This window comes from Pelodiscus sinensis, chromosome 1 (assembly GCF_052426305.1).
Source record: "Pelodiscus sinensis isolate ZL-2025 chromosome 1, ASM5242630v1, whole genome shotgun sequence".
NCBI classification, from domain to species: Eukaryota; Metazoa; Chordata; order Testudines; family Trionychidae; genus Pelodiscus; species Pelodiscus sinensis.
Window position 1 is genome coordinate 182,272,820 of NC_143052.1, and position 72,089 is coordinate 182,344,908.

A 72,089-nucleotide genomic window follows, 5' to 3' on the forward strand; every position below is an offset into this window, starting at 1 on the left:
GAAAAAAGCCTCCAAAACTTTTCATGTAAGTCATCTATCTACACTTCTACCTCAAAATCTATGTATGGGACACGTCCAACCCCCTTAATAAGCCTCATTAACATGTGGCCTACAATTGACGGTACTATTGGTTTAAGTTATTTTCACTCCAATTCATCTGAAGAAGTGGGTTTTACCTATGAGAGCTCATAATATTATACATTTTTGTTAATCTCTAAGGGTATGTCTACACTACCCTCCTAATTCGAACTAGGAGGGTAATGTAGGCATACCGCACTTGCAAATGACGCCCGGGATTTGAATTTCCCGGGCTTCATTTGCATGAAGCCAGCCGGCGCCATTTTTAAATGCCGGCAGTTCGAACCCCGTGCCGCGCGGCTACACGCAACACGGAGTAGCTAGTTTGGATTAGGCTTCCTAATCCGAACTAGCCGTACTCCTCATTCCACGAGGAGTACAGCTAGTTCGGATTAGGAAGCCTAATCTGAACTAGCTACTCCGTGCCACATGTAGCCGCGCGGCACGGGGTTCGAACTGCCGGCATTTAAAAATGACGCCGGCTGGCTTCATGCAAATAAAGCCCGGGAAATTCAAATCCCGGGCTTCATTTGCAAGTGCGGTATGCCTACATTACCCTCCTAGTTCGAATTAGGAGGGTAGTGTAGACATACCCTAAGGTGCCACAGTACTACTCGTTGTTTTTAAAGTTACAAACACAGCTACCTCTGTGAAATTTTATAATTCATCCTTTATTCATTTTTCAGGGTGAGTAACTGGTGTGCACTCTAGGAGTTCCAAAGGCTACCCAATCCAATTAATGTTAGTAAAACTATTCCAGATCTCTAATTGAAGACTTGAGTTCCTACTAATGCAGCCATCTGTGTGCCTTCTTTCTGAGGGGTAGAATGGGCAGTGGATCCATGTAGTGACAGCTCCTACATAATGGCACAGACAGATGCCGCTAAACATTTTAACTGTGAACCGTACATCTGTATTCTGTGGTAAACTCTGGCCAAGCAGTTCTTTAGTAGATTAAACTCTTCAAATAATTGTAACTTATTTGGGTCAACAATTATACAATTATCACCTGATCTTAGCAATGTATCTCTGTTAAAACAAAATCCAAGATGCTCTTTAGAGTGATCCTTTCCTTATACAGTTTAATTTACACATTATTGCAGTGTTTTAGGAGCGAACAGCAGGTTTCTCACTTGCAATCACTTTTCATAGCTACTAAAAATTTCAGATATCTAACTTTTGCTGCATACATCAGCAGGGGAACAAATGCTCGTTTTGTTTACTTTCCGTTAAGATTTGGGAACTGCATTTACCCTAAGGACTCGGCAAGAAAATGGTATACATTTAGATATACAATTTTAAAAGTTCTCTCAATAGTATAAGAACCATAAAATGGATAAACCTTCTTTACCACTGAATCAACAAGCATCATCATCTTTATTCAGCATTTTTTTAAATTTCTTTGCACTTTATTCCTAGCCATTAAGTCAATGTTGCCTAGGTTTAGTATTATGAATAACTGCTTGAGTCCTCACTGAATGTCCTTTAAACTCATTAAGCCAAACATGCTGACTTTTATGCTTGTTTTAATAGTTCGGTGCACTTTGCATTCCATTTTGGAATATTTGCAAGTCACAGTAATTAATTACATTTTCTGACGTTAAATGAAATGGTCACTTTTCTGAGAATATGTATGCTAGTCAACATGAACTTGGCATTTTCATTAATACACTAACTGCATTTTTCAAGTTTTAATTGTTGTTTTTGCAATTTAAGGAGCTGGGGCCTCCTCTTGTTCTCACAGAGGTAAATGGCAAAACTCTCAGAGTATGTTTACACTACCAAAAAAAACCCCAAAAAACAAAAAACCACAGCAGCAATTCTCACAACCTGGGACCACTTACTCAGACTCATGGGGCTCAGGATCTTGATCTAAAAATTGCAATGTCTTCCTGTCATCCCAACTGGGTCCCAGAGCCAGGACTCAAGCCTAAGATCAGATGTCTACACTGCAGTTTTTAGCAGAATAGAACACAATTATTGGATGTTGATATAAGTTGAAGTTAGGAATGTTCAAAGTAGAAAACTTTTTAACAGCAAGGCTAATTACACATTGGAATAATGTACTTAGGGACATGGTGGATTCTCTATCACTACCTACTTTAAATCAGGACTAAGTATTTTTATAACAGACATGCAGTAGCTCAAACAGAAGTTAGTTGCTTCATGCAGAAATTATTTGATGTGGTTCTTTGGGTGTCATACGTATTGGGTGATCATAATGGTCCTGTCTGTCTTTAAAAATCTTTGAAAGATACTAGAATTTCACTTTATTTCCATTTTGATGCTAAAGCTGTGCTATCTTCTTGTACATAAGACTTTCCATTATTGGATTACAAGCATATAAAGTATTAGCAATCAATGTCTAACCTACCGTTTATATTTATTAGGAATCTTTTGCAGGTTGTGCCTTTTATTTTGCCTCCAAAACATGTCCCAAACCTGAGCAGTTTTTCTAACTGAAAAGAGAAAGATTAAATTACCTTTCTTTCTTTCAACTAGTAAATACTCCAGTACCAATTTCCTTACATGAAAGTATTGTTTTTCAAAAGGGGATCAGGAAACCTAAAAGGGAAAATGAACAAGGGAAAATGAGACAACACAACTGAAGCGAGCATGTAATTATGGTACCTGAATGCAACATTTGCAGACAATAATACTTAGAAATGTTAAGTGTACAAGTTGAAATGATCCCCAGGTGCTTTATATTAAGGGATGATGTATATAGCGGCAGGATATATGAATTTTGAGGTTGTTTATATGCTGAAGTATATCTAAGATATTTCAGAACAAAGCTGTGTATTGCATGTTCTCCAACAATAAGAACCTCATCCCTATTTTATAGCAAAATATAAGATGCAACATACCACACACAAAAAGGAAAAAATAAATGAAGTTTTGTCTCTCCCTTTCTTCATGCTTTGTGGAAATTTGAAAATTCTGATCTGCTGTTTTGGTTGATTTAGCAGTGGCTAACGTAGTAGGCTTACAGATATATTCAAGGTAATGAGTAGCATTTATGGCACAGTATCATCATAACTAGAAAGCCAAAGGACTAAATTTTCATAGAGAGAATAATTAGGCCTGCAATGAGTGCACCAATCAGGAAGCTAAGCTATTTTTGCTTGTAAAGTTCCATTTTGCATGTTGAACTTGTGCTTTTCAGGACATATTTGTATCCGTGTTCAGTGTTTCCAGTATATCAAATAAAAGGTGATGTTCATTAGTTTTTCTTCATAACTGGTTGTCACGTTACTGAATTTGAGGGAAGCAGCCAGATCATTGCTGCACCTATAGGTGGGGGAGTTGGCCCCAAAAATGGTATAAAAGGGGGCCATGTGAGGTGTTGAATAGAAGCTTACTGTTTGCTAATCCTATGTACGCTAGTCATGTGATTGTATAATGTCTGTGTGTGTAGTTAGGAATCTGTAATCTGTGTGGATACTGAATATTTCTTTGCAAGTGGTTGAGCATTGGGCAGAGCCCAGCCTATGGACATGCTAATTAGCGAGGCCCTGTGGGACAATGGCACTCAATGGGCCAAGGACACACCTAAAGAATGAGGGCTGACACCTAAGGGCTGCCAGCAAGGAACACAGGAAGAGGCCTCTGGCCAGGTGACCTGCTGCAGCCAAGAAGAGACCAGGAAGGATGTATAAAGAGGCCATGTGGCGGACTCCATCTTGGTACTCAGCTCAGCACTTCATCCCAGAGGCAGCAGTGCAGAGATCGAAGAGCCGGAAAGAACTGTGGACCCATCCTGATCCTAGGATGTGCAACAAGGACTTTTAAGCCAGCAGCTGTAACATCTCTGCTAGAGTCTGCATCGAGAACTGGGAGATTCGATGCATGTAATGTATGATTCTTTAGCAACCTTACTCTCATGCTTTTCTTTACTGTAGTAATAAACCTTTAGATGTTAGATACTAAAGGATTGGTTCAGTGTGATTTGTGGGTAAGATCCAGAGGGTAAATTGACCAAGGATCTGTGGGTGGTTTCTTGGAACCAGACAGAACTTGTTTAGGGTAGGTGGGATTGGGTTCTAAGACCCCCCACCGGTGTATGAGGCCCAGGGCCATCCGGGGCATGGATATTGCTGGGGTGTCGGAGGGGTTTTGCTTGTGAGGCTTCAGGCAGGCAGCTGAAGCACTCTGTGGGACTGGTTTGTGGCCTATTTGGAAAGGACACCAGTCTGGGGGCTGTACGGAGCCCCGAATTTGAGCAATTCATCCTGAGAGGAGGCCCTCAGCTGTTCCCAGACTGGCCCGGTCCGTCATAGTGGTGAAGGAATAATATGTGATTTTTCTGGACTATTATTATTTGGACAATTGCCAAACAAGATCAGGTTCTCATTGTGCTATGGACAGTACAGGACCAGACCACGAAGGTTCCCTCCTTTTTTTTAAAACTTTTTCATTTTTAGCCCAACTTATGACTTTGATGCATGATATATTCCTGTCATATAAGATGATAAATTTGACTGACAACAGTGTAGGAGATTCAAGGAAAATTTAGTTCTTAGAAAACCTTCCACGAATAGGTTTTCCCAGGGTTGGACCACAACATTTTGGCACCTGAGGCATGTAATGTATGATTCTTTAGCAACCTTAAGACATCAAATGACGGTGACATCAAATGACGCCCCCATGCCACCTCTTTTTCTGTCTGCCTGTTATGTCTCTTGTGCCCTCCTTCCTCCAGTACAGCACTCCACCATCTCTGTGCATCTTGAGAAGAGAGAATAAATATGCACCAGCAGCAGACACAATTTTCTACACTCTGGGTCCTAGTGGTGTCCCCCCCCTCTTCCCCCACAGACTGGCACCTGAGGCGGCTGCCTTAATTTGCCTCATGGTAAGGCCAACCCTGGGTTTTCCATTAGGTTCTACAAAAGTCCAGAATATTCTACAAGGTTTATGAAAATTGAATCCACAGATAGATGTTTTACTTCACACATTCCATGTTTTTCCTTTTGTTGCTAAGAACAAAAACAGCACCACTTCCCCAAGTCCAGCATCCCAGGCAGTTGCCTTGGTTGCTGACCCTAAATCCAGCCCTGGTGCAGTAAGTACATATTGTGACACAGATGGCTTCTGATTAGAAGAACTTACAATATAACTAGAAAGGCCAGAAGTCATAACACATTTTCCAGATGTACAACTGAGAACCCGGGAGACAAATGCCTGATACAAGGCCAATTGAATTCAGCGAGAATCTTGTCATCAGGGTGAGACTGTAAGGGATTGATCCTACTACTGTGTTGATCTCCGGGTTCCACTGGATATGAAGCCCTGTAGGAATCTGCCAAGCACCCTATGGAGTAGGTCACAATCACAACGTGCCCATATGGTATGAAACAAGCCCCATGGAGAAGTAAGACTCATGCCACATATTAACACAAATCACTGCAACAGTACAGAGAGGAGTATTCTGTCCATTCACTTTTCCAGCTGGCTGAGGTGTGGACATCAAGAGCAGATCAACCTTCAGACATACTCTTCCTCCAGCAGGGCTGCCAGTATTCAGAGGTCTTGGAGCTTGGTGATGAGGTGAGGGCATCTTTGGAACCACACCCATTGCTTACGGACTGAACTTGCAGAGGGCATATGTGGTCCTGACATTGCCCATTGCCAGGCCCCTTTTGCCCTGTGCATAATCCTATGGATATGAGTACATGCAGAAATTCTCCTGACTTTTGAGGTAACTTATCCATAAGTGTCTGCTCCATGACAATTATTCTGTGCTGTGCTCAAAGCAGCAGCAGATCCCATGTATGAGGTAGTGCTCCCCTTTGCACTACTAACATGATCAAGCTCTATCTGACTTTCCTAAAGTTAGACAGAAAACCTTTGACATTGCCAATGTGTTCAAAAGGCTTCAGAATATCTTTGCACTTACAGCACTGAGTAATGATGGCAGTAGATCTGAAAGGTCCCACTTATGTATATAACTCACCATGGTGAGTTTTAAGTGTATGGATTCAGAAATATCAGAGTAAATACTAAAACTGATAGTGGGTTTTCCATTTGTAAACTGATTACAACTGTACAAAAACTTAGTTACGCCATAAGAATCTTAAAAATGTAATTATTGGGTGACTGTGGCGTTCTATTCTCCAAAGCAGTGACCTGGCACCTTCATATTTACCCTGGTGATATAATTATTGTATGTTTTCTTGTAAGACATCAACTTAAAAGGCTTGATCTGTTTAACATTAATATCTTGGGAGATATATGTGCTGTTATTTGATGTGGAGTAATGATTTTTTGCAATGTGTGGGTTACTGAAATATGGTGTGAGGTGGAGGGGCCAGATGCACTAATATCTGGGGGAACTGGCTGGAGAGTTTATATGGTGAGTTTCTTAGTGTCTAGGAAAAGCATTCCTGAAACTCAGCAGATGTGTTCCTACCTGTGGATGTCTGTATAAGTGCTGTGCCTGCAGAAATTTGCATCTTGTCACAGCATCACCATGTGAGAGGGAGGAATGATAAGCCACAGGACTCAGCAGTACCCTAATTCCAGGTAACACTGTCATAGTGACTTGTTTTTAAAAGTTGAATCCTGGGAATTAAAAACAGAATAAATTAATTGGCTACAAAAGAGGTGGAAAGCTGATTATTAAATATTTCTCTTTTTCTCAGAAATATGATCATTGATTTCGGGGGCTATTATAATTAGGATATTTTAAATAATTCTGTTCTATATTTCAGACACTTGAGCTATTCAGAATTAATGCATATCACAGAAATAATAGACATTTCAGACTTGAAGAGACTTTGAAAGGTCACTTAGTCCATTCCTCTCCACTGAGATGGGACTAAGTCTTATAGGTATTTCTCTAATCTGTGTGGTTTTCTATAACTTCAATGACAGAGGCTATATCTAGACTTCTTTCAGAAGAAGCTTTTCCGAAAGAGATCTTTGGAAATAACTTCTTCCGAAAGAGAGAGTCCATACTGCCAAAGCTCATCCAAAAAGTGATCTGCTTTTTAGAAAGATAGTGTCCACATTGATTGGATGCTATATCGCATATAAGGTTACCTGGAACCATTTCAGCCAGGGCTTTAGATAAACAGTTGCTTCCCAGTGCTGGTGCTAAAGCCTAGCTGAGACATGTGCTTAAAGAGACCCCCCCGGACAGCCATTTCTCTGCTTCTGTTGTGTGCTTCCCTACCTCTTCGAGGGACAGCAAAGCTCTTGCAGTTCTTGCTTTGGTTGCCCAGCTTTTTTGAACACCACAGCTTTTTTGTTAGTGCCATGCATCCGGAGCTGCCCCTTTAACTCCCACCTCAGCTGTGCAAGGATGAAGGTAAGTGCACCTTTGGCTGCCTCAAGGTGCAGTTCAGGTGACTCCTGACCCACCTCAACATGGGGGAGCATAACATCCCCAAAGTCGTGTCGGCATGTTTTGCCCTCCACAACTTTGTGGAGAGGAAGGGGGAGGCCTTCCTCCCAGGGTCAAGGACAGAGGCCAGCCACGAGGGGACACCCTTTGAACAGCCATAGACAGCTGCCATCCACCAGGCTCATCAGGCCAGGGTGCACTTCTGGGAGGCCCTGAGGGAGAGTTTCTCTCAAGGACCCCAGAAACTCTCCCAAGGGCCTCCCCACTATGGGCCTTTGGCTTGCTCCACTATCCCTTTTCCCACCACAACCCCTCCTTTCACCCCTTCCCTGACCTCTCAATAAAGACACCTGTTTTGATTTCAACACAACAAACTTTGTATTTGTCTTTCAAAAAAAACCCCTCAAAACCCTGGGGAGTAGGAGTAGAAGGGGGGCTCATAACGTGGAGGGGGAGGGGAATTCCGTGCTGCGGGTGGCTGGATGCCCCACCTCAGGTGTAGGGACCTTGCTTAACTTAAGGTTGGGTGGGACCTGGGACCGCAGGTGACTGGGCAGGAGGGGTGGCTGGAGTGGGGGCAGTGATGGCAGGGCGGCACGGGAAAGGGGCATGAGCATCACTTGGGAAGGAGGCATGGGCATTGCTTGGGGAGGGAGCAGAGGCATTGATTAGGAGGCAGGGAGAGGGGGAATGGGCATAGCAGGGAGGGCAGGAGGGTGGTAGACAGGGGGTACGTCTAGACTACAGGGTTTTGTCGACGGAAGTTTTGTCGACAGATACTGTCGACAAAACTTCTGTCGACATAGAGCGTCTAGACACATTCAGTTCTGTCGACAAAGCAAGCTGCTTTGTCGACAAAACCCTGTAGTCTAGACGCAACCCTACAGGCAATAACACTTTCTGTCAACAGAACTCTGTCGACAGAAGGTGTTATGCCTCGTAAAATTAGGTTTACCAGTGTCGACAAAACTGCTGAGTGTGGGATCCTGCCCCAGAGTACACTCTCTGGATCCTGCACTCTCTTTGTATGTCTACACTACAAAGTTAATTCGAACTAACGGACATTAGCTCGAATTAACTTTGATAGGCGCTACACAAGCGCTCCGCTAGTTCGAACTTAATTCGATCTAGCGGAGCGCTTAGTTCGAACTAGGTAAACCTCATTCTACGAGGACTAAGCTTAGTTCGAACTTACTAGTTCGAATTGAGGGGTGTGTAGCCCCTTAATTCGAACTAGTGGGAGGCTAGCCACTCTGGCCAACACCAGGGAAACTCGTCTGCCCCCTTCCCGGCCCCGGACCCCTTAAAGGGGCACGGACTGGCTACGATGCCCGTACCAGGTGCAAGCCTGCCAGCACCCAGCCAGCAGACCCTGCACCTGGCACGGCTCGAGCCAGCCACCCGATGCCCCCCAGCCCTCCCCCTCTTCCTGGGACCAGGCTGGCGGCTCCCGGAAGCTTGCCTGGGACCGCAAGAGGCGGGCACCTGCCTGGGCTACTGCGGACATCGTGGACCTCGTCCATGACCTCCGCACTAGGCACAGGAAAGCGGCCGTCTAGGGCAGGAGAGCTGCCAGCCTGGCCACCCAGGAGCAGGTGTGCATGAAAATCAAGATGCTCCACTGAGACCCCCGACCCTGAGCCCTGAGCTTACAATGGCCGTACTGGGTCAGACCAAAGGTCCATCTAGCCCTGTAGCCTGTCTTCCGACAGTGGCCAACCCTAGGAACCCTGGAGGGGATGGACCGAAGACAGTGACCAAGCCATTTGTCTCGTGCCATCCCTCTCCAGCCTTCCACAAACCTTGGGCAGGGACACCACTCCTACCCCCTGGCTAATATCACTCCATAGACCCAACCTCCATGACTTTATCTCACTTCTCTTTAAACTTTGTTTTAGTTCTAGCCTTCACAGCCTCCTGCAGCAAGGAGTTCCACAGGTTGACTCTTTGCTTTGTGAAAAAGAACTTTCTGTTACTAGTTTGAAGCCTGCTACCCATTCCTTTCCTTTGGTGTCCTCTAGTCCTTCTATTATGGGAACTAATAAAGAACTTTTCTTGATGCACCCTCTCCACCCCACTCATGCTTTTATAGACCTCTATCATATCCCCCCTCCATCTCCTCTTTTCTAAGCTGAAAAGTCCCAGTCTGTTTAGCCTCTCTTCATATGGGACCTGTTCCAAACCCCTCATCACTGTAGTTGCCCTCCCCTCTCCCACCCTCTCTCTTTCCCTCTCCCACCTCCTTTTCCCAATCTCCCTGAGTTTTGTTCAATAAAGAGAGATTCTATTTTTGAACACAATTGTCCTTTATATTGTCCATCAGGAAGGGGGGGCTAGGAAAGGGTAAGTGGAAGGAGGTGACGGAGGAATAGGGTACGAGCCCCCGATGGGGAGGACTGGGCTGGCTCTGCGGGCTTCTGGGGGTGGAAGCTCTCCTGCAGCCCCCCAATTGCCCCCTATCCCCAGATGGCAGCCTGCAGCAAATACAGCCAGTCTGATGGCCGAGTGCTGTGATGTGCCCAGTGTGGGTACTCCGGGCACTCCAAGCCAGGACTGCTTTGCAAGCAGGGCACCCCTGAGAACTGTCTGTCCGGGGTGGGGGACAGGTCCCTTTAAGCACAACCCTCGGCTAGCCTGAGACAGCAGCTCCACGCTCTAAGTCCTCATCTGATGCCCTGCTGGCACTGCCTCCGGCCATCCTTAACCCCGGTTCAGGGTCCACTCTGTGTGGACATGCTAGTTCGAATTAGCAAAACGCTAATTTGAACTAGTTTTTTAGTCTGGATGCGTTAGTTCGAATTAGCTTAGTTCGAATTAACTAATTCGAACTAAGTTAGTTCGAATTAGCGCTGTACTGTAGACATACCCTCAGGCCGTCACATATCCCTGGTGGAGCTCCTTGACCTTACTCCAGACCTATTCTAAGGTCCAGAGTGGATGTCGCCATTCTGCCAAGGACTCGGCCATCCAGACATAAATTTCCACATTGCAGCATTTGGAGCAGAGATCCTGTAATGTCTTTTCCTCATCCCACAGCTCAAGGAGGGACAGGATCTCCACTCCAGACCATGAGGGTGCCCATGGTGGGTCCTAGGAGCCCTGGTGCTGCTTCCTGTGAGGGCCAGTGGGAGTTTTGGGGGGCTGTTGACTGTGCCATGGGTGAATTGGCCTGTGGCAGGGAGAGCCGTGCGGTCAGAGTGCTGCTCCAGGGCCAGCTTCCTGCCACATGGCTTGTCTAGAGTGCCTGCAGCTTTAAGAGGGGCCAGGAGACAGGAACTATAGAGTTGTGGTTACTTTGAATGGAGTGGCCACCAGTGAACCTGTGTTATTTCCTGGAGGCCTCTTCTTTCGAAAACAAACAAACGAAACCCCTTTTCCCTGTCCACACATGCCTTTTTTCTGAAAGAATTCGTAGAAAGAGGTTTACCACTGTCGGCAAAACCCCTCTGTTCTTTCAATTGCAGTGTGGACATAATTGACGACTTTTTTTTTAAACGGCTGTTTTTCTGAAAAAAACTAAATAGTGTAAACATAGCCAGAGACTCCACAACCTCCTGAGGTAATTTGTTCCAGGGCTTCATTATCCTTTCAATTAGGAAGATTTTTTCCCCTTATGTCTGCTCTAATTCTTTCTTACTGCAATTTAAACCCATCGCTTCTTATCCTGTCCTCAGTGGATAGGGAGAACAATTTACCACCATATTTTTTAGTAACCTTAAACATACTTGAAGACTGTTATCAGGTGCCCCCTCATCATCTTTAATCCAGACTAAACAAACCTAGTGTCAGTGATTAGAAAATCTTTATTATTATACCTATAATACATATATATTATTAATATATGTTTGTATATTTGTAAATTAAACAAATAATTACTTTTGCCATCATTTGACAAGACTAACATTTTACAAAAGTGCTCAAACATGCTTTTGTGCCAAAGAGTAAGAATAAAATATTTATAAACAACTTTTGACTACATTCTATGTTGATCACTCCTTTTCTGGGTCTATTCTTTTACTCTTTTTCTACTAATTCAAACAGTAAGAAAAACAATCCTAGATCTACTGTTTTTGAAAGATTTATGCATAAATATCTAGATACTTTTCTTCTTCATAATTCAACTCTTCAGCGAAGAAAATTGTGGAAGAAGTATAACTGTCTATAAATTATTTAGTACTTAGTTTTCCTTTGATTACTGTTCTACCTGCAAAATTGTCTTTCAATTTCTATTCATGTTTTATAAGGAAAATTTCCCTTCACATTTGTAGTAAAATTATGCCATTTCTAAGGGTTTTTTACAAAATTATATCTATCATCTGAAGCTGGAAGTGCTTGTACTAAATAGACTGTTTATGTGATATTTGTGTTGAATTTATGTGGCAAACAAACCCTTTCTAGCAGTTTGAAGTGTACTAGTTGTTAATAAATAGGACTCCATTGGTGTTGAATCTGTCAGCAAAAGAGAAACAGCTGCTGTATTTTTGTGATCTTGAATTATATGTTTAGATCTGGAAAAAATAATTATCAGTATTTATTCCACAGAATTGCAACCAACTATATAACTTCTTGTCAAAATAAATATGTAATTGGTTAATGGAAGGGTAACATAGGCCTACAATTCATAAGGCATCTCTCAACAGAATTAAAACATCCATAGACTTTTGTAATATATTAAACTAAAATGAATTCACCTGAGAACATATACAATACATTATATTATAAATTGTTATATTCTTATATTACAATTTATAGTGTAAATTGTTACAATGGGCTGGATCAGTGTTTCTCAACCAGTGGTATGAATACCCTTAGGGTTACTCAAGAGAAGTCGGGGGGGGGGAGGGGGTACGTCAACACAACTGAAATTTAGAGAAAACTGAATTTTTCTTTCAAGTTTTACAGTACTTTATTATTATTTTTGTACTTTTTACACCCAAATATTTAATTGCCTACCTGGCTATGATTAAGGTGTTTAAGCAAATGTGTTGCAATGGTAGACAAAAATTTCGTGTGTCTGAAAACTGTAAGTACTGGGGGTACTTATATATATTAAAAGGGGTACTATATAAAAAAAGTTTGAGAAACATTGGGCTGGATCATCCCTTTGTGCATTAAAACTAATGGGATGAAGCTTTAGATGAAGAACTTTCCATTATCACCCCTTATGGAGATCCTCTCACATCAGGTTTTGTCTTTTTTGTGGAAGAGACTGAAAGCCCCACATTCCAATGTTGCGGAAACCCAGGTGTCAGATGTTCTCAGACAATGTTTGCAAGTTCAGGGGAATCTGCAAATAGGCTCTATGTTTCCTCCATAGCTCTTGCCCCTGGACCTCTTCCCATTCCTTAGTGGTACTGCTCCATTGGCTGTCTTAGCTGTGGTAGCTCTCCCGATCTCTCTGGTAAAACTCTGAAGTTGTAAAGTCTGTGCTGCTTTTTACAAGTATTTTCCCTGAGTATGGATAGATGATGGCATGGATTCCACTCAGTCTACCTCTGATCTACTCAATTGTCTCTTCCTCTTCAGCTGACATAATTTTAGCTGAGCCTCCTTTCTGGACGCCTTGCATTTAGATGATATAAAAGGTAGTATCCATATCTGAGTGTTCCCAGCACACATACAATGCAAAAATAAAATAAAATAAATTAAAATAAAATCCTGAGAATGTACATTTTAATAAAAACACCTTAAACTTACTTGCTTTAGTCATAATGTTCAGTTTTTACTCCTTTACTGTCCCAAAACAGTGTTTGTGTCATTAACACATTTTTTTCCAAAAGATGTAATACATGTTAACTAAATTGCACATATGACATCCTCACATACTAAGGTGAAACAAAAGACAGGACTATGCAGCACTTTAAAGACTAAGAAGATGGTTTATTAGGTGATCAACTTTCATGGGCCAGACCCACTTCCTCAGATCAAATTGTGGAAGAAAATTGGCATGACCATATATACCAAAGGGATACAATAAAAAAAAAAGTGAACACATATAAAATTGACAAATCAGATTTTAGAACAGAAGGGAGGTGACGGGGGGAGGTTAGTGTCTTTGAGAATGATATTAGGGGTGATAATTGGGGAAGCTATCTTTGTAATGGGTAAGATAATTAGCATCTTTAAGGCCCATTCGTAAAGTGTCAAATGTAAGCATGAATGACAGTTCTGAGGCTTCCCTTTGTAGTCTGGTGTTAAAATCTCTTTGAAGCAGGATGCGTGTAGGAAGGTCAGTGAGACAATGCCCAGTCTGGTTGAAATGGCAAGAAACTGTTTTTTCTTTGTGAAACTGTCTGTCTGTTTTGTGTGCATTGATTCTTTAGCGAAGTGTCTGAGACGTTTGTCCACTATACATAGCAAACAGACACTGTTGGCACATGATGGCATAAATTATATTTCTGGCAACACAGTAGGGCTAAATTCAAATTAAGCAACACAACTTCAGCTACGTCAATTGCGTAGCTTAAGTCGAAATAGCTCAATTTGGATTTAGCTCTGTCTACAGATCAGGAAGTTGAAGGAAGAACACGCTTTCTTTAATTTCTCTTATTCCTCGTGAAATGAGGGTTACCATGAGTCAGAGAAAGACATCCTCCAGCTTGACATTGTTTCAAAATAAAGACTTGTAGTGTAGATGTGCACTATGTTACTTTGGAATAACGTCATTTATTCTAAAATAACGCAGCTTTGTAGACATACTCTAACAGAGCATATATTAACTTTGTGATGCAGGGACTGAGCAGTAATTACTTCTCCTCGTTGCCAGGGGCCACTGTGGTACCACAAACCATAAGGAAGATCAGAATGAAAGTAATAAGGTATCCTGTGGCACCTTAAGGACTCCCCTTATTTCAAAATAACAAGGCGAGCATCCACACTACTAAGCCCGTTGTTTTGAAATAATGGGCTTGTTGTTTTGAAATAACTCCTGCTTGTGAAGAAGAATAAGCTTAATTCAAAATAGTTATTTGGGGAGTTATTATTTCAAAATAATCTAGTAGTGTAGACATAGCCCTGGAAACTAAGGTGTCACAGGAAAGTTGATTGTTTTTAAAGATACAGTCTGATACGGCTACCTCTTGAATATCAGCGTGTTTGTCTGTCCTGTGCTCTTAGTACTCACCTTGCTGATTCACAGAATGTGTGGAGGAGGAGGAGGAGTCTAACTTGACCACAAAAGGCTGAGGAAGTAGGAGAAGCTGAAGTGTGCAAATTGGGTGTCTGGAAACCAAGGGGAGGGGAGTTGCTATAAGCCAAGAATGGCAGAAGAGTTGATGAAAACATTAACCAGAAGCCTGTGTATAAAATAGTGTGTGATCATTTAAATGAAGTCAGTATCATAATGCATACGCACAATGGGACTGAATTAAAGTTACATGGGTAACGTTAATTCTGGCATTTCCTAAACTTTTGAGTGTCTGACTTTTTAATCTTAAAATTCTTTTAACATTTGGATATGACTGAACATACTTGTTATTTCCAGCTGCAGTGGAGAGGCACCTTTCCTAGAGCATTGTACTGAACTAAACATAGCCAAGGAAATATTTCTTTCCTGTATGGAAGAGTAAGGTGTGCATCAGAAACTAGCATTCCATTGAAATGAAAGAAAGTTCTCCAAAAGGCTATGAAGATGGAAACAAGGCCTAGTAAGCATGGCAAATCTGAGTATCAATGCATGACATAACCTTTAGGTACTTTTACTTTGCCTTACTGAAGTAGTCTTCATAGCAATCTCAGATTTGGTGACCCATAGTCATACAGTATTACTCAGGTATGTTTCAGTGCCATAAAAAAGTCTATTCCATTCAGATTCTTGTATCTTGCTTATCACTATAACATCTAAACAACATAAAGCAGGACAATTTTAAAAAAATGAAATAATATTTAAAGCTGAGGAGTAAAAACTTCCATTTATTTTACTGAGAAGCTCCCCAAAATAAGGGCTCACCAGTTTCTTAAAAGCAGGCAATACGACCTCCTTGTTCAATAGCACAGGTAGCCTATTTCTATTTATTAGCACATTGGTGATAAAATATGCAGAACAACGTAATGTGTATGCTTCAAACCCATATATTTTAGACATTGCTCTGTAGGTCCTCCTGGGGAGAGGCAGGAGCTATCAAGAAATCAGTGGAAGGGATAGGCCGCTGACATGAATCTAAGCCATTGCTGAGATGTTGAATACAGCTGTGAACTAGGAATTCAATGGAGGTGCTAGTCAGATGTGAAATCCAGAGAATGCTGGAGAAAGCAGAAATCTGGGAGTAAAAGAGGATTTTGGCTGATGTCTCTAAGTTGGAGAGCCAGTGCCAAATGCAAGAGATGGCTGATGGCAGGAGGTCTAGAGTGGAGCTAAGCTCGTGATACCTCCAGGACCAGAGGTCTGGACCCAGAAGAAGGTCAGTGAGAGTGGGCCAGCGAGAGTGAATTATGTTCCCCTGGCAAGGATGCTTTCAGCAGGGAGGCTCCAGAAGTGCTAGGCTGTCTGTCCTAAAGGACAGGTGAGGACTTTGCTGTGAGGCAGTGTGTAGTATGGGATGCTGGCTCTGCAAAGGAAAACCCAAGCATGGTGAGAGAGGCTGGGGCTGTACTGCATCATGCACTGTCTGAATTCTACTGGGGAAATTTTGTATAATGGTTGTGGAACTTCTGTTACGTGCTTGAGATTTTTGTGATAAATGACACCTCCTCCAAAGAGTCTTTGGACTATTTCTGGGGACTCTGAATGAGGAAAACTGAGGTAGGCATGATGCTCCAAGCTACTCGCTCACATTCTATAAAGATCCACCTCTGCATGTTCTTACAAGCTCTGTCAAAATTCTTCAAATAAATATGCTTTCTAGGTGCCTTGCATTATTTTGGCAATTTAGGCTTGGATGTGGTTCCTCATTTTTTTTCCTGTATAACAGCACAAAAATAGTTTATTTGAAGCAACAAAACATTTTATAACTGATCCCTGAGGGAAGATGTAGCAGTAAAATGGCCATTTTGTTTTCACAACACAATAACATTGATAACACCCAATAAATAATTCAAAGCTTCATCTGTAATTCAAAGCTACTCCTCTAAAACTACAAAGTGCCAATAGTGTGGCATCTAGTTTTCTGGCTGAATTTCTGTACTTCTCAATATTTTCTGCTTGGTTTATCAATATTTGTCATTACTGGTCTACAGTAGCAAATTTTCACAATTCTTTTTTCTTGAAAGGACAAATCCAAGTACCAGTTGCAAGACTCCCTTCAATTATATAATTAGCTAATTTATCTTTAAATGATGGGGTAATTTCTATCTGAATCACATCTTTGTGCACAAGACCCATTTTGTCTTGTGATATCAATACTGATTTATATTGTAATTCACTCCATTGCCATTCTATATCCTTGGCTTAGAAATCCAAACATTGATAAATATGGAATACACAGATTTACATGGTGACCAGTCCTAGAAATGTTTCATGACTTATTATATAGTTCAGGTTATTAATATTATTATTGTTGTTGTTGTTGTTTCAATTTATTCATGCACTATTTTTTCATCTCACTCTTGTTAAATTTCAGGCTGACTGTTTCAGTCTTGGCTCATAATCATGAACTGAGGCACTGAACATTGAGTTGTCCCTCAGTTTTATCAAAAGTTGCATAAAATGCAATTGTGGAAAACCACCTTTACTAAAAAGATGGCTAGGATAGCTATATCCACAGAAAGCAATCCTAAATGTTATCAGAAGTGATGTGGTCAATGAAAATAGATTCTGATAGTGTCCACATCTTCCGCCCCCATTGATAGCCAGGAATATTCTATAATATGCTACAATTATCTGAATATTTTTGTTATATATTTTGATTTATAGTTAGTGTTATGTTTGCATATGCTATTATCCTGAAAATCTAGTCGACCTTTATCACAGAACTGACCTAGTTAGTCAATCTACCTTTCAAATTCATGCTGCGGCACTCATAGTAGAATTAGCTTCTGTAGTCTGGGGAGACGTAACTGTTAACATATGCACCTGTAGCTTTCAAGAATGTTTTGTCACAAAGGCAGACTTATGGCTCTAACAATAAATTTGCATATTTTCCTAAAACAAACATTTGAAAACTAATTTTTCCTACACAAGTATAAATATGTGTTCCATATACAAGCTCAATTGCAGTTTTTTCAGTGAGGGAAAGGGAGAATGGATAGGGCAAAACTCCACGATTTCTCCCTCTTCCTTCCCCATGTCTGTTTTCTTCTTAATAAGGACTGAACACTTGTACCAAATTACATATACAAAAGAGAGTTAATGCACAGGCAAAAGAGTCAGACTGAAAATTTACAATGAAGGTTATTGAGATGTCAGGGGCCGTTGATGGCTCTTGAGAGCTGTCATTTGCTGGGAATGGACTTCTTTTCCCTCTCCTTTATAGGCTGTGGTTTAAGTGACTTCTACAATTAGCAAAATCCCAGGTTGTGAGGCCTACATTTGATTTGATCATTCAGTTGATGGAAAGAATGTTTCTTCCTTGAAGGACATATTACAAAGATGATAATAAGGAGTAAAGGAATACACCACAGAGTTGCTTACCTGACAGACAGAAGGCATTGGGCTGGATGAGTAACTCCATGAATTGTCCTGATCACCGAGATGGGCTTGTTCAAGAAGACAAATCACTTACAGTTAATGAATGAATGATTGATATCAGTGACTCCATTTGTGTTGCATTGAATAGTTTATATAATCTCTCAGGATATGTCTACACAACAGAGTTAGTTTGAACTAACTTAGTTCGAATTAGTTAATTCGAACTAAGCTAATTCGAACTAACGCGTCTAGAACTAAAAACTAGTTCGAATTAGCGTTTTGCTAATTCGAACTAGCATGTCCACATTAAGTGGACCCAGAACAGGACTTAAGGATGGCCGGAAGCAGTACCGGCAGGGCATTAGGGGAGGACTTAGAGCGTGGAGCTGCTGTCTCAGGCTAGCCGAGGGCTGTGCTTAAAGGGACCCAACCCCCACCCCGGACAGACAGTTCTCAGGGGTGCCCCGCTTGCAAAGCAGTCCTGGCTTGGAGTGCCCGGAGTGCTCACACTCGGCACATCACACCACTCGGCCATCAGCCCTGCTGCACTTGCCGCAGGCTGCCATCTGGGGAGAGGGGGCAATTGGGGGGCTGCAGGAGAGCTTCCACCCCTAGAAGCCTGCAGAGCCAGCCCAGTCCTCTCCATCGGGGGCTCGTACCCCATTCCTCCCTCACCTCCTTCCACTTACCCTTCCCTAGCCCCCCTTTCTGATGTACAAAATAAAGATAACATTTCTTCCAACATTGACTCTGTCTTTATTGAACAAAACTGGGGGAGACTGGGAAAAGGAGGTGGGAGAGGGGAAGAGAAAGGCTGGGAGAGGGGAGGGCAACTAACATGATCAGGGGTTGGGAACAGGTCCCAGATGAAGAGAGGCTACAGCGACTGGGACTGTTCAGCTTAGAAAAGAGGAGATGGAGGGGGGACAGGATAGAGGTCTCTAAAAGCAGGAGTTGGGTGGAGAGCGTGCATTCAGAAAAGTTCTTCATGAGTTCCCATAAAGAAGGACTAGAGGACACCAAAGGAAAGGAATGGGTAGCAGGCTTCAAACTAGTAAGAGAAAGTTGTTGTTCTTCACAAAGCAAATAGTTAACATGCGGAACTCCTTGCTGCAGGAGGCTGTGAAGGCTACAACTAGAACAGAGTTGAAAGGGAAGTGAGATCAAGTCATGGAGGTTGGGTCCATGGAGTGGTACTAGCCAGGGGGTAGGAGTGGTGTCCCTGCCCAAAGTTTGTGGAAGGCTGGAGAGGGATGGCACGAGACAAATGGCTTGGTCACTGTCTCCAGTCCATCCCCTCCAGGGTCCCTAGGGTTGGCCACTGTCGGCAGACAGGCTACTGGGCTAGATGGACCTTTGGTCTGACCCAGGACGGCCATTGTAAGCTCAGGGGTCGGGGGTCTCAGTGGACCCCCTTGATTTTCATGCACTCCTGCTTCTGGGTGGCCAGGCTGGCAGCTCTCCTGCCCTAGACGGCCACTTTCCTGTGCCTAGTGCGGAGATCGTGGACGAGGTCCACGATGTCTGCACTAGCCCAGGAAGGTGCCCACCTCTTGCGGTCCCGGGCAAGCTCCCGGGAGCCGCCAGCCTGGTCCCAGGAAGAGGGGGTGGGCTGGGAGACATCGGGTGGGTGGCTCTGTGCTGTGCCAGGTGCAGGGTCTGCTGGCTGGGTGCTGGCAGGCTTGCACCTGGTACGGGCACCGTAGCCAGCCCGTGCCCCTTTAAGGGGTCCGGGGCCGGGAGGGGGGCATAGAGTTTCCCTGGTGTTGGCCAGAGTGGCCACTAGGGAAAGCTGGGGAGGGCTAGCCTCCCACTAGTTCGAATTAAGGGGCTACACACCCCTTAATTCGAACTAGTAAGTTCGAACTAGGCTTAATCCTCGTAAAATGAGGTTTTCCTAGTTCGAACTAAGCGCTCCGCTAGTTCGATTTAAATTCGAACTAGCGGAGCGCTAGTGTAGCGCCTATGAATGTTAGTTCGAACTAATGTCCGTTAGTTCGAACTAACATTGTAGTGTAGACATACCCTAATATCCTCTGGACATTACCTTACCAGGCATGCAAGCACAGTATGTAAAGCACACAGCAGACACTGCAATTTATTGGAACATTTCCCCACAAAGGTATTGAAACAATACAGGAGCTCTTAATACAGAAGCTATTTATTCAGGATGAAATTCATTTCTGTGAAGAGGGCCATTGCACGACCTATGCACCATAAAAGTCTCACTTGCTAAGTCAAATTATGTAGTAACTAGCACATTTACCCAGCCTTGCTTGGGTCATTAAGGAGGAACTCAGGGCTGAGGGTATAGTACTCGGGGTTGGGGAGTGAGGAGAGGCTCAGGACATGGGGTGGGGGGGTGCAGGAATCAGGGCAGGGGAAGTGTGGCTCAGAGCACAGGGAAGGGGTGCAGGAATCATGGTTGTGGGGTGAGGAGAGACTCAGGACATGGAGTGGGAGTGCAAGAATCAGGGTAGAGGGTGAGGGGTGCAAGAGGTTGGCTGTTTCCCAGGGATGGCTGAGCCAGTGGTGGCCACACATCCCAGCTGCCAGCTCCTCAGGTTTGGCTGGGATGGTGGGAACCCCACTGCCTGGACAGTGGTTTCCTGGTGTTGTCCCAGGTGGGAGGGGCACTACTGCTTGGGCAGCAACTCTCTGGGACTGGCTAGGGAAGCAGGGGCACAGTACTCCTCTGGCAGATCCCTGGGGCTGGCTGATCCTCAGGGCTAGCCAAGATAGCAGGGGGTACACTGCTCAGAAGAGTGACTCATAAACATGGGAACCTTACTTGTGTAGGGTGGCTGGAAACAGCCAGGGCCCCGCCCCCAGCTAGCCACTCTCTTACCAGTCTGCCTGCCACCCCTGTAGTAATTGTGCATTATAAATGTGCCTGCTAGCAGACCCCCTTCATTTGTGTTTTCTGAGAAATGATTGTATTACAGGCAAAATCCATTAAGTTATGAGAGGAAGCTGCATACCAAATTGGATGGTCCTAGTGCATACCATTTAGGAGGAGTTCTTGAACAAATGGACTCACAGATGGAAAACTAGACAAAGACTAACAGATGCACAAACTCTTTCAAAAATATAGTAGATTGGGAATTGAAAATGCAAAACAGTGCATTTCACCATCAGTGCGGATGGATTTTACTTTTTATTTTATTTTATTTTTTCAGATCAGATTTTCTTCAGCTTCCTTTTAATATCCCCAAATCTCCTTCTATCCATGTTTATTCTGCTCAGTAGGAATTCCTAGAATAAAAATCAGTTTATGTGGTTTATCTATATCTGCAAATGCATTTTGTACATTTCTATTTCCTGCAATAACGTAATCATACACACATTATCATTTTCTTGAACTACCTATCATCATTAGAAACTCTGTTCTGCAGAGATCAGCAAGCCCCAGGGAAAGACTTTTTCATTGTTACCCATGAAACATTATCAAATTTCAGGCACTATGACACTAGTATTAACAATTTAGCTGCTAATTAAAGTCAGTCATTGAACTTTTTAGGCCAGAAAGAACCATCTGATGTCCTGTAAATAACAGGCTGCCAGAACCAAACAGCATCCACACATTAAACCCAACAACTGAATTTAGACCAAAATATCACAGCTGTAATAGATTATTATGTACCACAGGAAGAGAATAGGTTCTTCAATACCTGAGGCCTCCACAATGACATGAAAATGCGATGATGCCTAAGCAACAAAATGAATGCATATAAAAGAGACAAATTAGAATTGATACCTTGTAGAGAATTAACAAGTATAGTACATTGACCGTGTGACAGGGCATCCAAGGACAAAACCAAGAAAAGCTGCAGACCTTGGAGGACGATCCAGGAGTCAGTGGGGACGCGCGTGATCAAGAGTCCTGAGCCAACAATAACAACATCTGCCCGAGTCAACGACCTTCAAGAATGCTGTGTTGGGATTGTGAGAAAGCACAGTTTGTGAAAAGCAGGATGTGGTCTTTTGGGAAGTTGAGAGGGAATAAAGATAGTTGTAATCTTGCAATAAAACAATTTCGTGCTTGCACCGGCCGGAGTCCGTGCCTTCATACACCACAATACCTGACTAAATATCTGTCTGCTATGTACATTGGACAAACGTCTCAGATGCTTGGCCAAAGAATCAGTGCATACAAAATGGATATCAGACAGTATCATAAAGAAAAAACAGTTTCTTGACATTTCAACCAGAAAGGGCATTGTCTCAATTACTTGATTACCTGCATCCTGCTTCAAAGTCATTTTAACACCAGACTTGAAAGAGAAACCTCTGAACTGTCATTCATGCTTAAATTTGACACTTTACGCCAGGGTCTTAACAAAGACACTAATTACCCTCTGTAATGCCCCCGCTGCCTCTCGCGGAGGAGGGCGGTCGTCCTGCTCCACTGTCTCGCTCCTCAATAGTCCCTCGGTAACCATCCCGGAGGCAGTTTCCCACTGCGCCCACGGTGCGGGGCGCGGGGTCGGGATTTGAGCTCCCTGCTGCCCTGCTCCCGTCTACGCCGGCAGCCGCCGCCGAACAGGTGCGGCAAAGCCGCTCAGGCGTCTCGGCACCTGTCCCCTGCGGCGCCCCAGTGCGGGGTGCGGGGTTGGGGCTCGCGATCCCCGCCGCCCTGTCACACACGGCCCCCCTTAGGTCTCTTGCCTTTCTTCCTTCGCCGTTGCTCTCGGGTTCGTCTTTTCTGGAAAAGAAGTCGGCGTTGTGGTGCTTCTGTCCTGGGTGGTGCGCCACCTCAAATCTGTAGGGTTGCAATGTTAAATACCACCTCGTTATTCGGGGGTTTGTCTCTTTCATCGAATGCAGCCACTTCAGGGGGGTGTGATCCGTTATTAGTTTGAACGACCCCCCGAGTAAGTAGTACCGGAGGGATTTGATCGCCCACTTTACCGCTAATGCTTCTTTCTCAAGGTCTTTTTCAAGGTCTTCAGCACTGCTCGCAGGTGTCGTGTATGGTCCACCCAGTTCTGGCTGTAGATGACTATGTCGTCGATATAAGCCGCCGCGTAACCTTGGTGGTGCTGTAAGATTCTATCCATCAACCTCTGAAACGTGGCGGCTGCCCCATGGAGTCCAAATGGCATGGTCTTAAACTGAAACAATCCAAACGGGGTCAAGAAGGCCGTTTTCTCTCTGGAGGTTGGCGTCAGTGGGATCTGCCAATACCCCTTTGTCAAATCCAGGGTCGAGATGTAATTCGCCTGTCCCAGCCTATCTAGCAGTTCGTCCACTCGTGGCATGGGGTACGCATTGAACCGAGATATTGTGTTCACCTTTTGAAAGTCCACGCAGAAGCGAAGGGACCCGTCTGGCTTCGGCACCAGTACAATGGCGCTCCTCCACTCACTTTGCGACTCCTCAATTACGCCTAGTTGTAGCATCTTCTGCACTTCTTTCCGGATGGTGTCCCACATCCTCCGGGGGAGGGGCCTTAGTGCGTCGCACACCCGCTTCCTGGAGTTTGTTGCGATGTGATAGTAAATAACTGAGGTTTTCCCTGGTACCTTGGTGAGGGTGGTAGCATATTCCTGGGTAATGGCCTCCCTTTCTTGTCGTTGGGTGGCCAAAAGGTCTTTGCCCATGTCAGGGTAGGCCGGCTCCACCACCTCTCCAGTCCCGGGCCCAAATTCGGGTTCCTCTAGCTCCATCGTGATTAGGACGTGATTAGGGCCTCGCGGGGTTTCCACTTCTTCAGCAGGTTGACATGATAGATCCGAGACCTATCCCTCCTTCCCTCCAGCCGGACCTCATAATCCACTGGCCCGACTCTGCGGATGACCTCAAAGGGCCCCTGCCACCGGGCCAATAGTTTTGATTCCTTTATTGGGAGCAAAAACAGTACTCGGTCTCCGGCTTCGAATTCTCTCAGCTTGGTGCCCTGGTTATAAAAGAATGCTGGGCGGTCCTGGGCCTGTTGTAAATTCTTCTCGGCGAAGTCCCCCAGTCGCCTTTGCCTTTCCCTCAACTTTAAAACGTAGTTCACGGTGCCCTGGACTCTGGACTCCTGTGCTTCCCAGGTTTCTTTAATCAGGTCCAGAATACCCCGTGGCTTACATCCGTACAGTAGCTCGAACGGAGCAAATCCGGTTGAGGCATGGGATACCTCTCTTATGGCGAACAACAACGCGGGTAGGGCCTTATCCCATTCTCGAGGTTCCTCATCCAGGAATCATCGTAGCATTTCCTTCAGGGTCTTCTTAAATTGTTCCAATACCCTGTCTGTCTGGGGATGGTACACGGAAGTCCACAGGGTCTTAACCCGTAACAGCGTACACAGTTCTTGTATTAAGTGGGATGTTAGGTTGGTCCCTTGGTCTGTTAAAATTTCCTTCAGGATCCCCACCCGGGCAAATATCTTGATCAACTCCCCCGCAATCATTGCCGCGGTGGTGTTCCTTAAGGGGACCGCCTCCGGGTAGCGGGTTGCGTAATCCACTAAAACCATGATGTATTGGCAGCCCAAGGTGGACTTTTCCACTGGACCCACCAGATCTAAGCCCACTCACTCGAAGGGGACCCCTACCACCGGGAGGGGTACCAATGGGGCCTTCAGGCACAGTTGTAACCGGGTGCATTGGCAGGTGGGGCAGGACTCGCAGAAGTCCTTGACGGCCTTGTATATGCCGGGCCAAAAGAACCGTTGTGTAAGTCGTCGCGAGGTCTTTTCCTGACCTAAGTTCCCAGCCCAGGGGTTTGCGTGGGCGAGTTCTAGCACCCTATTGCGGTAGCGGCCAGGTACCAGCAGCTGTCTAACTCTAGCTCTGTGGTCGGGGCAAAGGGACGCCCCCAAGGAGAACCCTTGCCCGAATGAGCAGTCCATAAAGGGGCATTCGCGCTTGAAGTGCCCCTCCTGTCCGCACTCATAACACCAGGGACGGGGGGGTCGTCGCTTTCACTGCCCCTCCCCCGACTCCCTCCAGTCGGTGTACCCCTACTCCTATATTTTCTGGAGGTCCTTCTTTTCCTACCTCCGGCCCTCGCCTGGCCAGCCCTCAACCTAGGCCCCAGCGTGCCTCTCCCCTTTTGGGACACGCTCGGCCCTTCAGTAGTCAGTCCACCCGGCCCTCTCTGTCCCCTCTCCCGGGGCCTCCGGGCGTCTCTGCCGCCATGTAATTCTCCATTAGTGCGACCGCATCCATCAGGGCCTGGGGGCAATGCCTGCGTATCCATTGCTGGCCCCCGGGGGAAGAATTTGCAAGAATTGTTCTAGGGCTACGGCGTCCGCTAGCTGGGCGCTATCTTGCCTATCCGGCTCCAGCCACCGCCAGGCTAGTTCCTTCAACTTCTGTGCCACAGCTCGCAGCTGTGCCCCCTGGGGGTATCGCTCTGTCCTAAATCTCTGTCTGTAGGTTTCGGGTGTGACCCCTATCTGGTCTAATATGGCCTCCTTGACCTTGTAATATTTCAAGCCGTCTTGGGGGCTCAAGCTCCTGTAGGCCAATTGCGCCGGTCCTGTAAGATAAGGGGCCAAAACCGTGGCCCAATGGTCTTCGGGCCAGCGGACAGCCAATGCCACCCTCTCAAAAGTTACCAAGTACACCTCGGGGTCATCCAGCGGTCCCATCTTAGTCAGCCTGATAGGCAGCTGGGCCACTCCCCCGGGTCCCTCCTCCCCATCTGCGACCGGACCGGACCGGCCGCTATTCCCCGGCCTACCCCTTGCTGCAGCCATCTCTCCTGCTGTTGCATCATTTCCCTCACCAGCTGGTGCTGCTGCTCTTGGCCCTGGGCGGGCAGCTGCTGTAGCAACTACACCTGGTGCTGTTGCTGTAGTGCCTGTTGCTCCTTGAGCCATTTGAAAATTTGTGCCGGGTCCATGGTGGCGGCTCTCCTCCTCCTCTCTCACAGGAGGCACCCTCTACCCCTTATGGGATTCCTGGCCGTCTTGAACCCGGGTTGTGTTCTCTCTCTCTCTTTTTTTGGGGGGGGGCTCACCCCTTCTAGTTTAGGGGTTTAGTTGCCCACATTCTCCACCATCTGTAACGCTCCCACTGCCTCTCACAGGGAGAGGGGGTCGTCCTGCTCCACTGTCTCGCTCCTCAATAGTCCCTCGGTAACCGACCGGGGCGGAGGGGGACCTGGGCCCGCCCCTTCTCCAGGTCCCAGCCCAGGACCCTAAGGGAGTGCGTCCGAGATATGCTGCCCGACCGGGGGGGGGGGGGGGGGGCATGGCTGCAACGCACCGGTCCCCGGGGTTTCCGACCCCGTCCTGGGCTGCTTCCTCTGACCCTTTCAGGTCCGTATGGCTCAGTCTGGTTCAGCGGGGCACCAGGGGTGACTCACCCACTTGGGTCGCGGGGCCCTTGGTTGCCCATCCTGGGTCCGCCGTTGGTGCTTCCACCATGCCGCCATCCGTGGGGGTTGTTTGTTCGCCCTCTTGCTGGAGCTCCCTCTCCCCTTTGGTGCCCCGGCTGCCTGGCTTTTAAACCCGGCGCTCTTGCTCAGGGATGCCGGCGCATGCCCCCTGAGGGGGAGGCCGGACGAGTGTGTGGGTGGCCCGTTGGGGAGTCTCCTGAGCCTGCACCGACAACTGCCGCTGTCCCCATCTTGGCGCCTGTCCCCTGTGGCGCCCTAGTGCGGGGTGCGGGGTTGGGGCTCGCGGTGCCCGGGAAGATGCAAATGAAGCCCTGGATATTTAAATCCCAGGCTTCATTTGCAACTCCGGTTGACTACATTTCCACCCTAGTTCGAACTAGGGTGGTAGTGTAGACATACCCATAGCTATTTACATGGTCCCAATTAATCTAGAACCCAGTCAACACCCATTAGTTCACAGAAAACTGCTGAGATGGGGATTTTAGAGATCAGGGATTGAGGCACAGGGACTAAATTATTTACTAAATTATAATAACCCACAAAGGGACATTGTGGTGAGGAATGATTGGAACCTGGTTCAGTTAAATCATAAGCTAGTGCCCTCATCAATGGATCATCCTTCCTCTCAAGTTAAGGGAAATGCCCACATTCATTCAGGAAATCTTTGGTAGAAGTTTCCTGACCACAATGCTTCTTCTCTGACACAAAACTAACATACAGTCTGGTGACTGAGTACACACAATGCTCCTCATTTAACCCATCACCACACATGCTGCTAGATTTGAGGCATAATGGGAAAGAGGCAGCTTGTACAGTCACAGTCCTCTCACACCATTGCTTTCTGTAGAGAGAGAAGGGCTACCTATCAAATTCCTTGAACAAATATTTCTTCTTAAGTATTTGCTTGGTGAGAAAATATTTTATTCCATCACAAATTACTACCCTCTTTTGCAAAAAATTTGAATCAGTATAGCATATTTTTAACTATATTTGAAAACTCTTTACAAGTTTGCATTGCAATATGCTGCATTCCTCCCTGATCAAGATTTCCCTACAGAAAAAAGTGAATTCCACCACATAGCTGTGATTAATCAAAACTAATTAGATCTGGAAATTTGTAATTGTGAATGGTCTGTCTTTGTACAGCATTTTGAATATGCATAGTACCATATGAGTAACACATATGTCTGTGTAGAGTCCAGCATAAAATACAGAGGATCCCTTCATGTGTGTTAATCTTCTGTAAAAATCATTTCTATTACAATTAACAGCCCTGGTATTTTTATAAGACTGTTTATAATGGTGATGTCTTGAAAATAAGTTAACAAACATACAAAAATACCCTGTATCTTCAGCTAATATAACTGTAAAATACCTGGTCCATGTTGGTTTTGAAATGCAATGTAAGATCAATGGAACACTTATTTTATATTTGGTCTGATTACTTATCAGTATCTAGTACATTTTTACAATTGAAACTACAATGTTGCATGAAAAAGGAAAGACTAAATAGAAAAGTCCTGGACCAAGAATTGTGGGGAAGCTGCTTTCACATAGGCTACGTCTACATTGCACTGTTATTTCAGAATAAACTATTCCGGAACAGTTATTCCAAAATAGCTTATTTCGAAATAGCACGTCAACACTGCAGAGAAGCCTCAAAATTAGTCTGAGGCAGGCTTCCCTAATATAGACATGCTATCTCGATTTTGAGCCCCAGGAGGAATAACTTAGAATGGCCCTGACGAGGGGCTATTTCAAAATAGCAAAAGTGAAGCATCTACACATGCCTTATTTTGAAATAGATATTTCAGAATAGGCATTATTCTTCATAGAATGAGGTTTACAGAAATCAGGATAAGCCATCTGTTATTTTGAAATTATTTCGAAATAACAGAATTGCTGGGTAGACGATCATAGTCATTTTGGAATAACAGCCATTATTCTGAAATAATTTTGCTGTGAGGACACACCAATACTGATCAAGAGTTTAAGGGGTAGGTGAGAAATAGCTTTGAATTTTATCAAACAGGTGAAAACAGGATGATGAGGAAATATATGGTATAGGAGAAATGTATAGTCAGTGGATAGCAATGTGATCAACTAGATGGACCAGAGCATTAAAAAAAGAGACAGAATAAAATTCCAGCTTTAACATGTAACATTGCTGTGACAATGGATGACTCATTTAATATCACTGAGTCTTACTTATTTTCATAAATGTCACCTGTAATTAACAGGACTGGTTTGTGTTGGGGAGATCTAACTATTTACTAATTAGAGAAAATAGGAAAGCTAGATGATGCTCAGTTATAGGAGGCAAAAAGCCTGAAATAATGTATTTAGGGGGGTAACCTACAAGTTATTGAACTGAGGTTGGAGAGGCTAGAAATCATTTATTTAGAGTGGGGAGAAGCAGGAAGGAGGGGGTAGAAAGAACGAGAGACAAGAGGATTGCTTGACATTCATTTGGTGTGTACACAATTTATTTAATGAGAAGCCTCCGCTTTATTAAGTGGGACATATGTGCCAGAGTTGGGAAATGTTAAAATCAACCTTATTTTATTTTAGAAGTGGGGAAGGAGGTGGGGGAGGGGAGTGAAGAATTTGTTTATTGTAGGCTTCAAAACAGGTTATTGGGGTGCAGTTGACTGATTGATGAAAGATGATGTGATAATGGAAACAAAATAGTTACATCCTGAGAGGTAGGATATTGATGATGGTATCAGAACTGAAAAAATGTGCTGACAACTACATATTTTCAAGCTCTGGTTATAAGAATACCAGTGAAAATAGCAGACATCAGAAGAATAAAGCCATCAGATCCCAGAGGCTATTTTTTAGGTGAACTTCCCTAGGATGAAACATCACTTACAGGTATAACCTTCCATTAACCCAAAAGAATATTGGGTTAATGTCAGCTAATGTCTACTGACATTTTCTCTTCTCTCAGCAGTGAAGTCCAAATGTTGAACAGATGACTGTTAATACCCTGATGCACAGAGAATAAGCATTTCTATTGTTAGCCCATGAGTATGAAACAAACATTTCTCCAGTGACTTTTGTTTTTACCACAGTTCAGCATTAAAGAGAACTGACATCTGACTAGCTAAAGAGGGTTAATTTTTGAAACCTAGTAACAATCCAATGTACTAATCAGGAGTATAATGCCTGATCACATAGCAGTTCGGTAGAATGTTTCTGCTGGCTTAAATTCACTTCTGCTCCACAGAAAGCGAGTCTCTCTTTTTGGAAAGATATTGGGGTTGTTCACTGAAAATCACTTTGCAGTGAAATCTTAAAAAGTGATGTCTGAACGATGCTTTAAAATTCTTGGTCTTGTTGTCATGGTATTGGACTGCATCTTGAGAGATCTGTGTATTTTTCCCCTGCTCTGTCACAGACGTTCTATGTGATACTGAATAAATCATATGCCAATCCCTCTGTGATCCTAGATTTGGTAACGCTGTGTTAGCTAGAACTGTGAGTCACATGTAAGTCCAATCAATTTCCAGTCTCCCCCACAATAAATACTCTCAAGTTGGGGGGCTCTTTTACGCTCAAGCTAGCCCATTTTTCATGTAGTATGGATTTAAACTACACTGCTGCAGACGCTCAAGTTAGTGATGCAGTGTGGATGCAACTACAGCCTACAGCTCAAATTAACACAATCCATCCGTTGCTAATTTAATCACTGTTTGTGGTCCAAGTCTTATTTCTCAATGCAGTTCTGATGTCCTGTCTTTTTCAATGTTTGGTCACTACATTCTCCCCCATGCAAAGTCTCACTTTCATATTAATTTCCATTTTGCAGCCTGAACAAAAAAGAAAGCAAAGAAGACAATTGTTTCTACATGCTCCCTCGTGTTTCTATTTTCTTCTTTGTTAGGACCATACGTAATAGTGGCCATTCAGATTCATATGGGGACATTGCTGGCTGTTCCCCTACATCAGCGAGCAAGGGGAAAGTGCAGTTTGCTGCATTCCTCACTCTAGCTGGGGAACGCAGGGGTCAGACAAATGTAGCTCTGCCCCAGCTGGGGACATGCACCCCTCCACCAGCTGTGCCTGCTGAAGTTCAAGCAACTATGGAGAGGTGCTTCTCACCTGGCCCCAAGCTGGCTGTGGTAGGAGAGGGCTGGGGTAGTCCTTTCTCCCCAGGGCAGCCTGCATACTGAACCCCTTATCCCTAGCCCCACCCCAGAGCAGTGATTAAAATGAAGCACATACATTTTCATTTTATTTTTAAAAAATTACTTAAGGATCTAATCAACTCTGGGTAAATCTTCTAATAAATAATAAAATAAAAATATCTTCAATGCAAAGTGTGGTGAGTTCAGAAAACCAAGACCTTTCTTTTCAGTTTGCTACTTTTCTGTTAAGGTATGAACAATATTTAAATTCATTTTGTGTTTCATTTGTTTTCTAAACAAAATAATTTGCATATGCTTTCTTTGAATTGGGTTTTAAACTAATTTTCCATTGACATAATGGAAAAAGTCAATCTGGATATTTAAAAGAGATTTCTAACCATCAGTGAGGATGAAATACCAGTCCAACCTACCCAGAGAAGGAGTGAAGGCAAATAGCTTCATTTTAAGAGTATCCTCGACAAATTTAAGAGTGGGATTGTATGATGGGGTTGCTTGTGATGATAGAGGGTAGGGCTTGCCAGCTCTGATCTACATCAACAAAGCAGGGCAAAACTCAAATTAACCTACACTACTTGAGCTATGTTAATTTCATAGCTGAAGTCGATATAGCTTAATCAGCTTTTGGCTCTGTCTACACAGCAGGAAGTCAAAGGAAGAACACTCTTCCTTTGACTTCCCTTACTCCTCATAAAATGAGGGTTACAGGAGTTGGAGTAAGAAGTCCTCCAGCTTGACATTATTTCAAAATAATGGCTTGCAGCATTGACGTTCTCTTAGCTATTTCAGAATAACATCCGTTATTCCAAAATAACACTACTGTGTAGACACAGCCTGAGAGTCCAGTCTTGTTTATGTCTGATGCTTCTAAAAGCCAGAGGTGTAGGGCTTTAGCCTGTTGCCTGTGGGGAAGAGGGAAAAAAGGGACCGTTGAAGTGTATTCTGGGGTGTATATTGTGTTTTGTTATTTGTTTCTTCCCCTGAAGGATCACAGAAGGCCATAGCTAACAATGAGACATGGGGTGGAATAGTGGCATAGAAAATTCTCTCTCGTGCTTGACTGGATTCTTTCTCATATGCTCAGAATCTAAGTAGTTGTCGTATGTGGCTTTGGGAAGGAATTTTCCCCCAGATCGGATTAGCATTGACATTGGGGTTTTATGCACTTTCCTCTGTAAAGTGGGGATGCAAGTTTATCTAGGCATATCACTTAATAATGTTCACTTAATAATGTTCTTGCCATTTTGGGGGAATTGGCATATGTTGGTCCCTTTTATTCTTTGCCTGAGGCACATAGTCTAATTTCCTGTGGGCTGCCATACTTGAATCTAATTTTGTTGCCAGTTTTATTGTGAGGGTAGATGATGGTGTGGGTGTCAAGTTTTGGTGATCCTGACTGATGTTAAATTCAATGACTAGAACTAATATTAATTTACTTTGCATTATCCTCATTATAATAGTATCTCTGCAGATTCATTTGTTTCACCAAAACTTATTCTCAAATTCTACAATTCCTGTAGCCATTTAAAGTATCTGTAGCTTTGTCAAAATGAAATTAAACAGATAAATGCCACTCACCTCAATAAAGTTATAAAGACTGTCCAAGAAATATATCTCTTTCCATCAACAATATGGAGAGATTGCCGAAGCAAAACTATGTTCTTTTCAGGTGACAACATTTGCATAATGAGACTAAATGAAACATAAGTCCTCTCATTTATTTTATACCTCCATCATTGAAAAATTATCATAGAGTGTTAAGTCCACATGTAATATTAGTGCATTGTAGATATACATTTACACTAGCAGTCAACAAAAGTTTAATATTTTCTTTGTTCAGTTCTTGTGATAGTTACTAAATGTGGATTAATGCTTTGTAGCCCATAGACCTATATACATATATGTGTATATATTTTAAGAGGGATAAGGGATCGTTTGGAAAAGGCTTTATTTTCCGAAAGATCTGTGTCTAGACTGGCGCTTTTTTCCAGCAAAGCTCCATGCCGAAAAAAAGCGGCAGCCATTTTTATGCTAATGAAGCGGGGGAGATTTAAATTCCCGCTTCATTAGCAATTGTGATACGTCTAATTTGCATCATTTTTCCGAAAAAGGGATGCAATCTAGACGTAGCCTTAGTGTTCTAATCAAGGTGAAAAAACAGTTTCCACTCTTTTGACATTAGTGTTCATACTGCTGTCGTATGAAACAGTGTCTATTTTCAGTAAGAATAACCTAGCTGGTTAGAAGGCTAAATGGAAAGGTTGCTCTGGTTATACTCATTTCAAATACATAAAATAGATTATTCATAAAAACTATTTAACTTATGAACTTACAATGTTTTTATATTGCTTATAACTGCATGTTGGGCCAGATGTTCTACTGGTATAAATTGGCTTGGATTAATGGAATTATGTTGATTTAGGTCAGTTGTGGATTTGGATCACAGTGTCTCCACTAAAAACTAGCAACAGCCTGTGGGGGAGTTTCCAAGAGCTTGGCAGTCAGTATGGTAGCAATTGAAATGTAAGGGAGATTTATGGGGTTTCCCTGGAGTATTTTTGTTTGTTTCTTTTCCCTCTGTTTTTAGTTCTATAAAATTCTGTGTAATTCTGTTCTGTTCAGGTTCTTGTACCACACCAATTACCTGGGCATTTAAATACCTTTGTTCAACTCAATTTTGTAAATAAAACATATTTGTGTTCTCTGACATCTAATGCAGGTTGGACCACTCTTATTCAGCACCCTCGAGACCTGACCCATCCCGAATGAGGGAATTTTCTAGATCAGAGGAGGTCCCCTGCTGCTGGCCTCCCAGGACACTCTCCCCTCCCTGCAGCTGGCTCCGCTCTGGCCCCACTGCCACTGGGTTCCAGTCTGAGGGCTTGGACTTGAGCTTCAGACCACTTGGTCATTCCACGAGGAGTAACGGTAGTTCAAATTAGGATCTTTAATTCGAACTATCTACTCCATGCCGCGTATACCCACGGGCATGGAGTTCGGACTAAGGGGGATTTAAAATGCAAATGAAGCCCGGGATATTTAAATCCTAGATTTCATTTGCAACTCCACTTGCCCTAATTACCCTACCTACCTCGAACTAATGAGCTAGTTTAGACATACCCTAAGGGATCCCTGGAGATGGGATTACCAGCTGCCCCACTTTTGCTGCTGCCTGCCCCACTGCTGCCCCACTGGCCAGGGTTCCCTGGGGACAGAGTTCCCACTTAGTTCACACTCCCGAGCGACAGGGCTCTCTGATCCAGCAACATCCATGGTGCTGCTGGACCATGGATGTTGCCCAATCAGAAAGTCCCGGATTTTGGAAGTTCAACCTATACTGACATTTTGAAGTGTTGATTCAACCTACATTTTGGTGTCAGAGCTGCTACTACTCTCATACCCAACAATAAGAAAGTTGGCATATTATAGGGGTAGAATAGGCTTTTAGGCACATTCTAGTGTAAGGTGCACTGTGTAAAGTGCATCACTCCCAGAATGGCCCCATCAAAGATCACAACTCAGTCAAAATTCCGTTCTCACTCTCCTCTTATTGCCCATAGTAACTAACCTTTTCCATATTTGCCCGGCCACCTGTTAGCTCATGTTTACTAGAAGTAAGCCATGGCTCTACCCATTTCCTGTCCCTCTACACCCATAGGGAAGCAACCAGAGTGCAACCCTTAAACTCAGCACAGGGCACAGATGCAAGATTCAGTTTGTCACATGGGCGGAAAAGGGAGAATTTAATCTGGGATTAACCTTGTTTGACCAGGTTAATCCCAGAAACCCTCTGAGTTTGATAACTTTTACATGTTAGCTCATTCCTCATGCAAATACTTAAATAAGTACATCCTGTTTATTTATAGACATCAATACCAATAAGATTGAGAAGGGGGAAATTCTAGCAGAAAAAAAGTACTTTAGGTCTATATCCCTATGAGTGTGTATAGTTTTTTTTCCCCTTCAATTATGGATTTTGTAATTTCTAAATGAGACGCTGTATGGGTAAAATTTTATATTGCCTAAAAATAACTGGGGAATAGCAATAGACAATATGTGTTTTTGAAAACCTGAACAAATAAATCTGTAATTTCAAATATAGTGCATACAGTAATTCCTCCCTTGTTGTCCTGGTTAATACTGCTTTGTTGCTTATCTATTAGATCACATGCTAGTTTAAAGTTGTGTAATGCTCACTTACGATGTAGTTTGATTGCTTGCTTTTTCCATTACTTGCAGGATTTTCTAGAAAATCAGACTGTTCTTGTGGGGTTTTGGAATCAGGATGGGCTGGCATCCCTCCTTTGCCCACCCCTGTGAGCTCCTCTTTGTTCCCTGTAAGATATGTGGCTGGGTAGCTGCAGTTCAGCTCCTGAGGAGTACTGAGGAGTACAAGATCTTTCAAAAAATTGCCCCATTGTCAGAAAAAAACACGTCTAAACTGCTGTTTCACTTTCGACGTGGTGCTTGTTCAAAACAGCTCCATGATGTAATTATGCAAATGAAGTGTGGGATATTTAAATCCCCGCTTCATTTGCACTTTCGAAGTGCTTCATTTACATCCCTCTGCTGACAGAGGGGTGTAGTGTAGATGTAGTCACAGTGTGTGCATCTGTCTGTCTCTCTCATACACAGGGGATATGTCTCTGTCTCACACACACATACACCCTATTTGGCTCTGTGCAACTATGTATGCACTGTCCAAATGAGCAAGTTGGGCGCTTCAGTGGGATAGTGTGTTTTCATTGTCATGTTCAGTTTCTGCAGGGAAGTGTTTGCAAGCACTGCCATGCGTCTATTATGTGTCTCCCTCCTGCCTCAGTCCATGCTGCCATGTAGAATGAGCAGTTACATTAACCATGCTAAGCCCTGAGGCTTCAGCTGAGTTAATAATTTAGTAACAAGATGTTCCCTGGGAACTATTCTGCTCTCTGACTCCAAAGCACTTCAACCAAGCTTCACAATCATCATTGCTGTATACAGTATTAACATATTTAAAATTGTTTAAAACTTACATGGTAACGGCAGTATTCAGTCTGCTGAAAAAAGTTTCACTGGAACCTAACTCCCACTATTTGCATTAATTCTTAGGGGGAATTTGGATTCATGTAACAGAGGGTATGTCTACACTGCCACCCTAGTTCAAACTAGGGTGGCAGTGTAGACATCACCATAATTTTGCTTAAACTAGTATTTTTCAGGAACATTAGTATAGCGTTAAGTGAGGAGTTACTGTACGGCTGTCCATTCTCATATAATTTCCATATAATTCACTAACACTAGCTCAGCATTCAGCCATGTATATATGACCATAGATACCCAGAGCCTGTAAGATAAGACAGAAAATAACCTGTTTTGTCTATACATCCTCCACCCTCCACATATTCCTTTATCTTTCAGTAGAAAAGCATCCAGAATCTGATTACATACATAGTAATTGCAGCATTATCTTGAGGTTTGCTACTAACTGCTTTTACAGCTTGTCTTTCCATTGGAGCTAAATCCATCTCTGTGGGACTAATCAATACAGGGAGGATTTACAGCATTGCTGTACATCATAACTTAGAACAACTTAAAGCCCTTTGTTATGAGCCAGAATACATCAATCAGCCAGGATAAGGAAAACTAAAACTCTTTTCACTTCAATAAAGGATAAATAGATACTTTGTAAGAGATACCAGTGTATATAACAGATATCCATATCACTATCGTGAGAAGGATTACTAAATCCATTCACCAGGGCATATTTCATTCTGTTGCTGACAAATTAGACTTTGAAAATACTAGGAACTACTACAGAACAAAGTGTTCTAAGTAGTCTATTTTCTTAAATGACTCAAACAGCTTATCAGTTCCTTGGAATTTTTTAAATATAAATCACCCTAATTCACATTTTTATATTTAAAATAGGCATAAACCACAGCAGAAGATAAAAATCAACTTGACAGACTTTCCTGCACACTAAGATTCCCATTTTCATTAAACTAAGCCATATGCACAAAACTCTCCAAAACAGAGAACTAAAACTTCCTTAGATATAACGATGTGAATTTCATGAATGTATAAGTTCCAGGTTATAAATGAACTAAACTGTAAGGATGGCTATGAACTGAACATTTTTATACAATAAAACAGATTTTTACACTAATTACATATATGCATCATAGAAATTATATAGAGGTAAACAACTATGGATGATTATATTGTATTTTTTGGATCTGTTCACAAGGTAAAAGAAATAATTGTGTTTTTTGCTGTTTACAAAATAAAACAACATGAAGGAATAACAAGCATGGTAAGGTTCAACGTTCAAAGTTTAGCAACATATACACAGTACTGGTCTGATAGGTTTCTGAACACAGAATACCACTAGAGTTCCCAGACTATTTAAACAACTACCTAATTCTTATTCACTACTCCTGTTCCTATTCTTTTTCCCTCTATCAGTCCTTATATCAATATTCATAAATATAAAACTGGAAGATTTACCCAGAATTTCTCATGTCCTTCAGAGAAGGGGGCTAGGGGACTGGGAGTGCAGGAGTCAAAGCAGGGTCTTGGGGATGTGGGGGCTCAGGGCAGGATGGTGAGGGTGTGGGAGGTGCAGGAGTCAGGGTTGAGGATGGGTGTACAGGAGTCAGAGTATGAATGGGGAGGCTCAGAGCAGGAGGCTTAGGGTAGGGATAGGAGGTAGCCAGCAGCTTCTCCCCAGGGCTGGCCCATCATTGCAGGAACTGTGGAGCACACCTGCTGGCTTCTTACCAGGGCTGGGCACCGGGGTGGCGGGAGGCCTAGTGGGCTAGCTGGCGGCTGCTTCCAAGGGCTGGCCTGGGGCATCAGCAGCCATGCTGGTCAACCAGCAGCTGCTCCCTAGGTCTGGGATGCTTGCTGTCCCCTGTGGTCATTCTGAGCTATAGCTGCCCCCTGTGCTTGCTGACTTGTCTGGTCATTCGTGACCCCACTATCACACTCCTCTCTTTCCGTTTGATGAGAAACAATCACATTCCATGCACATCCCATTGTCTGGGCACAATAAAACCCTAACCTTGCTTTAAGTTACAATAAGAAGAAGCTGCATAGCAAATGTGGTGGTCCTAGGTCTTACTGGTTAGGAGGAGTTCCTGAACAAAATGACACACAGATGAATGGACAGAAGTACAAACAGAAAGACAGATATATGGGCCATAGAGAAGTAGAAGGATAGTAACAGTACATTATTTCTTTACAAACATTATTTCTTCTGTCATGCTCCCCTCTTTTCTTTTTACCCTCTACCAGCCACTCTGTGGGAGATTCATAAAATTCTAAAGGCTGAAAAGAACATCACATGACTTGAGGCAGATTCATTCAAGTGACCAAGTGATTGTATATTGAATAGCTGTCAACTTGCTTGGGTTCCACTTTTTTGAACTGTTGCCCTCCTTGTCTCAAATTGGACTCCAGAAAGAACCAGTGATGAGGGGAACACTTCCTTCTGAAGATTATGTTGATTGGTTACTGGAAACTAGGAAAGCAGGGGACTTTGAACAGATGACCCTTTTTTTCTGTGATCCCTACAGAAATCAATTACAAGGATCTATGAGTATTAAAAAGTTAGCCAGGGCCTCTTAGGCAGAAGAAATCTCCCAGCTTCCACATAGAAGTGAATAGGAAATTCAGTAGCTGGAATTCACGGAAGTGCTTTTCTTAACAGCCCAGTTTTGTTAATGAATAAAAACACTCCTAGATACTCTCAATACTTCTCAATAGTAGCTGGGCTTTGTGCCTGAACACAGGAATAGAAGAGTGTACTTGGTCTTTTGTTTTTTCAAAAAAAATGTTTTGATCATCTATCTTTAAAGGAGTTGCAAATGTAGAGCAGAAAGCAAATCACTCCATTGAAATTCAATCCAAAGTTTCAATAGTATGATGTTATGCACATGCAGTACCAAAGCCATAAAGAATGAGGAATGGGAACAGTTTGTAATAATTCAGAATATAGTAAACAGCACAATTCATGTTGTTTGGCTGCCATACAATAAGTAAATTTGTAAAGACCAGCTTAATGCCTAAATTGTGGCTTTTGGCCCAAGCCCTGTGAATGAGGCAGCATATGGCTGTGTCCTCTCATGAGCAGTCCAGGAATTGTGGCTACAGTTTCCTCTGCTTCTATTGTCACATTTCTCTATACCAGCAAATTATTACCCCACCCCCCATCACACGTTGGATCAGCACTGTTAGCTATAGGATGAACCTCTTTAGTCCTGCATGTTCAGGACCTGATCGGTGCCAAACCAAAGAATTTGCGAGACCATGGGAGGTCAACATTGTCTAGGAGCGTTACCAACACTACGACTGTTTACTGGGCTTTTAGAAGACATTTAGGGATAAATTAGAGTAAAATGGCAGCAGAGAACACTGAGACCCAGGACTGGTGGCCGTAACAAGCTTTATAGGACCATCGGAAACATGGATACCCACATAAGTGGACATCTTGGTAACTAAAATCATGTTGGATCATGGATGTTGCTGGACCAGAGAGTGAGAAAGTAGAGAGGTTCAACCTGTAGTGGATTGTAGAGGCTGCTGATGCACCAAACTTCACTCTCTCAGAGGGAATGTCTACACTACAAAGTTAGTTCGAACTAACGCACGTTAGTTCAAACTAACTTTCATAGGCGCTACACTAGCGTCCGTTAGTTCGAATTTAATTCAAACTAACGGAGCGCTTAGTTCGAACTAGGTAATCCTCATTCCACGAGGATTAAGCCTAGTTCGAACTTACTAGTTCGAATTAAGGGGTGTGTAGCCCCTTAATTCGAACTAGTGGAAGGCTAGCCCTCCCCAGCTTTCCCTGGTGGCCACTCTGGACAACACCAGGGAAACTCGTAGGCTCCCCTCCCGGCCCTGGACCCCTTAAAGGGGCACGGGCTGGCTACGGTGCCCGTGCCAGGTGCAAGCCTGCCAGCACCCAGCTAGCAGACCCTGCACCTGGCACGGATCGAGCCACCCACCCGATGCCCCTCCAGCCTCCCCCTCTTCCCGGGACCAGGCTGGCGGCTCCCGGGAGCTTGCCCGGGACCGCAAGAGGTGGGCACCCGCCTGGGCTAGTGCGGACATCGTGGACCTCATCCATGACCTCCGCACTAGGCACAGGAAGGTGGCCGGCTAGTACAGGAGAGCTGCCAGCCTGGCCACCCAGGAGCAGGTGTGCATGAAAATCAAGGGGGTCCACTGAGACCCCCGACCCTGAGCCCTGAGCTTACAATGGCCATCCTGGGTCAGACCAAAGGTCCATCTAGGCCAGTAGCCTGTCTGCCGACAGCGGCCAACCCTAGGGACCCTGGAGGGGATGGACCGAAGACAGTGACCAAGACATTTGTCTCGTGCCATCCCTCTCCAGCCTTCCACAAACCTTGGGCAGGGACACCACTCCTACCCCCTGGCTAATACCACTCCACGGACCCAACCTCCATGACTTCCCTTTAAAGTCTGTTCTAGTTGTAGCCTTCACAGCCTCCTGCAGCAAGGAGTTCCACAGGTTGACTCTTTGCTTTGTGAAGAACAACTTTCTGTTATTAGTTAGAAGCCTGCTACCCATTCCTTTCCTTTGGTGTCCTCTCGTCCTTCTTTATGGGAACTAATGAAGAACTTTTCTGTATGCACCCTCTCCACCCCACTCCTGCTTTTAGAGATCTCTATCCTGTCCCCCCTCCGTCTCCTCTTTTCTAAGCTGAAAAGTCCCAGTCTCTTTAGCCTCTCTTCATATGGGTCCTGTTCCCAACCCCTGATCATTTTAGTTGCCCTCCCCTCTCCCAGCCTCTCTCTTCCCCTCTCCCACCTCCTTTTACCAGTCTCCCCCAGTTTTGTTCAATAAAGACAGATTCCATTTTGGAAGACACGTTATCTTTATTTTGTACATCAAGAAGAGGGGCTAGGGAAGGGTAAGTGGAAGGACGTGAGGGAGGAATGGAGCACGAGCCCCCGATGGGGAGGACTGGGCTGGCTCTGCGGGCTTCTGGGGGTTGAAGCTCTCCTGCAGCCCCCCAATTGCCTCCTCTCCCCAGATGGCAGCCTGCGGCAAGTGCAGCCGGTCTGATGGCCGAGTGGTGTGATGTGCCCAGTGTGGGTAGTCCGGGCAATCCAAGCCAGGACTGCTTTGCAAGCGGGGCACCCCTGAGAACTGTCTGTTCGAGGTGGGGGTTGGGACCCTTTAAGCGCAGCCCTCGGCTAGCCTGAGGCAGAAGCTCCACGCTCTAAGTTCTCCTCTGATGCCCTGCCGGCACTGCTTCCGGCCATCCTTAAGCCTGGTCCAGGGTCCACTTAATGTGGACATGCTATTTCGAATTAGCAAAACGCTAATTCGAACTAGTTTTTTAGTCTAGATTTAGTTAGTTCGAATTAACATTGTAGTGTAGACGTACCCTCAGTTCTGCAGGGATTGGAGCGTACACAGTGCCTACTTTCCACTGGAGGGCCAGAACATTGTCTGGATTTTCAAGTACCAGTAAAGATTTCACCCCCGGTTCTTGCACACCAGAAGAGGGACTGTACTTTGCCTGTGTCTAGATTAACAATGGTGTTGCTCGGATACAATATTGTAACTTCCCCCACTTGAAAACACCCACACAGAGGCCATGAACAGTCTGTACCCAAATTAAACATTGCCTATGATAGAGCAAGGGACAATAGGACTTAAACTAGGAACAATGGGATGACATTATGGAAATTAGTATTTAGGATTCTCTGAGATAATACATTAAATTTTGAAAAGTGTGTAAGATTTGAATTAAGATGGCCATGTAGTATAGAGCAGAATGATAGTCAATGAGGGGGAAAAAAGAGCAAATACTTCTTATTACTAAAATAAGAATGCCCGGGTAGAGGCTTGGTAAGATTATATAGGCTATGCACTGGAATGGTATGTGAGATGATGGAGATAGCCCTTCTCAAGGAAAAACTGAGGAAATATCAATTGAGATTGTTAGAGAATGTGAGAGGTGGGATATGTTCAGCCAGAGAGTACAAGAGCTAGTAGCAACAGAAAAAAAAATAAGAGGAAGATCTAGGAAAAGCCACTTTTCACAAGAGTGTTTGGAGGTGCCAACCTTAGATAATGGAATAAGGCAAAGTGAAGAAAAAGAACACCACCATTTAGAGTATGCAGGAAATTTTGTGGAAAAGGCTTCTAAAGGTCTAGTGAAAACCCTCTCACTTGGCCATGTGTGAAACTAACCTAGATAAAACAGAGTGTAAGGGGACAAGTTGGCAACAGCAGGGACCTGACGTGGCTGAGATAAAAGGTGTCTTCCGCCACATAATTTATTTGTACTATTCAAAATTTAGCATTATGCTGGGATAATGGAATATAGAACTCTCATTTCCAGGATTAGTATAATTGAGAAAATAAGCTGCATAAACATCTCAAAGGCATGCAGAGACTTTAAGGCTGTGTCTACACTGCACCCCTTTTCCGGAAAAGGGATGCAGATGAGACAAGTCGGAATTGCAAATGCAGCAGGATTTAAATTTTCCCCGCTGCATTTGCATGAACATGGCTGCCGCTTTTTTCCGGCTCGGAGCTTTGCTCTTAAAATCAGGAATAAGGGACCTTTCGGAAAAGGCTTTATTTTCTGAAAGATCCCTGTCTAGACTTTTTTTCCGGCAAAGCCCCGAGCCAGGAAAAAGTGGCAGCCATGTTCATGCAAATGCAGCGAGGAAAATTTAAATCCCGCTGCATTTGCAATTCCGACTTTTCTCATCTGCATCCCTTTTCTCAAAAAGGGGTGCAGTGTAGACACAGACTAAGGGTGTGTCTAGACTACATTCCTTTTTTGAGAAAGGGATGTAAATTAGGCACATCGATATTGCAAATGAAGCCGGAATTTGAATTTCCTGCACTTCATTTGCATAGTGGCTGCCACCGCTTTTTTTTCGAAACAGGGCTTTTTCAAAAAAACCTGGCAGTTTAGAGGGTGACCTTTTGAAAATAAAACTCTTTTTTGAAAGATCCTGTACTCCTCGAAAAATGAGGTTTACGGGATCTTTAAAAAAAGAGTTTTATTTTCGAAAGATCCTCGTCTAAACTGCCGTGTTTTTTTGAAAAAGCCCCATTTCGGAAAAAAGTGGTGACTGCCATTATACAAATGAAGCATGGGAAATTCAAATCCTGGCTTCATTTTCAATATCGACGTGCCTAATTTACATCTCTGTCTCGAAAAAGGGATGTAGTTTAGACACACCCTCAGATAAATGACAGCACATATTCATAAAGACAGTTTCCTGATTATTGATGATTTTCCAGCTAACTACATCTTTTGTCAACCATTTTAAATAGCTGAGTGGGAAAAAGTAGCAATCCCTGAGCAAACCTCTACATTGATCATTTGAATATAGTGAAGTTTACAGTATACTATATTTTTATGAAAACTTCTGGATATCATAATAAAGCTCATTTGCTGAAAAATATTACAGTGCTATATTATATATGGAAATTTGAATGGATATTTATATTGGAAATGTGGTATGCTGGTAGATGTAAATGATTGCCTTTGACAGATAGGCAGTCACAGACCTCATTAAAGCTGATGCTCTTCTAGCCATCCTTGATTCAGGCTAAATTAATATGTAATCTTCCCCTTGTGGAGTTAGATAGCTGAAACAATAGAAGTCACCACCCAAGGCACAGGGCCACAGGGAAAGTCTGAGTAAGAACTAACTCAAAAGACTAAAAAGGGCTTTCCAGAGGACTGGTTGCAAATGCAAGGGCATTGATTGGATACCAATGTGTTTTTTGAGTGATTGGAGGTAGAAAGTGATGGGAAGGCAAAGAGAAAGCCAGAAGATAGAAAGAAACAGAGAAAATGGCCTTGGAAGCTCTTTGGGGCACAATATTGAGTGAAGAGAAAACATGAAAAATGTGAGCAAGTAAACCGCTTGCTGTTGTTTTCAGGGAAATAGGACTTCGTATACATTCTTTGAAAATAAAAAGAATTGCACCAAAGATATGTGGTACCAGGGCTTGACAAACTATACAATCTACTCGCCGATGGCGAGTAGATTTCAGCTGCGCGCTCTGTTAATTCGCGGCATGTGCATGCGTAATGTGGCTCTTGCGCATGCGCAGTACGGGGCTGGTGAGCGGTTTTTGCCGCCTTTTGTCAAGCCCTGGAAATACCCAGCTCCTAACATCACTTTCTCCTACTAATGGGAACAAATCAGCCAGGCTCTGTCTATTGGCTGACCACTGAGGCAAAGGGTAATAGTATATAGATTTCCTTTTCTGACATACAGGCTAGTGTCTGAATACACTTTTGATATGTTCATTTTTTCCTCTTTCTTCCTTTATTTGAAATCTCATTGGTTTAGTTTGGTAAGATACAATCCAATAATCCACCACTGTAATTCGCTATGGGCATGACTACACTTGCCCCCTAGTTCAGATTAGGGAGGAAAATGAAGCATACCGAAGTTGCTAATGAAGCGTGGGATTTAAATATCCCATGCTTGATTAGCATATTCGCAGCCAGTCGCCATTTTAAAATGCCAGTCACCCGATTTAACTTTCCACGTGTAGACATGGTAATCCTATCCAAAACCCTTCCCTCGAATTAACTGTTACTCCTCATTGCACGAGGACTAACGTTTAATTCGAGGGAAGGGTTTTGGATCGGACTACCGCATCTACAAGTGTCAAGTTAAATCAGGCGACCAGCATTTTAAAATGGCAACTGGCAGCGAATATGCTAATCAAGCATGGGATATTTAAATCCCACGCTTCATTAGCAACTTCAATATGCTTCATTTGCCTCCCTAGTCCGAACTAGGGGGAAAGTGTAGACATACCCTATGGGTGTGTCTAGACTACATGCCTCCTTCGACGGAGGCATGTAGATTAGCCAGATCGGAAGAGGGAAATGAAGCCGCGATTAAAATAATCGCGGCTTCATTTAAATTTAAATGGCTGCCCCGATCTGCCGATCAGCTGTTTGTCGGCAGATCGGGGGAGTCTGGACGCGATGCCCCGACAAAGAAGCCTTTCTTCATCGACACAGGTAAGCCTCGTGAAACCAGGTTTACCTGTGTCGATGAAGAAAGGCTTCTTTGTCGGGGCATCGCGTCCAGACTCTCCCGATCTGCCGACAAACAGCTGATCGGCAGATCGGGGCAGCCATTTAAATTTAAATGAAGCCGCGATTATTTTAATCGCGGCTTCATTTCCCTCTTCCGATCTGGCTAATCTACATGCCTCCGTCGAAGGAGGCATGTAGTCTAGACACACCCTATGTGGGCACTGGTATGGATAAGAGTAGCTGTGATTATTTCCTGGTGTTTTATACTGAACTTGCATTTCCTAAGTATCTGGAAATAGGACAGATCCTGGTAGACTCACTGTTTTTTAAGATGGCAAACCTCTGTCATGAATGGGAGGAGGAGGCATATAGACATAATTCATTCAAACTATGTTTGGTAAAAATAATATTTAATACCCATGAAAAACAATGTTATCTTCAATATGAAATGAAGTAATAATAGAGAAAAAATCTTCTCTATATGTTTTTATTTTTTCTCAGGATGTTTGAATTAGTCAAATTAGATCATCAGAAACATGAAATGTCAATCTTAACTATCAAAGTATCTGTATTAAAAGAAGAACCATCTGTACTAGCACAGAAAAGACAAAAGTTACTGAATGAAGGAGTAGACTTTAGGCAATGTTATTCATCTTTTTAAAATAATAGATGAGAATAATACACATTAAAAGGACCTTCGTGTCTTTTTTTAAATTATTGGGAGCACAGTGAAATATAGTGAATGCTTTTGAACCATTAGTCGGTGGGTAAAATTCAGCCCTTCACAATTTAAGTTGCAGGTGTTTCACTTGTTTTGCCAGGTCTCAGTTTTCCCATCATTTTTTATTTTGTTGGATACCTCACTTGCTTTTCTATTAGTATATGAAGAATACCTTAATCTTAAGACTTCAAGCTGTTCATTGCTTAATGTTTTCCCAAATAGTCCATTTCTGAATTACAGAACTGGTTTGACAACTAACATACATTCATGTATATAGCCAGTGTATTTCTGTGGCTATAGTAGACCAAAATGCTGCAGAGCTAGATTGCTTTTGGCACAAATCTCATTATTCATAACACTAGTATACAAAATTGCAATATCAAAAGCCAAACTCTTGCAGAAGTTCTACATTTAGTAATCATGGATAAAGCTTTTTAAGATACAAAGAAGCCATATGAAAAGTGTGAAAGATCTCTTATTTCTAAGCTGGTGTACAAAAAGTAGTGGTTACTGGAAATAGAATGTCTGCTATATACTTTACCATGGCAACACAAAGATTAAATTGAAAACCACTTTAAATAACTCTTTAATTTTTATCTGTACTCTTTACTTTTAAAAAGCAACAAATTTTGTTTTTAGCTTATTAGAACTGAAATGGATTAGGAAGAGAGTGCAAGTACTGTTTAACTTAAGTTTAATTTCAATTAGTATTGGAATGTAGCTTTAGAAAGCTGCAGCAGCTCACGTAATAGAATCTTAGAAAATAAATAGGAACATCCAAAGTACTTTGCATCCTTTTCCTTTGAATAATAAATAATGGGGTTTAGACATATAAGGTGAACATTAATAAATGTTGGTCTTTGAAACATTTTGTGAAAAATCTATTACCAATGTGAATTTCTCCTCATGCAGAAAGGGTGGTTTCAAACGTATCAGCTATTTTTTTCCTGGTAACTGCAGTGTCATTAGTGTTTGTGTATGTATATATATATATTAGAACTGGCTGATTGTTACACAACTATTGGGTCAGATTCTCTTCTGAGATCTGGTCCTTTTGCACTACTGTAGTTGGAGAATATATGGTTCTCCCGGATTTTTACACTGATAAAGGGACATAACCAGAGCTATTCAATGCACAATAGAGCAATCTCCCAGCATAGATCAGGCTCTAGAATGGCAGCCACAACTGATTTCTTTGCAACTCCATTCTTTCCTGTGCCTATCAGATATTGGGCACTGCTAAAGAATTAGTACAGTGCACATGAACATTCATTCTACTTGCATGCTACTGTGTATGAATCATTTTGGTGACTCGTTAACTGATTCACACAAATGTTTGGGAAACAGCTATATTTTGTATCAACGCTAACTACACTATTTGAAAACAACCTGTAGTCCTGTGGCACCTTCGAGACTAACAAAAATATTTATAAGGTATCATGAGCTTTCATCAACAAAACCCACTTCTTCAGAAGAAATGATCTTGAGTTGAGGGGGGGAAAAGGGAGACCCTCAGAAAAAAAGAGAGAGGAAGGAAAAAAACCTGACAACTCTCGACCAGGTGCCAATGAGGTAAATTAAGTGAGTTGAAAGTGCCCCATACTTAGCTTTTGATGTCAATAGGGAGTTGAATGTTAGGGAAGCTGGGTTTATATGCTGTTTGTTCAATCCCAGGGAAACAGTGTTAAATTTTCATATGAAGGTCAATTCTGCACTGTCTGTAGTTTCTGATCCCTTAATGGACGCTCTGTAGTGGGCTTGTGAAATTCCTTTATGGAAGAATGGCTACTTTTACATCCATTAACGAGTCCTAGAAAGTTAAAATGTTCCCCTACAGGTTTCTATGTGTTACCATTTCTAATATGTATTTTTTGTCCATTAAACCCTTGTCATAGAGACTGTCCAGTTTGGTCAATATACATGGCAGAGGGGCATTGCTGACACTTGATGTCACACATTAGAAGTTGTATGAACTTCTGGGGTGGTGCTTATGTGGTTAGGTCCTGTGATGGTATTGACAGTGTAGATGTGTGGTCAGAGTTGACAACGGGGTTTATTGCAGGGCTAGGTTCCTGGGTGAGTGTGTCAGAGGTGTGATGTGTGGCTGCTGGAAAGAATTTGCTTCAGGTTAGTGGGTTGTCTGTAGGTGAAGAATGGCCTGTCCTCCAAGCCCTGTGAGAGTGAGGTTGTAGATTGTCAATGGAGGGATTTTAGCTGGGGGCTGTAGGTGATGACAAGTGGTGTTCTGTTATTTTCCTTGTTGGGCCTGTCTTGAAGAAGCAGATTCCTGAGTGCTCATTTGACTCTGTCAATCTGTTTCTTCACTTCCCCAGTATTTACGTTTTAAGAATGCCTGACAAAGATACTGTAGGTGTTTTTTTCTGACTGTGGGATTGGAACATATTCGGATGTATCTTAGGGCCTGGCTGGATTGTATGATATGTCCTGGATGGAAGTATGTAGGTAAGAATAACAGTTAGTAGGTTTCCAGTATAGGGTAATAGTAATGTTACCATAATTTAATTGTACGATAGTGTCAAGGAAGTGAATCTCTTTTATGCCTGGTCCAGGTTAAGGTTGATGCTGGGATAGAAGTTGTTGAAATCCCTGTGGAATTCTTCAAGGTTCTTCTTCCCATGGGTCCATATGATGAAAATGTCATCAGTGTAGCATAAGTCGAGGAAGGATGATAGGGAATGAGAGCTGAGGAAATGTTGTTCGAGGTCAGTCATAAAAATGTTGTCATATTTTGGGGCCATGTGGGTGCCCATAGCAGTGCCTTTGACTTGAAGGTATAAATTGGTATTCGTCATTCACTACTATAGCATTTAATATATCTCACTATACTCCACCAGGCAGAAACAACACCATGTGACTTAGGAGATTCATCAAACACATGGTAATGAATGATGAATAGCCAGAAGAAACAGGTAAAATATTTTCTGAAATTTGCTTTCATCAACTGTACATACAAAAGTGAAATTAAATTTTAAAAAAAATCAGAGTAGGTCAGAAACAGAAAAATGGAGTAAATTTGTCAGATACATTTGTTAGTGTCAATAACTCAAACAAGCTCTAATTTACAGGAAAGAGTCTGATGGTGAATGATGTGAGACTTCAGTTTCATTAACTAAACAGGACTCTGTGAAGCTTACATTTATCCTGTGCATAGTTATGCCTGAGAAACAACTGTTTCAAGTTGATTCTTTGTTTTAATTGTGCTTTGATTAAATTACTATATTTAGAATTTAAATGATCTTTGGATTTTAAGTCTCAACTCTTGTGTTCCATTGTTTGTCTCTTTTTCCAAAATGTTCTGAAGTGCTTTATCACACCTACAGAATACACTATATCCTGTATGTACGGTCTATGTAAAGCCTAGTTTGTCACATAAAAAACCTATTACATGTGCTCCCTCCTGCCAGCCCTGCTGACTCCAGCCCTGGCTAGGGCTGCGCTCTCCACCACCAGCTGTGAGTGGGGCTGCGCTGCACCTCGCCCCCCACCATGCCAGCCCCAACTGAGGCTGCATTTCCCACCATGCAAGCCTCAAAGGGGCTGCACTCCTGAATTCTGACCCTGCTGCCTTCAGCCTCAGCTGGGGCTGCGCTCCTTGCCAGCAGCCCTTGCCAGGTCTGTGCTCCCATGCCACCGCATTGGGGATGCGCTCCCTGCCACCAGCCCAGCCTAGGCTGCACTTCTGAACCTGGCCAGCTGGGGCTTTCTGATCCAGCAATATCCATGGTCCTGCTGAACCACAGATGTTGCCAGACTAGAGAGTCACCAATTTTAGAGTTTCAGCCTGTAATTAATTTCATTCAAGTTTTTTCTCAGTTCTAACCCTTGGTAGTATGAAATTTTGACACAACTGACTAATAGTAATATAATTCCCCAAACAATTAAGTTTACTTTTACCAGTGTTGTTCCATTTTGTACTTATGTTCCTTTGGACTCAAACATAGTATTTCTAAAACTGAATGTACGCCATTTAATATAATATTATCTAGTAATATCTATTCTTTTATCAGTTTATGAGCTCATCTGAGCAGTTAAATTAAATGTACTGCCAAGTGTTTATTCTTATGCTAAGCTTTGTTGCTTTCCGTACTTGCTAACCTTTTTGACAAATTGATTAAATTAATATGTAATTTGATTTGAATGTTTAAACTACCTTGATGCAACAAAGAAGAACATATTCCTGGCATGTAGCCTGAATGTTGGTCCCTAATGGCTTTTCATGCTGTTTTACTTCATAACATAAATCAGATCTCCCCTCTCTTTGTAGAGCACATACTCAACTCATTAAAATAAACTTGATATCTTATTGGAAAATAACAGTGGAGATGATCTACTATATATAAGGCATCTTTCCTACAAAGAATCACTAAACCAGACAATTAGGAAGAAAAAGATGTCTTTCTCGGATATTTAAATTTTATTTTAAAAATATAGCCTCACAGTCATTGTTATACCGAGCTTAACATGATGCAACAGACGGAGAGGAGGGGTTGACCAGGGGTAATTACAGATCCCAGATTCTTTGGCCAGTTTTACTCTGGCATGAAACCTGGATGTGTCTAGAGCAGCCTTGGGGCTTTAAATTCTGCCATTTGGCAATGATCCTTAAGGAACCATCTGCCAACTGGGGATATGCACACTGCAGCACATTCCAACCACACCATCTTGTTATCGCACAACAACTTTTCAGGTTGTATTGTGAAAGAGGAGGGGAGGGGAGGAGAGAATGCATAGGATCCAACTAAGCCATCTCTCTGCCTTCTGTGGATTTTCTTATATCAAGGAATTTTCCATTTGAGGAGTTGTGGACAGTTTCTTATCCCTTAATTCAGTGTTTCTCAACCTTTTCTTTTTATAAAGCACTCCTTTTTAAAAAAAATTATAAGTACACCTAGTAACCACAGTTTTCAGACACACACAATTTTTTTCTACCATTGCAGTACATTTGTTTAAACAACTTTATTTATGATGAAATTTTTGGCTGTAAAAAGTACAAAAATAATAAAACACTGTAAAACGTAAAACAAAAATTCAGTTTTCTCCAAATTTCAGTTGTGTTGATGTACCCCCCAGACATCTCTCAAGTACCCCTGAGGATACTCATATCACTGGTTGAGAAACACTGCCTTAATGCACAAAAGAATATCAGCAGGCTCAACAAGTTTTTCCATATAACGGAGGCCCATGAAACTTTCCATACCAGAAAATAAATTAATATCCATTTGAAATCACCTAAAAGGGTTATATTGTTTCCTGTTCAAAAATATTCATGATGAACTACAACAGATCCAAAGTGTTTGGTTCTGAACACCAGCCAGGCCCTTTCAGAGAATGACAGAGGCCTGGGCCACTTTGAGTTTAGGCCCTCAACATATCTAACTTCTCATTCACAGGGTCATACTAAAACCAAAGGAATATATGAAAATGAACACTTGTGACATTTATTAATTAACTATTAAGTCACTATACAAATAGCATGTATATTAAAAATGTAACTTTAATTGTGAATTTCCACTGTTGCAAAACTCTCCATTTTAGGAGTGCTTTTCTGGCTTTGTTTTGTACAAACTTGTTTATAATTGAAGAAAAATCTAATTTATGTGAAACATCACTGTTCATGTTAAGCATTGCGAGCCCATTCAAATGCTCTTGTCCCATTGTAGAACTATGATAGTTCTTTACTTGTTTTAACACATTGAATGTGCATTCACCTGAAGCTGCTAATGCAGGAAGATTGACAAAAATATGTAATGCAGTTGTGATATTAGGAAATACAGTCGATAGGCTGAGATTTAATATTTCTTGAAATTGTTGCTTTGGTTTGCAGTACTATTTAAAGTTGGTGGAGTGCATATGTTTCAGGAGATCGTCACAGAGAACGCTTTAAATTTTGTCATTTTACCTTTGTTGAAAATGTTCAGCCACTGAATATAGATCTTCATCACTTAGTTCTCTGAACTCCCAAAGGAATCCAAAAAGAGTATAAATTTGTCACAGTGATCAAATCGACGTTTAAGATCAGATTTGATAGAGTCAATAATAACAACAACAACAACAAACTTGACTTGATAGTGCCTTTCTGCATCAGATTGAGTTGTTAGTCTGCAATTGGTGGAAATCACAGATGAAATGTCAATAACCTGTTCTACTGATTTGAACTCAGAAAGGGTTGTGTCCCACTGATCACAAATCATTTTAATATCTTTAAGAAGTCATTCAATGTTATCCCTCTCAACATCTAATGTAACTAATCCCTGTTCAGAAAGAAAAAGAATGACATTCAATATGTGCTCAAGGAGTTTTTTCCAGTTATTGGTTTCTATGTTTATTTCACTCAGGAGTAAGTTTTCAATTGAACTGCCACCTAGTGCTGCTCTACTAGCTGATTTCCATGTAATTCAGGATATGTCTACATTAGCCCCCTAGTTCGAACTAGGGTGGCTAATGTAGGCATTCGAACTCGCAAATGAAGCAATGGAATGAGGAGTAACAGTTAATTTGAACTAAGGACTTAGTTCGAATTAACGTTTCACTGCCGCGTGTAGCTGCGTGGCACTGAGTTCGGGCTAGTGAAATTTCAAAATGGCGATCAGACAGGAACATGCAAATAAAGCCTGGGATATTTAAATTCTGGGCTTCATTTGCAACTCCGGTAGCCTCATTTGCCTACCTAGCTCGAATTAACGAGCTAGTGTAGACATACCCTTACAGTGTTTGTGAAAAAGGGACATTAACATAAGAAGGGAACTTAGTGATGCACTAGAATACCTGAAAACCCCTTTCTTCTTTTGGAAATCAAGGTCCTTACACATTTTTTACTCTACAATAAGCTTCAATTTGATTTTGATCCTAGGAATGGGCGTAAAGCCATGGAAGTTCTAGTTTAATCCAAAATGATGCACTCCTACTATATGTAGGACTAGCCTCATCCCTTTGTCTTAACCATCTCTTCAAGTCCACAAATGCTGTACAGTTGTGTTTAATTTATATTTGCAAGCATAACACTTTGTTTGAAAATTTGAAATACTGTACTTAGCAATTAAGAGAAAAATAAATCAAACTATTACTGATCAGACAAAAGCTCATGATGTCATTTAGGGAAAAAAAACATTTTCAATTAAAAAAAACGTACACAATACGATACATATTTCCGTAAGGTAATTAAAGAAAATAATGAAACAGCGAGTCATTTACTCACAACCTGTTTCTGTCCCTAAGAAGATAAAACTAGATCATGCAGATACTAAACTTTTTTGCTCAATGGTGCAAAAGCTTCCATAGTCTCCTTTGTGTTTATTGGAGGAGAGAGGTCCAAAAGTAGAAGCACTGACCTCAAATATAACAAGGCAAGGAATTACATGAATATCTTAGATTTAGTGCATTCCTACACCCATTAAGCATCCCAGGAGAAGTACCTCACTCTAGCAGTTAATACAGGTACCAAAATATTGGACATTAATGTTCAATATATAACATTAAACAACAGGTTTGCAGGTAGAAGTGTGGAAGTGTGGATTCTGAACAGTGGTGCATATAGTATGTTGTATCAGTGAGATATTTATAGCTGGTACTCTGTACTAGGAAGACACAGGAAGAACATAATGTGAGGCTGCTGGGCAGCTCACCCCATACCAGGAGCTCCTCCAGCATGGCTGTACTGCCCCCAACCTCTTCTATGGAGCAGTCTTCTGTACAGACACCAGAGAGGACTCAGGATACACAGCTACATGGAAGGGCTGAGTGCAGTACTGGCACTCCGGAGGAGTTCTCTCATCACAGTGATCACTGTGAAAATAAGATTGAGACCTTGAACTTGATTTGAAATTCTATGGGACACCAGAACAGAGAGCAGAGCACAGTTGCAATGTGCCTGTTGTATCCATTATTACTGAAGTAAGGAGGTGTTCTGCAGTGTTTTGTACTATTTGATGTTTCCTAAGTTGTGAAGTTTTCATACCCGGTGTCACAAGGTAGACACTCACTGCCACAGCACCTCTTGCTGGTACCACTGGGAATGATCTTGGAAGTAGGGTGCCTCCCTTTGACTGGTGTCTCCCCGTGTCAGTTCTGGACCCGGGTCGCTCCTGGACCGTGGCGTCCTCTTCAGGATACTGCCCTCCAGCAATTCTCATTCTAGTGTCCATCGGCCCCCTTACGGGGGTGGGGTGTTTATCAGTCTCTATACTCTGGGATCCTCCCCTTCCAGGGAACCCCCAATTTCCCTATACCCGCCTTGCCTAAGTAACCCACTGCCTCTCTTCATCTAGCCCCTGCCATAGGGGCAAACTGTAATCTGAAATGGCCATTCATAATTGGGAAGGGAATAGACCTGCTGCCTTTGCATATCCTGGCCATCTCCCCGTAGCCCTAGCACTCTGAAGCATTGCTCCTGGCCTTGCAGTCTGGGAGTGAGGCCGGACCAGAGCTCCCAAGCACTGCTCCATCCCAGGAAGCCCCCCGCTTCCCTGGCAGCCAGTCCCTCTGGCTCCCACGCTCGAGTAATTCTCTCTCTTTTTGCCTCCCAGAGCCCTTATTTATATAGCCCACATCTGGGCCCTAATGGGCACTATCAGCCTCAGCTGTGGGCTTTGCACCCAGTACCTCTCCCAGGGCTGGGTTTTACCCTTAAAGGGATAGTGCGGGGCAGACGCCCCATCACATCCAGGTATACTGAATTAGTGCAGTAGTTCATCTGATACGTGACAAAAATATAAATAATTGAGGTCAAATCCTCATCTGACAGAATTACTTGTGGTCAGAGCTTAGAAATAGGAAAGACTCTGAGGGTGCATCTAGAAAGCACCATAAACTCGAAATAAGATACGCAATTTGTGCTACGCAAATTGCTTAGCTTATTTCCAGTCTATTTAGAAATAGGCTATTTAGAAAATTGGCACAATCTATGCAGCACCAAATTTCAAAAGACAGTGAGTGCTATTTCTAACCATCCCTTTCCCCTTGTACAATGAGGTTTACAGGGAAGGCAAAATAGCGTGTCTGCTATATTTCGGAATAGCAGATGAGTTCAAAAGATGCAGGGTAACTCTTTTGGGATACTTCTGGTATCCCGAAATAACTTTGATGTATAGACGTACCCCAAGAGTACTCTTCCATCACACCCGTGAGCCTTCAATCAATGGAGACACTTCTATGGCTTCAGATTCCTCCAACTACTTCCCTCTGCTTATCTGCATCATCTCTGTTATTCCATGCAATACATGAGCTGATCTTATCCAAGTACTGAACCATTACAAGAGGTTTTCTATTGATATGACTTTCTAAATAAAACCTTCAGCCTGCATTTATTCTCTCTCTAAAAAAAAATTAGTTCTTTCAGAATAATAAAATATATGTAGATCTTAAATTTACAGAATACTCAAATTCAAGTTTTACAATGTATTTTTGTATATTCATAGAAGGTGGTCCAAAACGTGGTAAGATACAATGCTTAAAATATTTTAATTGGAATAAATTAAATTAAATGCCGGCAGTGAGTATACAAATGGGGCATGAATTAGCATATGACAGCACCTCATTTGCATAATAACGCACGCTGGTTTTGTAAAAAGGGTTTTTGCAGGAAAAAAAGAAGTGTGGATGGGGTATTTTTGCCCAAAATCCCCATTTTCTGCAAGAGACTTATGCCTCTATGGGAGAGGCATAAGGATCTTGTGGAGAATGGTTTTTTGTGCAAAAAAACCCCATCCACACTACCTTTTTTTCCACAAAAAGGTGTGCATAAATTATGCAAATGAGGCATGGCAATATGCTAATCCGTGCCTCAATTGAATATTCACTGCCGGCAAAACCAGCAGTGCAGACCTAGCCACAGAGCTAGATCTGAGGACTCCTCTAGACTACAGGGAACGGTCGAAAGAAGATATGCAAATTCCACGGGAATTTGCATTTCTTCTTCCAATCGCACTTTCAAAAGTCAAAGTAGTTAAGACGCGGCTTTTTTGGCGAACCCCCCATTTGTCGTAAAACCACATAAACCTCCTTTTTTGACTGTTCGAGTAACAGTAGCACTGAAGCTCATTAAAATAAACTTTAAAAGCATTTGCAGAAAAGAGCGTCTAGATTGGCACAGACGCTTTTGCACAAAAGCACTTTTTGCGGAAAAGCGTCCGTACCAATCTAGACACGATTTTGTGCAAGAAAGCCCCAATCGCCATTTTCGCCATCGGGGCTTTTTTGCGCAAAACACTTTTTAGCTGTCTACACTGGCCCTCTTGAGCAAAAGCATTTGCGCAAGAGGCCTTTTCCCCAAGCGGGAGCAGCATAGTATTTGCACAAGAAGCACTGATTTTGTACATTACAAAGTCAGTGCTCTTGGGCAAATTCAAGCAGCCAGTGTAGACAGCTGGCAAGATTTTCCAAAAAGCTTGCCAGTCTAGACACAGCCTGGAAGTAAAGCTATGCAAACAACAAGTTTTTTGTTTCACAGGCAGTTATAAAAAAATCATGTTGAACCACATCCAAAATTGCAAACACAATTTTCTAGTTAAAAAAAATCAATGCTACCTTCCCTGAAACATTTAGCTAGTGTCATGGGCACTCACCTGGAGTCAGAGAGACCAGGATTCAGTTGTTTCTCTCTGTCTCATATGCAAAATAGATTTGAAGACTGATCTTTCACCTTTCAAGAGAGAATATTCTAGTGTAAGACTTTCATAGGTATTTCACTTTTATGAGCAATTAAATGACACTGGAGTTGAACTTGTGTAACCCACATAATCCGTGAGAATCTTAATTTAATGAACGGGCTATTATCAATTTAGCTTTTTTCTAGCCCAATGACTGCTCATTGTCATATGGAGTGGCATTTCATAGTCATTCATAATGACAATTTGTTATTCTTTCTCATGTATGTTAGGCAGAACTAGTGAGGCACTGATTCTATTTTTATTCCTTTTTATTGTGCCTAGTAGAATGCTTATCTTTGGATGAAAATATTATATAGTTATTAAGCACGGCATAGGGTTTAAGGCCATAAGGGACCTGGCAGATCTCACCTCCTGTACATCATCAACAGTCATCAAAGAACAACAGCCTGGGCTCATTTTAAGTACTCCTCTCTACTTCCTTTCCCTATCCCTTTATCTCAACTAGTACCTGTTTCTTCACTGTCTCTTGCCAGTTTCGGTGTGAAACAATTCTCTTCTGCTGCTTATGCCATCTGGAATCAGCCTTCCATCTTTTTACCACCTCACTGACTCTTCATCTATTTTCAGTTTTCATCTGAACACCTATGTCTTCTTCTTTACTTGTGTCCCTTAATTTCTCTCTCTCTCTCTTTCTTGTTCTCTTTCTCACTCCGATTTTAATTTTAATTTTAATTTTAATTTTAATTTTAATTTTGTAGATATATTATTTAAGTGTCCAAAGTGTCACAAGGTCAATGAATGCTGTCCCACAAAGCACAGCCTATATGAAAAGATATTTTTACTAACTTAATCTGTACTGTATAGAAGTTTTACAGCTACATATGACATTTGAAGAAATAAAGTTTCCAGGTGGCAACGTGGCAGCAATACTTCTTAGTTGGCTACTGAGTAACTATTTCAGAATTAGGAGCATTTTTTTGCACCTCAAAAGATACGATTGCTTAAATAAAAAAAAGAAATGTATTCATGTAATTGAAACACTCAGCTACAAGAAAGAGGTCATCAACTTCTGCCACACATTAGGTGTTCTGAGAGCATGAGCATGTCACTAAAATCTCACAGCTAATTTTTACATAAGATCAAACTGAAGATATGAAAAAAACAATCTGTGCAATCATTTTGATGAAATATCTCAGAGAGGAAAAACAATGCCAGCTGAGTTGCCACATTACAAAAGGTGTAACAATAATATTTGAAATCAATTACATTGAATAAAGTATGGCAAATCAGAGATATGAAGCAACCACTTAATATAACTTAAAAATTAAACAAAATACATGAACATAACTCAACAATTAGCTGCTTGTTTAAGCATTTCTTTAGGAAAAGAAAACAACTCAAAGATTTGTTTTCTTCCCTTTGAAAGGTTTGATAAACAAAGGGATAATTAACAAAAGCAAGGTTAGAAAAAGTAATGATTTTAGGAGGGACAGTACCAGAGTTCAACTAACTTCAATATTAAATCATCTTATTGAAATATTGCCTTTATGCAAACTAATGAGCTTCATGAATGGTGCCTGAATGTATTACCCTAGAAAAACCAATTTGGTAAAATCAATCAAGAGAAATTAAATTTAAAAAAATAATGCACCAATTACAATTTCAATAGTAACTGCTCAAAATCAAGATAGCAGCAACAATAACTCAGCAAGGATGACAGATGGTGTTCAAAAAATAAATAATTTCTTGATATTAAGGACAAAGAAAATATTTCTTGACAAAGAGAAAACTTGTAATGCAAATTATAAGTTGTGTGTCCCATCACTCAAGATGATGCAACATCATGTCTCATGACATTAACACTGATGCTCATATAAACCCAACTAAATTGTACTTCCTCATCTCATCTATTTTAACCGCAGCCCTCCCATTTTCATGGATTGTAGAGTCTGAAATTTTCTAAACCACGTCTCCACTCTTTAGTTGCATATTTAAAGTCAAGTCCTTTCTTCTCTTCTAATGCATTTTGTACATATTCAGTCCCATAGAAATCATTGTAAAGCCTGGAAAATCTAAGCTATAGGCTGACAACAGACTTTGCTGGCCACTGGACAATGTGTGTGTGTGTTGAGGGGTGGAGAGGCTTGGCTCTTAGTCTCTGATAAGGGCAGTGTCTCAGGTGGAAAGGGTGGGACTAGGGACTAGCCTGCTTCACCCAGCTCTCAGCGCTATTCACACCACTCCAAGAGGGGCTCTGACGGTGATTTAAAGGATCCAGGACACTGTCTGATTCTGCTGTCATGGTAGCAGTAGTGATGGCCCAGAGATCTGGGACCTTTCAAATCACCGGGTGCCAGGGCAACTGCTCTTGTTATCCCTGTAACCCCATTGGTGGCCCTGCTAAGTTATGAAACAAAGAAACTATAACTGTTAAAAATTATCTTAACTCGCATCTCCCTTAACTTAGGGTTACCATATTTGAACTTTCAAAAAAGAGGACAGCCCTGAGAGGGAGTGTATCTGTATCAGTATCTACCAACTCATGTTGTAGTAATGTGTCATCTATGTGTTAATGAGTTGGTAGATACTGCTACAGATACACTCCCTCTTTTTTGAAAGTTCAAATATGGTAACCCTACTTGACTATCTCAATCCCCAGGTTCAGTCAAAGGATTCTTCAACAGAGGATAAATCAGAGATCACATATACCTATGCAATTTGAAATGTTATGGCACAATTAATGTTCAAATTTATCGCATAAAGGATAGTATAGCAGAGGATATCATTTTGCGGAGTACCTACATGGAGTATTTTTTTAAAAATCCATTGGTTTATATTTTCATTGTTTCTAATGTCTTGTTTTCCAAGCTATAATGTGGTTTCCATTTTCAATTTGTTATTATTTTTTTTCCAATTTGTCATCTATCTTATTTTGTCTTGGAGTACATCTAGACTACATGCCTCTGGCATAGGAAAATGAAGCAGCAATTTAAATAATCGCCACTTTATTTAAATTTAAATGGCTGCCGTGCTGAGCCAATCAGCTGTTTGTCGGTTCAGCATGGTAGTCTGGACACTCCGTGGTGGACATCAAAGGCATTTATCAACCTCCCTGGTATGCCTTATTTAAATCGCCGCTTCATTTTCTGATGCCAGGCAGCCTAATCTACATGCCTTTGTTGTTAGAGGCATGTAGTCTAGACGTACCCTTGGTGTGCTATTGCTTCAGAGTTTCTTGTCTTTGCCAGGAATTCCAGTTCTTTCTGTTTGTTTCCCAGGCCTCTTGAGTTCATGTACAGGCATCTAAGATAGCTAGCCAACTGCCCTACTTCAGCATGAATCAGGAGGCTTTCCTTGTTGCACCTTCCTCCTTGCATTTCCTTCTGGTGTCCCACTTCTCCACTTACCTTGTGGCGTAGGTCACCATCTCCCAGAGAACATAGTTTAAAGCCCTCCTTACTAGATTAGCAAGCCTGCCTTTGAAGACACTCTTCCATCTCTTTGTTAGGTGGATCCCATCTCTTCCTGGAACTAGATCTCATGGTTGAAGAATCTAAGGGTATGTCTACACTACCCTCCTAGTTTGAACCAGGAGGGTAATGTAGGCATACTGCACTTGCAAATGAAGCCCGGGATTTGAATTTCCCGGGCTTCATTTGCACAAGCGGGGAGCCGCCATTTTTAAAACCCCGCTGGTTCGAACCTCGTGCAGCGCGGCTACATGGGGCTCGAACTAGGTAGTACTGGTGGTTCGGGTAGGTACACTCGAGGTGTACCGGTAGTTCGGAATAGGAATCCTAGTTTGAACTACCTAGTTCGAGCCCCCCTGCACGGGGTTCGAACCAGCGGGGTTTTAAAAATGGCGGCTCCCCGCTTATGCAAATGAAGCCCGGGAAATTCAAATCCCGGGCTTCATTTGCAAGTGCGGTATGCCTACATTACCCTCCTAGTTCAAACTAGCAGGGTAGTGTAGACATACCCTAAAGTCCTCTCTCCAACACAACCTATGCAACCATGCATTTAATTCCACGATTTGATAGTCCCTTCCTGGGCCTTTTTCTTCAACAGAGAGGATGAACAAGAACATGACTTTTGATTCAAACTCCGTTATCCTTCCTTCCAGAGCCATGTAGTCTGCAATGACCCACTCAAGGTCATTCTTGGCTATATCACTGATGCCCACATGGAGAAGTAGGAAGGGGTCTGATTGCTTGATCGGTCTCAGAAAATACTCAGTCACATCCTGAATTCTAGCTCCAGGCAAGCAGCACACTTCTCAAGTTTCCCAGTTTGGATGGCAGATGGATGATGCTGCCCCCCTTAAAAGGCAGTCCCTGACTACCACCCACCCATCTCCTCCTCTTGGGAATGGATGTCATGGAACCTATGACAATGCATTTATGCCATCAATTCAATGTGGCCAGATGTGAAGTGTAAATGGGGGGAAATATGGAAACTCAGAGCTAAATACTAAAGAATATTAAGGAAACACTGGACCACACCCTCAACTCCCATTAACAACAATGGGAGATCCATATACAGAAATATGACAAGATAAAACCCACAGTAAATAGTCCCATTTAATTGCACATTGATTAGAAATCAAAAGCCTTACCTGAATTTTAGAGTGGGCAGACAAATAGAGAACGTTTGATGCCAGGATAATAATGGCGAGAATTGTGCAGAAAGGACATCACATGTATTAAAAACTGTTTTAAAAACACTTGTAGACTGCTATTTGTCCCATTGAGTTTAATCCTGCTCATTGCACGTGAATGCTTTTGACTTCATGATTTAAAAACCTACAGTGGACAGTGTTTTGGGGTACTGTGTCTAAAAATTAATCATTCAAAATAATTAATTGTGGTTTCCCCGATTCTAGGGCTTATACAGTATGTACTTCTCCTAAGTAAAGTTTCCCTACAGTGGGCATTGTCAGAAAGCAGGAAGTCAGAGCAACAATTCAGCAGGGAGCTAGAAGCCAGACCAACATGAGACTAGTGTGAGCAGATGCCCACTTCCACCTTCCTGCTAATGGAAAAATCACAGAAATTGAGGTTAAGATGTGGAGGACTAGGCAGCTGGCTTTATGCAAAGAAATCCAGCCATGATCATTCACTGGCTGTATTCCATTAATTTCCCATGACCTATTTTTTTTAATCCACATTTTCTCTAGGCCCAATTGTAATATACCAGAAGACTTATATGACACACTTTGTGTCCTTCTGGGCAGGAGTCTGAGGGTATGGGGGGTCCAGGTGTCAGGGTTGGGGGATATAAAAAGGTCAGGGCAAGGAATGGAGGTTCAGGAGTCAGAACACAGGCTGGGGATGCAGGAGAAAGGGCAGAGGTTGAGAGGTGTAGAGGAGTCAAGGAAGAAGGTAGAGAGCTCAGAGCAGGGATTGGGGGTGGCCAGTGGCTTCTCCTCAGGACTGACCTGAGGCTATGGGGGCCACACAGCCCACCAACCAGCTTCTCACTATGACTGGCCCTGGGTGACAGGGTCTGTGCAGCCCAGATGGCAGCTGCTTCCCACAGCTGGCCATTGGCAGCAGTGGTCATGCAGGCCAGCCAGCAGATGGTTCCTGGGAGAAGTTGGAGTGATACTACTTCATGGGGTTGGGGTGCTTGCTGCATTTCTGTGGTTATTTGTGAGTATAACTGTCCCTACTTTCATACTCCTCTTTCCACTTAATGAGAAACAATTATATTCCATGCACATCTCATTGTCCTGGCACAGTCAAATCCTGACCTTGCTTTAAGTTATGATAAGTAGAAGCTGCATAGCAAATTTGGTGGTCTTAGCTCTCACTGTTTTGGTTTAGGAGGAGTTCTTGAACAAACAGACTCACAGATGGACAGACAGACACACAGACAGATGCACAAACACTCTCAAATATATAAGGGTATGTCTACTCTAAAGCGCTAATTCGAACTAAGCTAATTCGAACTAACGCATCCAGACTAATAAACTAGTTCAAATTAACGTTTTGCTAATTCGAACTAGCATGTCCACATTAAGTGGACCCTGAACCGGGGTTAAGGATGGCCGGAAGCAGTGCCGGCAGGGCATCAGATGAGGACTTAGAGCGTGCAGCTGCTGCCTCAGGCTAGCCGAGGGCTGTGCTTAAAGGGACCCGACCCCCACCCCGGACAGACAGTTCTCAGGGGTGCCCCACTTGCAAAGCAGTCCTGGCTTGGAGTGCCCTGAGTGCCCACACTGGGCACATCACAGCACTAGGCCATCAGACTGGCTGCACTTGCCGCAGGCTGCCATCTGGGTAGAGGGAGCAATTGGGGGGCTGCAGGAGAGCTTCCACCCCCAGAGGCCCGCAGAGCCAGCCCAGTCCTCCCCATCGGGGGCTCATACCCCATTCCTCCCTCACCTCCTTCCACTTACCCTTCCCTAGCCCCCCTTCCTGATGTACAAAATAAAGAAAAAGTGTGTTCAAAAATTGAATCTGTCTTTATTGAACAAAACTGGGGGAGACTGGGAAAAGGAGGTGGGAGAGGGGAAGAGAGAGGGTGGGAAGGGGAGGGCAACTAAAATGATCAGAGGTTTGGAACAGGTCCCATATGAAGAGAGGCTAAAGAGACTGGGACTTTTCAGTTTAGAAAAGAGGAGACTGAGGGGGGATAGGATAGAGGTCTCTAAAAGCAGGAGTGGGGTGGAGAGGGTGCATACAGAAAAGTTCTTCATTAGTTCCCATAATAGAAGGACTAAAGGACACCAAAGGAAAGGAATGGGTAGCAGGCTTCAAACTAGTAACAGAAAGTTGTTCTTCACAAAGCAGAGAGTCAACCTGTGGAACTCCTTGCTGCAGGAGGCTGTGAAGGCTACAACTAGAACAGAGTTGAAAGGGAAGTGAGATCAAGTCATGGAGGTTGGGTCCATGGAGTGGTACTAGCCAGGGGGTAGGAGTGGTGTCCCTGCCCACAGTTTGTGGAAGGCTGGAGAGGGATGGCACGAGACAAATGGCTTTGTCACTGTCTTTGGTCCATCACCTCCAGGGTCCCTAGGGTTGGCTGCTGTTGGCAGACAGGCTACTGGGCTAGATGGACCTTTGGTCTGACCCAGTACGGCCATTGTAAGCTCAGGGCTCAGAGTCGGGGGTTTCAGTGGACCACCTTGATTTTCATGCACACCTGTTCCTGGGTGGCCAGGCTGGCAGCTCTCGTGCCCTAGACGGCCACTTTCCTGTGCCTAGTGCGGAGGTCGTGGACAAGGTCCACGATGTCCGCACTAGCCCAGGCGGGTGCCTGCCTCTTGCGGTCCCGGGCAAGCTCCCGGGAGCCGCCAGCCTGGTCCCGGGAAGAGGGGGAGGGCTGGGGGGCATCGAGTGGCTGGCTTGAGCCGTGCCAGGTGCAGGGTCTGCTAGCTGGGTGCTGGCAGGCTTGCACCTGGCACGGGTACCGTAGCCAGCCTGTGCCCCTTTAAGGGCTCCGGGGCCGGGAGGGGGGCAGACGAGTTTCCCTGGTGTTGGCCAGAGTGGCCACCAGGGAAAGTTGGGGAGGCCTAGCCTCCCACTAGTTCGAATTAAGGGGCTATACACCCCTTAATTCGAACTAGTAAGTTCGAACTAGGCTTAGTCCTCATAGAATGAGGTTTACCTAGTTCGAACTAAGCGCTCCGCTAATTCGAATTAAGTTCGAACTAGCGGAGCGCTACTGTAGCACCTATCAAAGTTAATTCGAACTAACGTCCGTTAGTTCGAATTAACTTTGTAGTATAGACATACCCTAATAGATGAAAAGGCCCTCGTGGAGGACATATCAGTTCTGCAGAACTCTACAAAAAGCAAAGCTATCGTCATAATTTCTTCTTATACAGTCTGATCCAAAGCATACTGAATTAATGGAAGTCTTTCCATTGATTCCAAAGGGCTTTGAATAAGGCTCATCATTTCTAATCTAATTAAACCAGGTTCATCCTTTTTTTCCCCTCCTGTGTCAGAAATTGGATGCCATTCTAATATTGAAGATTTTTGTTCTACTTAAAAAACAAAGCAACATGAGTTTTTTCTGGACCTTCTGTTTTTGGTGATGGGTATCTGAAAATTTAGGTGGCATCAGTTCTGAATATTAAAACAACAGATGTGTTCATCAATCAATAAATTACAGATTACATAGCTGACATTTCATCAATTTTTTTAGCATTATAAAATGAGTGTTCCTCTTTCATATAGCCTAAGACAAGTTTAGACATTTGTAAAGCTTCCAACTTGTTTGAGCAGGTGCATTCCTCTTTCTGCTGTCTAGTTTGGCAGACTATCCAACATTTATAAATGTGCAACAGATGTCTTAACTTTGAAGCACATGTATTATACAGTCTATAGACTGCATCAAATAAAACAGCCAAGACATAACAAATTTAGGATCACTCTCACTGGGATTTTGACGTCTGCAGAATCCTTCACTATTTGATTGTTGAACACTCTAGCTACATTCAGGTTAAAACACACATATACTATGCACACATACACACACGCTGTTACTGAATGTGTCATATATATCCCACCTTCAACTGATTTTAATAAGAAGTTGCTAGAAAATGGGAAAAGAACATGGGCACTGAAAAAATACAAGGGGTTTAGATATAGCTGGTCTGAATTGTGTTGTTTAATCAAGACTTGTCTTGCAATACTTCAATTGAAACGGAAATTAATAATTTTTGAGAAATTTGAAAATGCTCACATCTCTTTTTCCTCCACAATTTTTTTTTAAAGAGCCTGAGTGCTTCTATTTTCTGTCCAGAAATTGAAGCAGAATTGCCAAAATACTACAAACATTTCTCACAATAGTCATTGCCCAATTTTGCAGACCCAGAAGGTTTTGATAGTTAAGATTCTGGAAACTATCTAGACTTTTCCAGTTTTTTCTAAAATGAATTGCCAAAGCTTTTGAGGTACACCCATCATTAGTAAAAAAACACATTTTATGTTGTCTTGAGTTATAATACTATGTGGATTGTGACTACACAACACTTGGGCCCAGATGGAATCATGAATTTTAAATATCCTATAAAAGCATTTAGTTATAAAGCCTACATAATGAGTATTTGATGGTTGCCTTTAGTTTCAAAGGCTGGTATACAATAGCAATTAACAGCTGCACATACAGCCTTTGACACCATAAGTGTGGTGTATATTTCCCTTCATTTTGATCCTAATATTACATGTAATTTTATTGTCTGGATTTTCTTTTAATTTTATACTGTTCTTAGATTAGAGTAAGGTAATTTACTTTTTATCTTTTTGAATAGAATTTCAGAGTATATATAGTGGAGTTAAAAATGGACAGCCACTTCATGTTGTTAGACAAATATTGAAATAAACTAACAGCATCTATATTATTTTTTTTTCCTTTAAAACACTGAGAATGGTTAAACCTCAATTTTATAGAATATCAACTTTTCCCTGACAAAATTTAATTAACCGGTAAAAGAACAACACATTTAGAAATAAGCCACTTTTATCCTTCCTTAACTTAATAATAGGGGCTATATCTATACTGTGGGGTATTTCTGGGATACCAGAGGTATCCCTGAAAAACTCCGCCGCATCCAGGGAATGCGCCTGCTTTTCCTATTTTTGGGGATGGGGGGTGAAGAGCAGATGCACTCTTTCAGAAGCCCTGTCTTCCTCCTCCCACAAGGAAGAAGGGCTCTTCTGAAAGAGGAGGCTTTTCCGAAATTTGGCCCAGTAAAAGCCTCTTCCAAAAAAACTACTGGTAAAAGGTATGCAAATTGTGGAGCGCAATTTGTGTACCTGTTTCTGATAGATCATTGTAGGGTAGACATAGCCCGGGGTTGATCATTGCTAATCATTTCAAGAGGAGAGAAACTCTACTTTGAGAAAAAGAAAAAAACAGTATATAACTCAGGCTGGAACATTATCACTAGTGTTTCTATGTTCCAACTCAGCAACCAGTATTATTGATTACTTAGTAAATACAATCTTCTTCTAGCTGTGCTGGTCACATGATATTAGAAAAACAATATGTGAGGCAATATGTTTTATTGAACAAACTTCTGTTGGTGAGAGAGAGATGCTTTCAAGCTTACATGGAACTCTGTTTCAGGTCTGTGAAAGTACTAAGAGTATCATAGCTAAACACAAAATTGAACAGATAGTTCAGCATAAGTATTTAGCTCATTTCAAGGAATCATTCAAGGTGAAGTGGCCCTAATCATAGACTAAAAGAGGGATCCTGGATTACAGATTCTTGCAATCAGCCATAAACCCAGTATCTTTAGTAAGACCATAGTTCTTACTTGTCTAGCAAAGCTATGAATTTCAGCTCCCCAGGTTTGTCTTTTGTAACAGTTGCACAAGTTTTGTTTCAGGAAGAGTACTGATAGGTCAGATATACAATCATATTCAAATGAAAAGTGTTCAACCATGTGTGATATGGTGCTTTTGTGTGAGTTAATGGGAGAACATAGTAATTATTTGGTTCAATCACATTGTTGTTATTGTGGCATTTACAGCACCGAATGTGGTACGCTATTTTTGCATTTACCATGTTTTAGCGCAGATAACCCGTGGGTTATACAAAGTTTTACAAGCCCCGCAACCCCTTCTTGGAGTATACATGTCCGCGAAGTATATAAATTTATTTTTACTTGCCTGGGAGTGAGTGCGTCTCCCCTTCCACAGGTCAGCCAGCTCGCCTGTGATCTCTGTTCCCCTGTCTCAGAGGAGGGTGGGTTGCTCCTGGCTATGGCTGCGCGGAGCCTGGACATGAGTACAGCTCATGGTTTGACATGATTTGTTCTTTACAAATCAATGCTGGCTGTTCACTATCTCCTTATCACCTTCCAAGTGTTTACAGATGATTTCCTTAATTACTTGCTCCATTATCTTTCCTGGCACAGAAGTTAAACTAACTGGTCTGTAGTTTCCTGGGTTGTTCTTATTTCCCTTTTTATAGATGGGCACTATATTCACCCTTTTCCAGTCTTCTGGAATCTCTCCTGTCTCCCATGATTTTCCAAAGATGATAGCTAGAGGCTCAGATACCTCTTCTATCAGCTTCTTGAGTATTCTGGGATGCATTTCATCAGGCCCTGGTGACTTGCAGGCTTCTAACTTTTCTAGGCGATTTTAACTTGTTCTTTTTTTATTTTAACTTCTAAACCTACGCACTTCCCACAAGCATTCACTATGTTAGGCATTCCTTCATCATGCTTCTTGATGAAGACTGAAACAAAGAAGTCATTAAGCATCTCTGCCATTTCCAAGTTTCCTGATACTGTTTCTCCCTCCTCACTGAGCAGTGGGTCTATCCTATCCTTGGTCTTCCTCTTGCTTCTAATATATTTATAAAGTACATTATCCAGGAAAAAAAATCATCTGATGATTGTTGTAAGATAGCTGTTTGATAGTAATAAAATCATTTGCTTAATATATAATAATGTTAGCACTGAATATGTAAGCTAAAGACCAGAAGAACTTATTGTTACATTATTTACAAAACCAAACAAACAAATAATTCCTGCATAGTTATTTAGCATTAAAGACATTTTATTTTACTCAATGTTGGTCATTATGGATTTTTTTAAAATGAGTTAAATAATTCTGAATTTAAAATCTGCAAGGCCAAATATTTAGTTTTGATGCATTATTCCCATATGTGTGCATCTCTTTTAAAGTGTTAACAAACATTGCTCATGCTCATATAAATAGAAACATTGTAAATTTTGTTAGGCGTTCCAGGAGTGGATATTGTGATCCTAGCTGCCAAGCATAACACATAGAACACAGTATTCTGAATCCAGGGCCCAATTGAATTCCCAGTTAAGTCAGCAGAAAGACTCCTGTTGGCTTTAATAGGAATTGGAATGATTTTTAAAAGTAACCTCTATGTGAAGCACATTTTGAGGCAACAGTGAAGAACTGTGTCAAGAGTCTGATTGGAAAGAGAAAGGTCACATTAAAACGTATTCTGTGATCTTTACAAAGCACTGATTTAAGCAGTGGTACTGCATAACTACTCTATGTGGAAAAATGTGGAAAACAACACTTGGGCTACGTCTACACTGGCCCCTTTTCCGGAAGGGGCATGTAAATTTCACCAGTCGTCGTAGGGAAATCCGCGGGGGATTTAAATATCCCCCGCGGCATTTAAATAAAAATGTCCGCCGCTTTTTTCCGGCTTTTAAAAAAGCCGGAAAAGAGCGTCTACACTGGCCCCGATCCTCCGGAGGGTCTTATTCCTACTTTGAAGACTTTGAAGACATTGACACTGGTGCATTGCACTAAGTGCAAGAGGATGGTTCTCTGATACTGCACTTTCAATACAGCACTGAAAATCTAGAATGCCTATTAATGAAGTTATATTTTATTGTGTACTAGAAGACTTACCCAATGTTGCTGGGGTCCAGGGCCATCCCAGGATGGCCCTGGGCCCTGCTGCCTTCCACTTCCTTATCCCTGGGGCCGGTCCATGGCGTGGAAGGGGACTGTACAAGTTGCTCACTGCCTCTCCCTGGGTCCAATCCAGGATGGTGGGGGCTCATGCAAGCCTCCAGCTTGGAGGTGGTAGGAAATGAGCAAGGAACCCACTGGATTTTCCCTAGGGTGGGATTGGAGTGGCAGGGGCTTTGTGGCCCCGTTAGCAGCTGCTCTCCATGGGTAGGTAGCCCATGGTGGTGCTGACTGCTGCCATCATGGCCCAAGGCCAGCCCAGGGTGACACAGGCTGCACAGTAGACAGAATCTGTACTCAAGGACTGGCCGTTTTGGTGGGGTTCATGCTCCCCACCAGCAACTGCACCCCAGAAGACCAACAGGTTCCTTAGCCAGAGTCCCTGCCTTCCACTCTCCTGTACATGCTCAGAGCAGCTTCAGAGGCCATGTTAGCTGCTATGGCTATGTCTACATTGGCATCCCTTTCTTGAAAGTAGGAATAAGAGATCCTCCGGAAAAGGGCTTATTTTCCAGAGAATCATGTCTAGACTGGCGCTTTTCTCCGGCTTATCCCAAGCCGGAAAAAGCGGCAGCCATGTAAATGCAAATGCCGCGGGGGATATTTAAATTCCCCGTGGATTTGCAATTACGATGTGTCTCATTAGCATCCCTTTTCTGGAAAGGGATGCCAATGTAGACACAGCCTATGAGCCTGGGGAATAAGGAGAGAGGGGTACTTCACATGCTGCCTGTTTACAAAGAAGCAGCTGCTATTGGCCAGGAACCAATGGGGGCTATTGCAGGTGGGGGCAGCATGAGAAGTCTCTTATCCCCTCCCCAGGCTGTCAGCATTCAGAGACACACATGTGGCCCTGCAGCTGGTTTTTCAGAGTGTCAAGCAGATGTGGGGCAAGGAGAGAGCTGGCTGATGATCTCACAAGCTGAATTTTGCACAGCCCTGGTTTAGGAAGCTTTCTTGAACAAATGAACTCACAGATGGACACATGGACATACATACAGAAGATGTACAAAGTCTCTAAATATAGACAGTAGTTTTCTAGAAGAAATAGCACTGACCTACTCATTATATTCTGTAGGAAGCTATTGAATTTGGTCCTACATTAGAGTCGTATTTATGTTTTTCTTCTCACATACTTCTGCACCAGAACAGACAAATAGAACTAGCTGTTATAGCAACACAGAAAAGAAGAAAGCAAGCACCAAATAAAATATAGAAACCATTCTAATGCCACAGAAAGTTGTACAAACTTCTATTAAGAACAAATCAATTTGTGCATTGATGTGCAGACAGTTGACTCATCACACAATTTAAAAAATGAAAAAGCAATAATCATGAACACACACATGTAACAAAAAATAAATTCCTAAAATCCCCTATCTCCCAAAGACATTGGTTTAGACCCGTGGTCCCCAACACGGTGCCATAGCACCCGCAGGGGCATTTCAATGCGCCCGCCAGGTGCTCAGGGCTGGCCTGGCCCCGGGCACATGACGCACGGGCGCTTGCGGGGGGAACGTGCTTGGCGGGGGGAGCGCCGGGCGCGCGGCACTCGGCGGGGGGGAGCGCCGGCCCCGGGCCCGCCCCCGGCGGGGGGGCCCCGCCCCCGGGCACCTGGCGGGCAAATGGCCACGCCCCCTGGCGCCCGACAACCTAAAAAGGTTGGGGACCACTGGTTTAGACCTTATTTCCAAATATCAGCAAAGGTAGCAACAGTTTTCTTCACAACACAATGTTTTCTAACATAGAACAGCTACGTGGAAATCTTTTGCCGAGGTTTAGGTAAATTTAAATAATTTAAGTTTTATACAACATTGACAGACCTGGACTGAAGTGCTCTATCCATTCCATGAGTTTACATTTACTATTCAGTCTTTTAAAAAATATATAATTCCTCTGTTTGCATTATTGACCCTACAGCTAGTTTTCTTGTTTTGAAATAGGACTTTGACAAAAGACCAGTAATTAAAAGGAAACAATATTATAAAGAGTGTTAGGGCACAGCCAAATGAGTCTAAAGAGCTAGACTACAAAGGTAACTAATAAACCCCATTGTAGGCTCCAAGTATATTGACTCTTAGTTCATTGCACATGTGCTCAATTTCTAAGTAAAAAGATGTTTTAACAAGCTAATCCCACAAACTCCACCCTAAAATATGAGCCTTAAGATGAATTATTCCTTCTTTGGCATCATCGTCAATTATTAAAGGAACTACCAGCTAAAATTATGCCTCTCGTTATATCTTTGTCACTGCTATTTCATCAAATTAAATCTTAATTGAAGGCAATGAGGTTGCAAGGATGAAACTGATTGGGAAGTAGTAGGCTATCCTGTTGGCTGAAAAGAAAGAATAGGATCCAGATCTTACTTTCTTACTTGTGTTGTTTTTGTAATGTACCAGGACTTAAAAAAAAAAGCAGTAAAAACTGTTTTGCCATTAAATTAGCAGATATGACCCTATCCAGTCATTTTTAGACAGCATTTTGATAGCAATAAATGAAAATGTATACAGGTGACAGTACACATGACTAAATTATTTAATCTATTGCCTTTGTTTACAGCAATAATAAAACTATCAATTATAGCTAGAATAGTGTTCTCTGAAAAAAAAGACTTCCGCAAAAGATGGCCTTTAATGACATCTAATGTCTAAAGAAAAAAAAATCCTGTGCCCAGTCCATGCCCTAAACAACCAGTTCAGATGCTGGTAGATGATCATCTTCTCCTCACCACAGTAAAGGAAACATTCTGTGGAGACTACACAAGGTAACCACTGAAGTAAGCTTCAAGATTTAAAAGAGAATCCATCCACACAAGAGCACATCTCCAGCGGTTGTCCTCCCTTCTCCCACCTGCAGGCTCACTGATGCCAAGCTCTTTCCTGTCTATTCTTCATAATGGGCAAATTGAGCTCTACACTTTTCACGGGATGTACACTACCAAGTAGCTTCCACCTACACACATCTAGACCACCACATTAATTCTGTGGCAAAACCTTCTGGATTTCCTCATAACTAATCCTGAAATTGCCTCTGAACAAAAAAGTTCTCAGAGCAAGGAGGCAGATAAGAAGAATAGAGACTTTTAGCAAACACTTAATTTTTCCTTTCTAGGCCACACATTGTTTAAGGTATCATGTTTAGAAAGATAAGGTTGCAAAGTTTACATTTTTGTGTTATCAAGTGCTTGTCTATAGGCTAAATGTATAATTAGCTTCTCTTTGACTCATTTAGCCCACTTCACTGCCAGGCAGTGAGCACCACAGGGCAAAACAACGGTACATCCCTATAAAGCATCAGGAATAACAAAAGTGGAATAATTTGCTGCTGATAGTGGAGTAATTTGCATTCAGAGAGAAGTTACACAAGTCACACTTTGAGCTCTTATTGTTAGAGTCAGTTTAACACACTGGGAGAAGATACAACCAAGATGGTGATTTCCATGCAGTGAACAGTGCAAGGCTGAAACAACAGAAAGAGCAACAGCCTAAGAACCCTGATGTGGGCCTCCCTGTCCAGCTATCAAAATACATATTAAAAAAACATCAGTTGGGCAAGGTATTAGAGCAGGGCTACTCAACATGCTGCCCATAGGCTACTTGCGACCCGCAGCCCATTTGTGGCCTGTGGCGCCGTTTGGATTTATGTGGGGCTCAATACATGGCCCGCAGGTGGGAGCCAAAACAAAAAAGTAGCCAATATAATGGTCTTCTGTGGATACGTGTTTTAGTAGTTAAATTCTTGGATTGTCATTGCTCATGAAAACTGCTGTCACATGGGTAGAAA